The 72,089-nt window shown below is 36.4% G+C and overlaps 2 protein-coding genes across 4 annotated transcripts; both read right to left on the bottom strand.

Annotated features, from left to right (window-relative positions):
* Nucleotides 1-12,984: 12,984 nt before the first annotated feature.
* LOC121800386 lies at nt 12,985-15,615 on the bottom strand. Of its 3 annotated transcripts, none has more exons than XM_042199957.1 (5): nt 15,366-15,615; nt 14,256-14,797; nt 13,955-14,180; nt 13,400-13,844; nt 12,985-13,297 (listed from the first exon to the last, which is right to left on the bottom strand). In XM_042199957.1, the coding sequence occupies exons 2-4, from the start codon at nt 14,706-14,708 to the stop codon at nt 13,552-13,554; spliced, it is 972 nt and encodes a 323-aa protein (XP_042055891.1). In that variant the 5' UTR covers nt 14,709-14,797; nt 15,366-15,615; the 3' UTR covers nt 12,985-13,297; nt 13,400-13,551. The 3 variants fall into 3 exon arrangements, with proteins under 3 accessions (XP_042055891.1, XP_042055893.1, XP_042055892.1); XM_042199959.1 differs by having other exon boundaries at nt 15,506-15,577; XM_042199958.1 differs by lacking the exon at nt 15,366-15,615 and adding an exon at nt 14,885-15,219.
* Nucleotides 15,616-39,769: 24,154 nt separating this feature from the next.
* On the bottom strand, nt 39,770-41,991 carry LOC121801482 (glycerol-3-phosphate 2-O-acyltransferase 6-like). The gene is made up of 2 exons (XM_042200982.1): nt 41,214-41,991; nt 39,770-40,836 (listed from the first exon to the last, which is right to left on the bottom strand). Exons 1-2 carry the CDS (start codon nt 41,829-41,831, stop codon nt 39,973-39,975), a joined length of 1,482 nt encoding a protein of 493 aa, XP_042056916.1. The 5' UTR covers nt 41,832-41,991; the 3' UTR covers nt 39,770-39,972.
* Nucleotides 41,992-72,089: the final 30,098 nt, after the last annotated feature.

Below are 72,089 nucleotides of genomic sequence, written 5' to 3' on the forward strand. Positions count from 1 at the left end.
GTGTTTTATGTATTTCTGTGTTTGTGTTTGTGTTTTCTTTCTTCTTCGTCGTTGTAGTCTAGAGTCCAGTTTTAGGTAGAGTCGGGCAGGGAAGTAACCAGGCTAGAATGCGACTTATTGCTTTTTGTTTGTTCTTCACGCTTGAGGGCAAGCATGTGGTAAGTGTGAGCAGTTTGATAAGTCGTATTCTAGGCCTCGGTTACTGGTCAGTATGACAGGTTTAAATGATTATATTTGCAAAGCAGTTGCTCAAAGTGTGCAGGATAAGTGTTCTGGCCAGTAGGGAAGTTCCGGAGTGTTCGGGTAGAAAAAGCGCCAGCATGGTCTCATACTGATCCGTATACATGCTAAAACGGCTTGAGATGAAGAAGACGGATAGCTGGGACGGATTACCCACAATCAAGGGCAAAGAAGTCAAATTGCAGCGAGGATTTACCCTAAAATCAAGGGTAGCCTCCCTATAAAAGGTAGCCAAGTTGGAGAGAGAAAAAAAAGGAGTGGGGGGATAGACTTCAATTCACCATCATCTTTAGGCAGAGAGTTCTCTCGGTAATTTGAGTCTTTCAGCCGTGTCCACTTCTTGCCTCGCCGAGCCATGATCACCTGACGTTCAGAATGTTCCCGAGTTCCAGTCATCGTCCGTTCCAGTTAGCTAGATCGTAGTTCCAGTCAGAGATTTTATCGCCCGGAGTGGCAAACAATCTTTAAATTGCTTTCGTAGTTTAATTAGTTCTCCGTCTTTACGTTGGATTTCTGTTACATTTTGGGATTTTGTTGTTTTGAAATGCTTGCTTTGGATATCCGAACGTGTTAATGCTATGAAGTTGATTTCCGTTTCGTTCATTGTAGTGTTCTTTTCTTTCCTTGTCTAGTTAGCTTAGATCTAAGATTTCTCGGTGTTTTAAGTGCTAAATCTCTAAATTCTGTTACGTAACAAATTTCTTTAGGATAGGTAAACATGTACTATTTGATCTGGAAGTAGATCGTTGCATGCAAGGCTTCGTTTTATTTTCTGAATCGATCTTTCATGTTGACCAGCATGCAGAAGTCCAGTTTCAGCGTTTGATTTCAGATTTGATTTCTTAGTTTTAGATCTGTGTTCGCGAGTTGTTAATCTGCGTTTGCCGGGTTGGATCTGGAATTGTTATCTGAGTTTAAGTTGTGTTGTTGGAGAAGACGATGTCTACATCCAGATTGGGGACCACCTTACTTTTATTTACTTTTGCTTTCTTTTGTCCTTCACCTCTGGTTGTACCCGCAGATCTGTCAGCCTAGTCACCACTACCTCCACTACACTCTGAATATTCTGTTTAGCCAAAAATAGAAATACCGTCCTTTCCAAACAATTTCTGTTACACCATGTCCCCTCATTTCCACGTACACAGTTGCATTCCATGATCTGCTCCCCCATCCTAGTCAGTAGGACGCCACCCTTTAATTACTCGCCTAGGTAGAAACTCAACCCGAGCGTGGTAGCTAACCAACCCTCCAAAACATCACCGCAGTAGTTTAAACGCACCATCTCTGTGGGATTCGACCCTTACCTCCACTATACTGATCAGTAGAAGTGGGTTGAGGAATCTTTGAAGACGAGGTCTAGGCTTAGTTAGGATCTTTATCCTGCCAGTAGGATATATCCTCACTTGAACGACACCTACGCACCACGTAACCTCTTCAGCGGACGGCGGAACAAGCCTTTTGGGAGACGCAACGGTTAGAAGATTTTCATCAACGTCAACAAATCACCGAACTCCAAAGGATGGCCGTCGAGGCTCATGAGGAGCGCCAACCATAAGTGGCGACATCACCTATCTCATTGGCGCTTTTGACGACCTCAACGCTCGCTTCCCTCCTCATCAAGAATGAAGTCAAGCTCATGACTTTAAATGAGCACTTATATCATTAGTTGTTCTTGTTTGAGACAATTTTTATTTTTGTTTATGAACATCTTTTTAAGTTGTTTTTGGTTTTAGTTTAGTTTTCTACTTTATTGAATTTTTTCGCAGGTTCTGGACTATTCCCAGCGACCGCTGGCGCTTGCGTAGCAGCTCGCTGGGAACGCGTAGGAAGTCTCTAGACTCTACCCAGCGACCGTTGGAGTTTCCGCAGCGGCCCGCTGGCCATTGACAGTGTTTAAGCCGCGAATTTTCGAATTTTTCGAATTTTCGCCCGTCCAACCTCTACGCGAAACATTTCAAGGTATCTTTATTGCTTTATTAAATTTCTCTCGTCCCTACCGACTCTACAAACTTATTTTACACTTTGTTGTAAATAAGTTTAGGGGAATGAAGTGGTGGACCGTGAGCTTAGGTTTTTGTGTTTGTTTTTGTTTTTGAAAATTCCCGAAGGTGAATCCATGTAATGAACTTATCATGAAGAATTTAGAAACATGCATGCTTAGGGGCACATTAGACTGAGTTGCCTATGATATAAAGTTCTTTCATCTTTGATTAAATATGACTTGACGTTTTAATATGATGGTTTGGTAAAAAGGTGCATAATTAGTGAATTGATTGTTCGCCGTAAATCATGCTTATACCCTTGTGAGATTTGAGCCTTAATTTCTTTCATGTGTGATTTATCTGCATTCATGTACATGTTTCTAGAACTTGCTCCTAGTATGCCTAAGTTTACATAGTGTTTAAGTTAATTTAGGAGGATGTTAGGCCATCTTTTCTTAGCTACATTTTTATCCAAAAATTTTTACCCTTTTCAAAAAAAATTATCTTTCCCTTTGGAGCCAATTTTGAGCCTTTAAGTCTTTTCTTTGGAAGCCAAATTAATGGTTACAATTCCTTGTGTTAGTATTGTTATAGTTTATATACTAGAAATTACCTTTCGAGTGATTGAATACTGTAAAACTCTTTATTTATTTTCCAATTTATGAAACAGATTATTTTTTGTCATAATGTTGTTTTGTTTTTACATTTAATGGATGTTTATTGCATGTTGTTATAGTTATTTTTATCTTTTGTAAAGGAATTGGAGAGAAAAGGGGGTAATTATGAAAAGTAGTGTGCTTGTTATAAAAGTGGGAGTTGTGAAATAGAAAATTCTAAAGTGTGCTTGATCTAGAAAGGATGTCTATGTATAAAAAGAAAGAATATCAAAGGATTGGAATGTGAGTTGACGGAGAATAATTGTCAAAAGTGTCTTGGGTTTATATGAAAAGTGGAGTTTATTTTACTGTACTTGGGACTTTTATTTTTAGCCACTTTTTAGCCAAATATTCCTCACCTACCAAAAAGCCTATGTTACAACCAAAAATAAAGACCTTTCGGACTTTTGATGCTTAATCACATCTAATAGAGGGGGGATTAGACTTTGAGCAAGCCTATGGTAAAATTCGCATGATGCATGATTTGAGTGTATATACACATTACCTTATACACTTTGAGAGTGAGAGAGCACTTCCCATCTTTAGAAGTTTGCCACATGTGAGTGCATGAATTCAATGTGTTCCACGAGTTAGTAATGAAAGTGCACTAATAAGTCTTGCTTGATTTGATTGCGTTAATACATGTTTGATCTATCTATTCCATACTTTGAGGCAATTATGACATCTAGTCCTTGTGCATTCCGTGCGTCTATTCTTGTATCTTCTATGTTTTGTTCGAGGACAAATAAAAATGTAAGTTTGGGGGAGTTGATACGCTCGGATTTTCCATGGTTTTAAGGCTATTTTTTGGTCCGTTTTCAATGTCAAAGTTTGGTATTTTGACATGTTTTGTGAGAAATGTGCATATTTGAGCCTAAAAAGGGAGTCAAAATGAAAAGTTGGAAATCTGGAGCTATTCTGCATGTCCAGCAATCCGCTGCAACATTGTCGACGACCGCTGGCGCCCAACGACCGCTATGCTAGTAGCGGCCAGCTCCGGGAAAGTTGTGGATGAAGAAAGGACACGCACAGCGACTACTGGGAAATGCGTGGCGGCCGGTACAAAGAATCCAGAGAGTTACGGGATAATAGCCAGCGACCACTGAAACAAGTGCAACGACCGCTGCCGAAAGGACAGAAGCCTCTGAGGTGGGCGATTTTACTTATTTGAAGAGGGAAATTTTCCCCTATAAATACCCCCAAAGCTTCATCAAAAGGAGATCTTCTCTTTGCCAAATATTTCCAGAGCTTAAAAGTTAGAGGGCTTCATTGTGCAAGGGGTTGAAGAAGGAATCAAGAGATCACCAAGGCTACAAGGATTCAACATATGGGTTTTATTTGCTTTAGTTCTTATGTTTTCATTGTCTTCCATACAATCTATGCTTTTAGCTTATTCTATCATGTGTAACTAAACTCATAGAATTCTAAGGATGTCGTAGTAACGACTTTTGTTATACAATTCCTATTTCTATTTATCATCCGTTTTGTTCTAACTTTCTTTCATCCTTAAGTTAATGGATAATGCTTCACGTTTGAGTGACACATTCTGTGATGAATTAATATAACTTGCTACATAATTGTGTGAGGAGGTTGGCGAGTTAGATCCACTTAATAGACATTACAATTAATTTCCTTTAAACGGCACTGTTAATTGAGAATGAGGACTTTTCAAGGGTCTTAGGAGCTTTTAGGAGTAACGTATTTAGGATTAAATGTTTGTAATCAAAGTTTGCATCGCATGAGCATAAGCTAGGTGACTCGTTATATCAAAGTAAGAACTGTGCTAGGGTGTTGTAGTCGGAATTTGTATAACCATAACTGTGAACGCACATCCCTGTAATTCCTTTATCTCTATACTTTTATCTCCTTGTTTATTTGCAATTAGTTGTTTATTGCTTTCAAATTGTTCTTTGTTTTTAAAAATTTCCAAAACTTTCGGTTTTCCAAATAGTAATTGAGTTTTAGTAGAAGATAGTCAGTCTGCGTTTGTTTTCCCCATGATCGATATCTGGTACTAACCTTTAGTTATACTATTCATACTCTGTGTATACTTGCAGGTATTTATAGTGCTAGTAAAAATTGCATCAACATGCTAAAACAAAGCATATCGAGCTGGACATCCATTTCGTGAGAGATAAGGTAAAAGAAAAGAGATTGGAACTCAGATATGTTCCAACTTCATACCAAATTGCAGATGTTCTTAATAAAGCCTTAGGATATCAATTCTTCTCGCGTCTAAGGAACAAGATGACCATTTTTCCTTCATCCACGATTGAATTGAGGGAAGTGTTAGCACCGCAACCTTGAATAGAAATCAAGGTATGATCAAGGTGAAGGAAAAGAAGCATGATGTTGCTCATGTCAACAAAGATGTGGCAGAGTGTGCAATGTCATCAATGAGTTCTCATCCAATGTATCCAACGTGGAAAGAAGTGTTGACTAAAGGATCCTAGCTTGAAGATAAAGAGCTCCTGCCATTTTGTACTGCATAGCATTAAGTTTTCAGTTACTCTAGTTTGGTACTTAGTTAGCTAGGGTTTAGGATGAGCTTCTAGTCTCTTCCAAACCATAGTATATATAGAGATGTATAAAATTCATTTTGAATCATCTGAAATATCATCAGTTAAGCACCATATTCTGAGCTCTCATATTCTCCTGTTACATTAAATCTTGTAGCTTATATGAGTTTATTGGATACTTCTATCAAATGACAAATCGGAGATGGATTCCTCTTTGACGTCGTCAACGGCGTCGCCAACGCCATCGTCACTCTTCCACCTTTCTTCCACCTTCGACTTGTAGATCCAAGGTGGACCAGTACTCCAATTGTGGCTGAATTTGAGATCTTGAGGCGAGACACCACAAACGGGCTTGACGTAGCCCTTTCCCTCTTCCAGGAGCTAGGGTATCTGGTTTCCCACCATCAGCGGGATCGCCATGTCGATAGATCGGAGAAACGAGGGGGCGATGTGGATTTCTCCACCCACCGTCGCCTAAAGTAACTGGTTTCCGGCCCCTAATGGAGTTTTCAGTCCGAGAGGACAGCACCGTGACGGGGGCGACCAAACGACGTCGTGATAGTATGCTTTCCGTCCTCTATGAAAAATGAAGGAGATTCGTGGGTTAATCCATCCACCTTCGCTGTCGTCGCCGGAAGACATGGAAGACTGGTGAGAGTGAAGGATTGGGGTGCGAAGAGAGACATAGGCGGTTGAGTGGAGTGGAATGAAATGAAATTCTAGGGTTAGGGTGGTCCGTTCATTTCCCCTTTCAATTAAATAAAATTAGTTAATGTTAATGGTAATAAGGGGTAATTAGATTTTTAATTAGGCAGCCTAAATTAAGGCTTAAAATCCCTAATTCTTTCCATAGAAATGAATCACACTAGTTGGGACAAACTAAAAAGAAATGTGAATAATTTGAGGTGGGACGGAGGAGTATTTGTTTTGTTCATTACTTGTTTCAATTCAAGTGTGGGATAATGTTTCATGTTTGAGTGACACATTCTGTGATGATCTATTGAATTGTAACATAATCATGATAGGAGGTTTGCATGTTAGAACAATATGAGTTTTAGAAACTTCTAGAAGTTACAAATCTAAGATTGACGGGTCTAGTATACATGTTCTACTTTGTGCCGCATAGGCAATATTTATGTTACTCGTTCTAGTAAAGTATGAACTGTGCTAGGCAGTGGCGGAAGCAAGAATTATTAATGGCATGGGCTTAACTATATACTACATCCGTCCACAAAAAAAAGATTAATTTTTTTCATTTTTTGTCGTCCACCAAGATTAAATATGAAAACTTTTAAACAAATTAGTATTAATTCAATACATCATTCTAAATGTGGACCCCACAATCTACTAATTCCACTTTTACCACCTTTTTCTCTCATCTCTCTTACTTTATCAATTACTCCCTTCGTCCCCAAAGAATATACACTTTGGGTTCGGCACGAGTTTTAATGCAAAATTGGGAAAGTAAGAGAAAGGTAGAGAGAAAAAATAATTAAAGTATTGTTAGTGAATGATGAGTCCCACCACATTAGAGTGAAAAGAGTTTCTAAAATTGGAAAGTGCATATTCTTGTGGGACGGGTGGAATATGAATTAAAATCCGTGTCATTTAGGGATTGATGTAGCATTTTTTTAGATGATGTAGTATTTTTTGTACAATTTTGTCTATTTTTTGTAAATGGATGTAGTATTTTCTTTGTCGCCTTAGCTAAATGAATTTAATAATTTCTGCTCAGTTTATGCAACATAATTAAAGAAATTAAAGAAGTTCCCATTGCTCGAAAATTATAAATTAAGTAAATTCTATAAACAATTTTATTTTTTTAATAAAAAGTCTAATTCGGAGCTCAAAACGGCTTCTCTTGATTGCATTAAGTACTCTATCACTTTTTAAGAATGATTTTTAATATAAACATATCTTCTTCTTCCTAAATGCGGCAGCCATTTTTCTCTTTCAAATCTACTGCAAAATTTCTATTCTCAAAATTTATTCAGCCCCTCCATATCATTCATTTAGCTCCTGCGATTTAGTCTTCAATAGTATTGATTTGGGAAGGGTTAAAATTTGTTTCCAATGATAATCAAAAAAATTAGGTAGAAAATTATTTTAAAAATAAATTTGGGAGGGGCTTAAGCCGGAACAATTCTACTTTTGTTCTAGAAAATTGATGGAATTCCATTTTAATGAAGGAGATTAGATTTATTCCGATTGGGGGAGTGACGCACAAGGGTTATGCGTCGTTATTATTGAACGACGCACAACCCTTATGCGTCGTTGGGTAACGACGCACAAGGATTATGCGTCGTTAAAAGACGCATAAGGGTTATGCGTCTTACCCTAATGACGCATAACCCTTATGCGTCACACTGGTAAGCATTCCCGCCTGTCACCTGGGTGACCCGGGTTCGATCCCCGGCAATGGCGCATTTTTTTAAGTGATTAGTATTTGATAAAAATGAGTTATTCTAAACATTTGTTTTTGGCAAATAGATATTACTCTTATAAAAGAATTAATTAAAGAAGTTAAGAATAAATGCCCAATCTAATTGGTCCCCCAAAACGAATACATGTACATTGACAAATTAATTTATACTTCTATTATCTATGACCACTGTTTATTTTATTTTGTATATTAAGTTTATTTTTGAATATCTTAAAAATTACTATTGTTTATGCCGTTAATGGTATAATAACGTAAAAATCAAAACTTTATTCACTTATAGATTACGCTTATATAAAATACATGGCATAATATTATATACTATTAATTAAATAATCCAAGTCTTTATGTTATAAGAAAATAAAATAATGCTTATTATAAAATAATTTCCAAAAGTTCTTGCTGCAATATTGATTAATGAATGTTCTACCCACTATTATAAGAAAATAAAATAATGCTTATTATAATAGCGGTGACTATACTCTAATAAATAATAGTAATAATAATAGTAAAAATGCGCCGTTGCCAGGGATCGAACCCGGGTCACCCGGGTGACAGGCGGGAATGCTTACCGGTGTGACGCATAAGGGTTATGCGTCATTAGGGTAAGACGCATAATGCTTATGCGTCTTTGAACGACGCATAATCCTTATGCGTCGTTAACCAACGACGCATAAGGGTTGTGCGTCGTTCAATAATAACGACGCATAACCCTTGTGCGTCACTCCCCCAATCGGAATAAATCTAATCTCCTTCATTAAAATGGAATTCTATTAATTCTCTAGAACAAAAGTAGAATTGTCTCAGCTTAAGCCCCTCATTCTCTCTTACTGTTTCCGCCAATTGTGTTAAGGTATTGTAGTTGGAACTTGTATAAACCATAACTGTGAAAGCAAATCCCTGAAATTCTCTTATCTCATTTGTTATTTCTACATGTTTTAAATGTGATTGTTATTTGCTTACTTTACTTTACTAGTTTTTAATTTTCAAAACCAAAATCAAATGTGTTTCCAAATAGTGAATGAAGCCTAGTACTCCCCCTGTTCCATTAAATATGCAACATTTGAGAATCAGCACGGGGTTTTATGTGGTGTTGTTTTGTAGTTAATGAAAAAAGAGTAAAGTAAGAGAGATGAAAAATAGAGATGAAGTTATTTCCATTTTAGGAAACGTTTCATTTTTAATGGGACAATCCAAAAAGAAAAATGTTTCATTTTTAATGGGACAGAGAGAGTAGAAGATAGTCAGTCTGTGATAGTTTTCCAAGTGTTCGATATTCGGTACTAACCTTTAGCTATACTAGATTTACTCTGTATACTTGCAGGTTTATTTAGTGCTAATAAAAAGTGCATCAGTTGTCCACGATTTATAGAATCATTTTCATTATTCCATTTTAGTATGCGGACCTCACAATCCACTAACTTTTTATGCTTACAATCAAATATTAAACCAATACTTTAAATTGTCCTACATCCCACTGAATTTCTCCATTTACTTTTCTTCACAAAGTCAAACAATTTTTTAAAATTCGTGTTGAATCAAAAGGACTCTTTAAATGGTGAACGAAAGGAGTAGTTATTTTTAGAAAAGACTCATGACCGCGTAAGTTAGAGTAGATAGGTAGGTGTCTTGTTGCTTGTAATATAACTAGTTCCCTAAATACTTAGGGCTCGTTTGATAAGTTATGTGGGATATACCAAGGTTAGTTAGTTATCTAGATTTAAAGCCAAGTTAGGAAAAGATATAATTTTAATAACATACGTTTGATAACCTAGTTAATTATTTTTCTAAAAAGCCCACTTTGTTTGATAGGGAAGTTATGAAATAAGAAATAAATATGCAATGACAAATTTGACCTTAATAAATTCATTTATTTCCTAGATTGTCCTTTGTATTGACCTAATCAAATCTTTTAAATTCCATAATATTTTATGTGTCAATCAAAAAAGAATATCACATTTTGGCTCCTTTTTTCCCTCATTATTATCAAATGACGGCAGAATACATTTTGGTTATGGGTGAATATGGTAACAAATCAAATCATTCAATTGCTATATAATCTACCCGGGTAAAAAAAAATAATATAAAAAATTTGGCTCTCTTTTTTCCCTCCTTATTTCTGAGGCGGCTCCCTCTAAACCTAAATTATTGATTCTATTTATTTCCTATATATACTCTACGTGGGAGAAACAAAAAATAACATCATATTTCGCTCTCTTTTTCCCCTCCTTATTCCTCAAGCAGCTTCGTTCTTGTGCACGGTTCTTCGAAAGGTAAACAAACTTATGTTACTAGTAGTATTAGGTTCTCTATTAAATCTTACTAAAAATCTTCACGTTTTGAGTTTTTTTAACTATATGTGTGTGATTGTCGTGGCCAAACATGATGTAGCTAGTTTTTCTAGGCTACATGGCTGATTTTCGGGGTAGCAAAGCAACTATGCACTCCTCTTCTGGTGGTCGCGGTTTGTGTTATAATAATTTATTTGGCTTTCGTTAATTCTGCAAAATCATATGCGTTGAATTTGGTGTGTTTTTTCATGATATTATGATCAGGAACTAGCGGGGGTCTTCGAGCCCAACAACCCAAAAGCGAAAGGACTCGGCGTATTTGGACTGATCGGGAGGAAGGGGTTTTACTTGCGACCTTGAAGGAGCTTGTTGCTCAGGGTTGGAAATCTGATAATGGATTTCGCGCCGGATACCTTGTTAGACTGGAAGATGCGCTACGCCGTGAGTTTCCAACAACGGATCTGAAGGTTAATCCCAATATCATATCGAAGGTGTCTGCATGGAAAAAGAGTTATTACTCTCTTCAACAGATCCTTAATCTAAGTGGTGTCGGTTTTAATCTGAATGAAGACCACAAAATCGACTGTGATGACCAACAGTGGGCAGAAATTGTGAAGGTATGCTTGTGTATAGAAATTGAATTGATTAATAATCTGTAGTATATCACGTCTCTTGAAGGAAAAGAAGTAAAAATAAATTTGGCCAATTTTTATTCACCATGACTAGGACGTGGCTTGATTAATTTTCTTTTCTTTGAGAAAAAGTGATTTATCATTCTCAAATCTTTTTTACTTTAGTTTATTGCTGATAAAAAATCTTCTTTAGTGATTGTGAAGGTATGATAACTGAAGCTAAATTTTCTTAATTTATTTTTGCAGAAAGATGGAAATGCAAGGTTCATTCGTGGCAAATCATGGCCCTACTTTGACGACTGGAAGGAGATTTTTGGTAAGGATCGATCCAATGGGGAAGGCGCGGAGGACATAATGGATGCAGTAAACAACATATGCTCACAAGAGAACCTCGGCGGGCTTGGCGAAGGCAATAACTATAATGCATGCTTCGGAGATTTCTTCATGCCCAACCAAGTGCCTGACCAGCAGTCCCCTATCGCTGACTTAGACGGTGACGCGCGTGAAACAATAACACAGAAGACATCGACAAAGAAACGCAAGGCTGTGGGAGAAATGGATGATGGTCTGGTTGAGATGCTTGGGAAAATGCATGATGCTACCAATGATCGTCTTCAGAGCTTGGCTTCTCGTATTGGATACGAGTTTGACCTCACTAAAGCTCGAAAAGAAGTGTTTGATCTTGTTGAACTTGTGTCGGGCCTATCAATTAGGCAACAATTGTTGTGTGTGGATTTATACTAGATAAGGTGGAACGTCTCGACTTCTTCATGGGATTGCGCGAGGCAGCAAAGGAGGAGTATGTGCTCATGGTGTTGGAGCAATTATCGCCGAAATGATATCATATTTTCGATTGGTGATATAATAGACTAAGATAATCCTTTTTGGTGATGGTTTTTTTAGACTTAGTACTGTATTTTGAACTTATATCTATTGTTGCGTACGATGAACTTTTTTGGACTTGGTAATATTATTTTGAACTAATATCTAATTTGTTTTTGCTCATTTGTCCTTTTCATTCATACATTTTACTGTCTATTGTTTTCAAGAAAAACAAAGATTTCCTTTTCATTCATACATTCTACTGTCTAGTTGCTTAAGCCTACCTTTAAGTTAATTATGTTTGTATTATTCAAATGAAACGTTATCATTGCAACTGAGTTTCAAGTGCAATACAAAACTCAAGAACAATGTAGTCATGAGTGGTGGGCATGTGTGATTTCAATGATGCGCCAAATAGCTTGATCTTAATGAAAAGTAGTAACAGAGTAGCTTTTTGCCTTGTGTAATCTCAAATATAAGCATCGTGCATTATGCTTTGCGACGTCACATGTAATGGTTTACATTAGATATGAATATTTTCAAACTAATTACACTCAGTAGGTTGATACGAAAGTTACTGAAAAATCGGACTGATAGCTTCTATCTGATCTTTATACTTTATTTTCGTTTCTATTGTTTTCCAACTTTTTTCTGTTACTGAAAAGTAGTAACTGAATGCTTGCATCAGTCATTCTCAGTAACACATAAGGATCAGCTATGGAAACTGAGGACACAGTGCCCCATCAGAAGCTGCATTCATCTCTGTATTGGAAGATTTTAAGCTCAAATCTTAAGTCATAAAAGCACCATCAAGTATCCGAGCACCACGAGCAAACACTTGGATAACTCGACGTCTGTTTGAATATTAGCATGAAACATAGTCACTCATTAGAATTTCCATCAATGTATTATGCTAAGATAAACTTTTTCTACATAAGCAGGAATCCATACATTCAAAAGCTAGGAAAGATTTTCAAACTAATGTTACAGAAATTTTTGATGCACCAAGGTGTCAAAACACCCTCCCTCTCATAAACTTATAAAGAAGAGAACTTCTCACCATCAAATCTCCTAATAAAGCATATTTGTGTACTGTTAAAAAACAGCTGACAGTAATTTGAACCCCCTGCATAATTTAGTCTTTAGCGGAACCATTTTTCACCTCCTTCCAGAAAAGGACTAATTTCTTCCAGAAACTCCCACCTCCTCCCAATAACACATGCGCGCACACACATACCAGAAAGATGTTATATGATGGTTTATCGGTAGACTAAGAATCACACCTTCCAAATAAATTTCCTGCAGCAACTGTAGTTCCTTGGACGTAATAGTCCACATTTTCAGTTACCTCCTCAAGATTATTAGTTGTTTGCATGTTCATAAACGGCAAACACACAAGAAAGAAAGCAACGACCATTCATTAAAAGTAAAAAAGTTCATAAACTACAAAAATGGACATCATGTTTAACTTGTTCAGCAAAACATAAATATAAAAATGGAGAAATAATAATATTATATACTAGTTCCACTACCTATTGCAAATCTAAATAATTCAAGCACAATAGATATGAACATTAGAACTAGCTGGACTTCAAATTCTTTCTGGAGCCATTGCACCATGATTGTGCAGCCTTGCCCAAACACTAAAGACATTTTCCCCTACACAACTGCAATCCAACACCAACATCGTGTCATCATGCCCCGACACCATGTCTCTACACATTAAAAAACAAAACAGAAACATAATTTAGTGGAAAAATATATAAAACACTTGCATAAAATTTAAATGAAATAATACATATTGCAATTGTACGCACATGGTTCCACATGGCTTGCGCCATTTCTTCACGTTTTTGGTTCCACTCCGTTGATGGTTCTACCCCATCCACAAATTCTATTACTTCGACATCATGCTCAACATCCTCATCACCTTCAACACCATCTATTTCTTGCTCTATTGGATCAGATGTCATCTCAGAGCGAATAAAATTATGAAGCAAAAAAAAGCCATAATTAACCGAATTTGGACTTTAACCGGGTAGAATGCTGCACTACGCAGAATTCCCCAACGCATTTTTAGCACAGCAAAGGCTCTCTCAATTACATTACGTGCTCTGGTGTGTCTCATGTTAAATATTTCCTTTGGGTTCTGCGGCATTTCTGCAATAGGGCCCCAATCCTTGAAATGGTAACGTATAGCTTTGTATGGAGTCAAGAACCCATTGTTGTTTGCGTACCCATTGTCGCACAAGTAATAATTCCCTATGTTCATGCCACAAAATGAAACAAAAATTCAAAAGTGACCAAATATTTAAAAAATTATGCAAGCCGAAACAATGTGTGGAGCAATAGGTGGGTGATATCTTAATTACCTTTTGGTACTCGCAAACCATGAACCCGATTGACTGCGTCACGAAGTACTCTAGAATCTGCAGCCGAGCCTTCCCATCCCGGTAAAACATAAACAAACCTCATATATCGATCACACACAGCCAATGTGTTTGTCGATATTTGTCCCTTCCGTGTCCGATACCTTGGCTGGTCTGTATTAGGCACAAGCATGTTGATATACGTCCCATCAAGGGCTCCCAGACAACCCTATAATTTTCGACAACAAAGTGAGCAATTATGAATTGGTTTAACGAGTAGTAGAATCAACACATATAAAGTTACCTTAAACCACTTCCATCGTGGATCAAGGCAATCGTCGGTTATTGGGTCAGGCTTCACCAAAAAAAGGGTGTGCATCTTTAAAATCGCATTTAGAACACGATGTACATAGTGAGATATTGTCTGTCCTGATCTCCAAAAATCAAATTTAGCAATCCTATTCTTTTTATGGTGTGCTACGATACCTAAGAATATAGCTACTTGCTCCTCCACAAGAACATATTTCCCATCCTTAAGACCTCCTATGTGTCTAAGTAACTGGCATAACCTCCCAAACGTGTTACGGTCCATTCGGAGGTTGTCCACACAATCGACATCTGTGACTCCCACTAACCTATCCATGTGCTTAACTTGAGTTGGCATCCGACTTATTATGGTGAGTGCTTTTCTAGTCGCTGCTCGTCGACTTCGCGTTCTGCTACGAGTCCTTGCAGCTATTAGGTAAAGAATACACATTGTTTCGAACCTGTAGTTGTGCAAGATGTCCTCAAGTATTAAGGCAATTTATGCATCAGATAATTTACGAGTCTCCATAACACTGTTACCTGATAAAAAAAACATAATAATCTGACTATATATTAGACAACAATTCACTTGCAAATGATTTAAACACACAAACATATAAGGCAAACCTTTAACAAGTCACTGAATCTGCGTTTAGTGCTCTAGTTTGTTTAAATTGTTGGAATTGTGGCTACAAATTAATATCTACAAACGAAACAATGGAATTGTGGCTAGAAAATTCTCATCATCCATAACAAGTCAAAAGTCTAACACCACTGTCAAGTGCTCCATCCCTCTCCCTCATCCATCAATCTTCACTATAGAGAGAGCGTGGTGCTCCAAAAATCTCCACTACATGATACCATATTGAATAGAATATTGAATTCATTTTATCCGACCACAATTCCATCGCATAATTTATATCTATTCCATTGGGGATAGAAAAATTCAATCACAATAGGCTACAAATATATTTGAAACTCATCAATTCCATTGAATTGGGGGCAGAAAAATTCATTCGCAATAGACAACAAATTTATAACTCACAAAGAATTTCATAGTGAAAAGGCTAACAGAGAATAGAGAAAGAACGGAAAATGAAGAACTGACCAGATGAAATCCTTGCAGATGAAATTTCAAAGAAACCGTTGTTTCTGGCCAACTTGTCAAAAAAAAGAAAAAAAAAGCAAGAACAGAGAGGGAGAAATTCTAGAAAGAGAATGAATCTAGATAGAGAAGAGGCAAATCACCCTCAAATTGCAGTGAATGCGACTGCAAATCCGCCTCTCTATGTCAACCATGGAGGATTGTTGTGAATGAAAGATTGACGGCAAGAGAGTATCAAAGGGTATGAAGGAGATTTTTTATTTTATCTGGATCCATAAATTGAAGTACGAATAGTATCCCACCAAATTAGTAAGATACGTATCTGCATATTTTGAGGCATTATCTGCGGGCCCAAGATGGGCCATAGTGAATTACACGGGCTTCATGATAGTGTAAATAGGATATCAAACATTTAGAAATGAATGGATATATATCTATATCTTGGCTTTACTAGCTTATCAAACGAGCCCTTAATTGTAAGTTACTTTCTTGGTTATGTCACTTTTTGGCATAAGAGCATCCACCGCATGCTCATATCTAAGAGTATGGTTGTGGGCTCAGTTCCACTTTTATAAATTTTTAATTATATGCTTTTAGCTAAGGTACAATATCCTAAACCATGCTTTTCATCAACAACATGCTATTCACTATTCATGGGTCCCACTATTTTATTATTGAATTTAAAAACTACAATTGCTAAAACATTTTATTAATACTAATAAAACTTCATCAAAAATCCAAAAATGGCATTACAAATTCCTAAAAAAATTAAAACTTACATAAGATAAATCCTAAAAATTTAGGAATACATAATTTAAATCCTAAATATTAAAAATCAAATGAAATTACATAATTTCAAATTTAGAAAAATGTTTGAGAGATAGTTTGGTTTAATGTAAAATATTGAATGATTAATGGGGGTATTTATAAATGATTTGGATAATAATTTGGTCGCGCCATGTGGGTTGGGCGAGTGGTCCTTTGCAGAGAGCATGCGCTCTCCTACAAGAGCATGTCCGTGCCGTCGGCAGGAGTATAATGGTGAGCTCGCGCTTGGCAGTGCCGATGAGACAAGCTTCTCTTAGCTAAGAGCACCCGTTGTGGAAACTTTAATGAGGAATAATCATTTAGCTATTGGATAGGGTGAGGATCCGCCAACCCTCCACCAGGAAGGCGTTTGACTAAAAAAACAGAGTGAGTAGTACTTCTTCCTCCCCATCGTCAATAAATTACTTATTGTTTCCATTCAAAATATACAATTATTTGACAAGAAAATATACACTCTCTCCGTCCCTTTGTAGTAGAGGTGTTTCTTTTCGGCACGAGATTTAAGAAAAGTTGTATTTAGTGAGGTAAGTAAATGAATAATAAAGTAGAAAAGGAAAAAGGTAGAGAGTTGAAGAGAGAATAAAATAAGAGAGAGTAAAGTAAGAGAGAAGAAAAGTTGTTGTTTTTTGCCAAAAAATGAAACGACTCAACTACAATGGGACAACCCAAAAAGGAATATGACTCAGTTACAGAGGGACGGATGGAGTACTTCATACGTTTTTAAAAATATATCCTTCGTCCCTTAATATGTGTCTTACTTCTGAGAGAGATTTTAAAAAATATAAAAGAAAGTGGGTTGAAAAAGTTAATGGTAGATGGGTCCTACTTTTGTATATTAATTTTATAATAAAATGTGAATGAAATTGAGGCAGTGGAATGTGTGATATATTATCAAAAGTGTAAAAATGAAGTGGGACAATTAATAAGGAACAAACCAAAATGAAAAATTGGGGACGGAGAAAGTAACTTTCCATTTCAACAAATGGACTCTTCTTTTATCTTATTTACCTATTTGTTTCATTTCTTTTACTTTATTAGTTTTGCATTAAAATCCATATCATTTGAAAAATTTTGTTTTTACGAAATAGAGAGAGTAGTATAATGTTAATTGTACAGGGAGTAAAACAAAAATAATGATATTTTTATTATCGAAACTAGAAAGTATCAATTTGAATGAATATCCGGAAAAAGAAAATAGGTTACGTAAACGAGAATTTCATAAAAAATGTGCAAAATAGATGAAAAATAAGTAAAATAATTTTGTTTTATATAAAAAAATAAGTTTGAGAGTTAATGAGTTAATGAGTTAAACAGTTAAATTAATAAGTGATACATTGGTTTTCTCTTCCAAAATGATGCTAAAGTTAAAAATTAGAACGAAAATATAGAATATAGACAATCATTTAGTACTACAAATTGATCACAATATAGCTCAAATTCATTCGGTACAATCCTTGATCATTAAAACGTACTCCCTTAATCTCATCCAAGATATCCACATTTTCATTTTACTTTATCTCATTTAATATATCAATTTTCTATATTTGAAAATAAATCTCTCTCGCTCTTTTCATTAAAATATTAATTATATTTTTCTCTCTACTTACTCCACCTAACAACTCCTCCTAAAGTCTCGTTCCGCTCAAGAATACGAACATTTTGAGTGAGACGGAGAAAGTAAAATACTTACAATATTCATCTAACTTTTCATATTGCGAATCTCATAAAAGATATCTCAATTTTAATTTTATTTTTTTAGTTTGTTCTAATAAAACGTCACCCTTCCATTTTTGAGAAGTATAAAACATTATTATAATGTAGGCATTTACAACGAAAGACTTGTTAAACTGAGACTCAATTTTATTACTTAAAAAGTCAAATTGGTAAAGGCCTAATTCAAAATCTCTATAGAACCCATTTAATTAATAATTTAATTCGGAAGTTAAAATAATTAATATCGATATAATTTAGTGTTGAATCCAGTCTAACGAATTAATAAAATAGCCCATAATTAAAAAATAAATGGGCCCAAGACATTTTATTAAAACAGACAACTCTTATTCGACTTGGTACTTCAACCCAAAATTAAATCATAGACTTTTGGGCCCAAAACAATTAGTTTGCTCGCCCAAGACCACTCACATTAAACCTTTTTACCCAAGTTTGAAACTAAAAAAAAGGCCCAAAACAAATATCTTCAATTCGGCCGTTCCCTTCTTAATTGAAAACCCCTGAAAATCAGTCTCTCTCTCAAGAACATAATGCAGATTCCATAATTCATGACTTCTATTTCAAGAATGGATCCTACTTTCCTTCCCCTGAATTTGTTCACAAAATTGAAGAGGATTCTAAGATGGAACTGTCAAACATACCATACCCACAACATACCAAATAAGGTGATGCAGTTATAAAAGACAAGATTTAGAGGCTAAGAAAATTATATTTTGGGTTTTATTTATTTCCTAGTTAATATAATCTGTAGAACGAAAAATAATTTATGATGCAGTTATAAAAGACAAGACTTGGAGGCTAAGAAAATTATATTTTTGGTTTAATTTATTTCCTAGTTAGTATAATTAGTAGATGAAAAAATATTAATTGTTTTTCCTTCTACAAATTAGGTTTTCCTTTTTTACCTATTTTCCTTTTAGTTATTTTCCTTCTAGTTTTATTTTCCATAAGTTTAGGATTTCCCTTTGCCTATATGTTGAGCTAAAAAGACAGACTTTGATTAATAATATTATTTTCATTTTTTCACTTAAACTAGGGTTTCTTTGATTAATTCTCTGTTCAGTCTATTTCTCTATACGTTCTGCATTCATTTGCATCAATTGGTATCACGATCCAGGTTGATTATCAATGGCTGAACGTAGACATGGCGGCAGACGTGGTGATGCTCGTGGCGGCGGTCGTGGTGGGGGACGTGGAGACCTCCTAAACGAAGAGGTTGTACGACAGCGTGATCTGCGCGACATCGAGAACGGTGATCTGAGACAACAGGTTTGAGACCTATAGCGACGATTGGCGCCACTGGAGAAGCATCGGGGGAAATCCAACCCGATGAGGTCTAATGCGCCGGAGCGTCGTTCGATGGACGATCCATTATTCAACGACGTCTTCACATCCTCTAAAGTGGATGAACCGTCGAAAAATAGTAATAGCAATACATTTTCGATGCCGGTGTATGATACGTCTGTATACGACGAGGATATATTCTATGAGCTCCCCGAACAACCGAACATAGTAACAACAATATATTGTTGATGTCGATGTATATAAACTCGTATACGACGAGGATATATTTTATGAGCTCCCTGGATTGATGAGCAAATCTTCGTCTCCCTCCGTGAAATTTGACAACCCAGCGGAAGGCAAGAGTATAGCTGTCGATGCCAATGAGGAGTACGACGATGCAGAAGGGGGAAAATGTTGGTTTCTGGATTACAAGAGATAAAATCGGGCGTAATACAACCTAAAAGAAGGAATACAGAATGTAGAAACTGAAACGAAATTACAACGGAAATGAAACAGTAAACCGTGAACAGTGTTAGCCGAGTCGAGGAGTCCTCTTTACGCAAGACGAGATATGCCCCGGCAGTGCTCTCGGATTGGCGTTTCATCCCCAGAGATAAAACGGCTACGTCTCTAGTGAAGCAGCACCGCTATCAGCAGAGCTCCGGCTAACTGGATGGAGGAGAGGGCAGAGCTTTCGACAGAAAAACAATGCAGAGAGAAAGAGCTTATGATGCCGTGTTATGCTTGTGAATTGGTGTACAGATGCATGGAATGACTAGCCTATTTATAGGCTCAGTCCACTGCGAGGGTCAACCAGTCTTGATGGCTGTCATCATTGTGAGACTGTAACCGCCGATCGTTACAAGGCGTTACGAGAGCTAGAGAGGCTGACCCTGGACGGACGTATCGGGACACGCTGCGCGTCTAGGTTCGTTCACGACATGGACTTCATTACGTGTCAGCCATGTAGGCTTTACCGCGTCATACTGACGATGTGTCATCTCGCTTGGCTCGCTGACGTGGAAATGTTGGTGCTCTATAAAGAACTAGACCAACCAGCCTTGAACTCAAGCACCGAGCCCCACGATAAGTCCAAAGACCACCCAAAGACCAAGACCAAGACCAAGACCAAGACCAAGTCCAAGTCCAATGACACGGGCACGGGCTCGAAGCTCGAAGCTCGAAGCTCAAGGCTCGCGGCACGCGGCGGTGCGGGCGGCGGTTCGCGTGTGCGCCCGTGTGGGCTCTACAGCTCATCTTAGTCCACTAGAATTATTACATGTAATAATCCTTCTTATTAAAAACTTATTTAATAAGCTTGTTACTTTCAATGTGAGATAATTAACTCACTTAATTAATCCTATGACTTCTCTCATAACTCAATTAAATAGCTCGCAATTTTGCATGCCTTTAATCCATTATTTCTCACCACCGGGAATAGGATTTGAGAAAATGAATATACCACGGTCATCTACTCCGAACATATATCGACGCTATATCATTTAATTTCATAAAATTAAATGTCTTGTTGGAAATATTATTTGTCAAAATCCTTTGACCGGGCATATGATTCCAACAGAAACCAGACTGCAACAAAAATTCTCATCAATGCAATAGTATGCGATGGGGCGACCATGAAGTCTGGAGTGGTTATTGAAGTTGGTGCCGTATTACCTTTCAATGTCGTAATTAGGCAAACTTATTTTGTGTCTGCTATTAATTTGGGGTAGACGCAAGTTGTGAACAATAAGCCATTGGGTAACATTTTTGTGATGATGGAAGATTCTAGTAATGATAATAGCAAATCATACAATAATAGGGTTGTGATTGATGCGGAGGATGGCATGATGATTGTTGCCGTTCAAGAAATTTTGAATGAGTTAAGATGCTATTTCAACAAAGCAGACTCGAGGACGAGTCTTTTTAAAAAGGGGAGTATAATGTAGTTATAAAAGACAAGACTTGGAGGCTAAGAAAATTATATTTTGGGTTTTATTTATTTCCTAGTTAGTATAATTAGTAGATAAAAAATATTAATTGTTTTTCCTTCTACAAATTAGGTTTTCCTTTTTTGCTTATTTTCCTTTTAGTTATTTTCCTTCTAGTTTTATTTTCCATAAGTTTAGGATTTCCCTTTGTCTATATAAAGGCTTCATTGTTGAGCTTATAAGACAAACTTTGATTAATAATATTATTTTCGTTTTTTCACAGAAACTAGGCTTTCTTTGATTAATTCTCCGTTTAGTCTATTTCTCTATATGTTCTGCATTCATTTGCATCAATTATGATGCAGTTATAAAAGACAAGTCAAAGTCTGTCTTTTTAGCTCAACGATGAAGCATTTATATAGACAAAGGGAAATCCTAAACTTATGTAAAATAAAACTAGAAGAAAATAACTAAAAGAAAAATAAGCAAAAAAGGAAAACTTAATTTGTAGAAGGAAAAACAATTAATATTTTTTCATCTACTAATTATACTAACTAGGAAATAAATAAAACCCAAAATATAATTTTCTTAGCCTCCAAGTCTTGTCTTTTATAACTGCATCATAAGGAGATGCTATTAAAGGAGAAGATTGTAATTGATAGGGAAAATATTTGCCTAGGAAAAAAATTATTCTCTACATTAATTATATTCTAAGGACTCCCTTATTAAGGGCAAGAAACCATTCAATCAATACATAGAACAATATATTGTCTTCAACTTCCACTTTCAACATGGTATCACGAGCAGGTTCGGACTCATAAAAATTTCATCATCACCCATTGAAGAGCGGAAAGATGATTGTTGCTGCTATGTAAAAGTAAATTCTTAGGTTCAGAGGATTCGCTAGAGCACAGGGTCTAGGAGATCAGAACTCTCAGAATTCAGTCGTTGTCACAACAATCCCGCTTCAAAACCTCAGCCCCCTATACTATTGGCTAGTATAGGGAAGTCGGGATCGAATCCAGAAGGACGGAAGGGTTTGGAATGCATTAAGAGAATCTTGGAGGGTTTGGCTGCTGCCACGCAACAAGAGGGTTGAGTTTTACTACTAGACCTGGGAAATTAAAACTAATCTATTCTATATACTGGATCCAGAGAACTGAAAGTGCTTCAAACATAGTCACATGCATGATTCGAAACTGGAAATTAACTTTGGAACAATTATCAAACTACTGGGTCAGGTAAAGTAAAGTTTCCTAAAACGGTGAGACAACTGAACATAAGAAAAAGTAATAGAACAGATTTCCTTAAATAGCTACTGACAAGAAAGCTGCAACTAACAAACTAAAGCGGATCTGATTCTAACTACCGATTATCTTCATCTTCTTCAGTAAACAAATATGAACTGGAACAGAACAGAGCATAGAAACAGAGCAAACTTCAGATCGGACGTTAAACATGATGATTAAGCAGAAAATTAACAGATCTAATCTACTAGGTCAAGTAAATCAATAGTAACAGAAAATTCCATGCAGATCCAAAAGTACGTACTCATATTTAAACATTAAAAAGGAAATCTACACTAGATCCGTCAGATTCACACCAACAAAACTCAGATCCATAACCTCCAACTCTGATTCAAACCAACAACCAACAAATCCACTCAGATCTCTCGGATCTCAACTTCAAATATCCAACAGTTGCGAAAAGCATTCAGATCAGTAAATAAACAGTAAAGCGTCAGAATCAGAGCAGAAACAGAAAATAGAAACTAGATTAAGCATCAAACTGCAAATGTAGCCTCAAAACAGTTGCCGAACTTCCGGCAAGGAAGTCGGCGAAAGTAAATACGTGCAGAAAATTAAAATTGTTTCTTCGCCCTTATCAGGACTGTGTTACACTTCCAAAGACATCAAAACTACACCACTACCCAGAATTCCCCATATGAAACCAAACGCGTGAGCTAAGTGAGTGAAGATGAAGAGTGAGTCGAAACTAACTAAGGATTTTCCTATCTCCCCCAAAACCTTCTTTCTTTGATATTTTTCCTCGTATTTATAGGCACGGCTCCAATCCCTAGGGAAATCGGTCTTTGTGGTTTGACGTTTATGCCCTCGAGGATTCTGCTCCTTTTCTTCACTTTTTTGCTCATATTTCCTATGCCCTAGTAAATAGAACACGTTCCTGGGTCCGGTGATGCGAAGCTTATTTTCTATATTTTTTCTCTTTAGACTACACATTTTTATGTAAATTATGAGTCATCAAATCTTGTTTTCATCGAAGTTTAGGATGTAAAAAGCTGGCTGGTGCTCACTTAAACATTCCATCAAACACTTGGTGTGCAACAGCGTAGAGGACAGAAAACCACCAAAAATCCACCGGAAATGACGCCCAATCCTCCGAAATGAAGCGCTATTTGCTATTGCACTCGGCTAAGCTGTCTACTCGCTCGGGTAGACATTCCAACACCTGCCCGGGCCGCTTCTTCAAGGCGTGGAGTCTCTAGTGGAAACCACCCGTCCGGGTGAATGTTACACCAACAAACACCCGGTCGAGTGAAATTCGTAAGGCATGCGTAGTCCAGAAGCATTTCGCCAGGTCGGGCGATTTTCATTTCCATTTCGCCAGGCCGGGCAGTTCATTTATAACTGCAAAGTGGCAGTTTCTCGGTGGTTGCATGGATAAAAAAGAGAATCAGACGCGAGAGAGGGCAGACGGTTTTGGGTCATCAGGGAGAAAGGGAGGAAAGAAGAAAAGAGAGGAAGAGGAGGATCCCACATCCAATCTTCGTCACCTCGGAGAAGGACTATCGCCGACCATCGGAGAACGCCGTTAACTCTGCGGTTTTTCTTCTTTAGCATGTGTGGCTAGTTTTTCTTCATTGATCCTAACACTAGTAGGATGACTTGATTGAAAAGATTCTATATTTAATCATTCGCTTTGGTTTTTGTCTATAGTTCGGATTTTATATATGCTATGTTTTGATGCATCGAATGTAGTATATTTTCGCCTCTTTCTAATGTCTCTTCAACTTGGAAATTAGATGATAATATAGATGAAAAACTTATGTAATTTTACCTTGTTCAGAGATAAATGCATAAGTGAATATTGATGTAAAAAAGTCTTTGGAGTTGAATTATTACTTACTACGCATCCGTGGGAGTTTGGTTTGATGAGAAGAAGTTATGTGTTAAGTGTTCAGCTAACCATAATATTTGTTGGCTTTGAGAAGTTAGTCTAGTATTTATTGCGCTTCCGCGGGAATGATAGTCTAATGAGTAGGTACTTTTGGCTATGTGTTCAGCTAGTACTAGTACTATAATTCTTTAAGTATGTTCAGTACTTTTAGAGTGTAAAATTTATTATCGTTCTCAATAGCTTATGAACGTGAATATAGAATCAATACAATAGTGATTCATCCGATGTTGTTGGGAGCAATGTTCTTTATCTCTTGAGTTTCTCTATTTTCGTACTTTAGTTCTTAAATTTAGTTTATTAATCTTGTCAATTCTTGTTAAATAATCAAACGCCTCCATGTGGTTCGACACTCTTTTACTACAACTACATCTTTACTCTTGCAGAAATGTTATAATTTTAGAGCTAATTTATTAAGCTTGCGTGTTATTAGTTCATTGATATAAAAGCTCAAAAAATACACATCATCCGGCAGAATATTCACGCACCCGGACTTATAATTACATGTTATCACCTTGGAAAACACAGAATTTAGACCCAAAATAGATGCATGAAACGAGCCTTATCAAACTTCTCACCATCGCCGAATCGATCGTGCTGCTCGTCGTCTCTGATCCGGTGAGGAACACCTCCTGCGGTAAATTGAATCTCAAATTCGATGAATTAGGAGTTTAATTAATTGTTTAATTCGATTAATTACCATGATGATAATAATGTGGAGTTCATGATCTTCATGATTAGAAGCAACTAAATCCATCTAACTATATCTCAATTTCATCAGCAACAGCTGATCTCAATTTCAGATATGTCTCACTGATTTTGATTTTTGAAGGTATCCTATGTTTTCAATTGAATACTTCTACAGTAAAGAGATGTTTTGTTTCTTCATAAATTTCCTAGATATGAGGCTTCTTTATTCGTTTGGATATACCAGTTGTTGTCGCTTTGATCTTTCTGCAAATTCCTTCTTCTTTGTTTATTAAATTTGTTTGGCTGAATTGAATTTTTTATGCATTTGTTCGGATTTTGAGAAATCTCGTTGCGTTTGTCTATGAGTGAAGGTTCAATTCGTAGGAGAAGTCATTAGTTTATTGTTTCTCTCTCTAGAAATTCCGTTTCCTGCACCGTATTAATTGTCAGCATCTGATTCAACTCAATTTCATGCGATTTGTGACTGAGAAATCGTTGATTGCAGGCCAATGGAAGTCGTCGTCGGTGAAGAGAAGTTGTTGACATTTTTGCTATAAGTTGTTGACATTTGATATGTAGGCTATTGACATGGGACATGTGTTGTATGATTATGATCCCAGAACTTGTGTCAAATAAAAAAATTAAGATAAAATAGTTGTTATTTTTTAATTACAAGAATTGTTTTTGAGTTGTTGACACTATATACAAGTTGTTGACAAACTGTTGACATTTGATATACAAGCTATTGACATTTTGCTATAAGTTGTTGACATTTAATATGTAGGCTATTGACATGTGTTGTATGATCATGATGTCAAAACTTGTGTCAAACAAAAAAATTAAGATAAAATAGTTGTTGACACCTTATACAAGTTGTTGACATTTTGATACAAGTTGTTTAACTGAGTGACATTTGATATATATTACATACTGCTATGCTGACATTTTAATATATAAGCTATTGACAAGTTGTTGACATTTTTATATAAGTTGTTGACATTTGATATGAAAGCTATTGACATTTTAACGTTTGTTGTTGACATCGTAGTTGACATAATGTCTCCGTAGTTGACATCGCGCGAAAATGACAATTATGCCCCCTAGTTGACATAATGTCTCAGTAGTTGACATCGCGCGAAAATTGCGAATTGGTAGTTCTCAATTAGGCCCAAAAATCTCAACCTAACAAAACCCTATGTAAGTGTATATATATTATCTTAACTATTAAATACAATTTTATTATTCTAAATAAGAGATTAAAGGGAAAATGGATAGTGACGTGATGAGTTTGATAACGTTAATTATAGCCTTTTATGTTTGAAAATAGTAATGTCAATAATTCATGCAAAATATAGATATGAAGTGTTGGGATAAACTTTTGAGATTTAATAATTATAAATATTGCTTTAACTTATAATGGGAACAAAAATTAGTTGTCAAAAATATATTGGGATCATTAAGTTTCATGTATAAGTCATATCGCAATACTTTAATAATTTTCATAATGAAATCTTATTTTAGATTTGAATTAATTCAACCATAACATTTATTTTATAAAGTAGAGATAAAATCACCAATCTCCATCCATCTAAATCAGTTAATTAACAAATTCAATCAATTATTGAATTAATTATTATAATTAGCAATTATAGAAGGCAACAAATTATCTACAAATTAGACATCTTGATTATTTCAATTAAATCGTTCCAATTTACCACAAATTAAGTAATTCTTCTAGGTTTAGGATTTTAAACCAAAAATATAAACTTCTATATCAAGAAACGAAACAAAAACACGAAAAACAACGAGATAGAGACCAAAACCACGGCCCAAACCCTAATTAGGGTTTCGAGTATCCGTCGACCGTCGCCGCCTCTAGTGGTCGGGATCTCGCAACTGTCGCCTGCACCGCCGCGTAGAGCCGCCTTCGACGATGTTCAGCAACCGTCGGTGGCCCACGTCGCTGGATCTACTGAAGCAGATCCGACGCGCCGCCGACAGTGCCACCACCTTCTGGAACCATCGCTTATACCGCCGTTTGGAGCCACCGGCCACGACTATCAGCCGCTGCAGCAGTCGCCAGAGGCCCACGTCACGAGAGAGAAGACACGTGAGTGGCGGCTAGGGTTTGGAGAGGTTTGAATTGTATATTATGTGCTAGGATTTCCCACATCTCTTCACTATTTATATGATGGACTTCTTGGGCTAGAATGAGGATCCATGGAGTGATTAGATGTTGGGCTAGCCCTTTAGACAATAAACTTATTAAATCAATTAGCACAATGGAATATTATTTTATTCCACTAATGAATAATATTGAACTTCCATCTAAATTACCGAATTACGAATAACCCAGGTTCCATTTTATTTTATAATATTTCCCGCATTTAAGATTATCTTAATCCATTAATTTAATTCTTTGTCTGCTATGTGACTTGAATTAAATAAATTCTCCAAAGAGTTTTTCTAGTTTGAAACTTTATTTATTATATATGGAATAAAATTCCAACTGTGCATATTTCTGAATAATAAATTCATTTTTCAAACACCTCTTGGGGATGAATTCATACCACAATGGGTACGCAGATTCTATGAAATAATATCCTAATCTTTTCATGTTATTCAATTACGACCACCCAAGATACCATGATTGAGTTGCCAAAAACTCTCACATATTGATAAGTCAAAGTTGCATCTGATTAAATAAACAACATCAATATTATTTGCATAGACTAAGAAATACTAAAATTTCTGAAGTATTTTCATTCAGTAGATATCAATAAAAAAAATATATTTCGGGTTGATCCTTCAGTGCTCTACTACACGAATGTTACTATTCTCTTCTTAGGTAAGAGAGAATTATCACATGCACTGCAACCATACCAATAGTAGTCGATGTCTATCTAGGTTGTGAACTCATTTTCTTCTTACTAGATCCGGTCAAGTCCCCTACTGTGAACCTATGAGAATTCATCAGATTCCCTACTTTAACCTTCTTAGTAAGAAGCTTTAAATTTGTTTATTTATATTTAGATAAATAAACCATTATATTATATTATTTATTCTCATAATTAGGTAAACAAGTGGATGTAGCGTTTCTCATATACATGCACAAGCTGACTGTACAAAGGCATGTACGCTTGAATCATCTTTTAGTATACAAATCCAGCAGAACTCTCCCTCCCCGCATGAGTATCCCGCCCATGCCGCCCTCTCACTGATTCCCTCTCTGTCGGCTGAGCAATCTGTTCCCACATCGAAGAAAGACCCAATTCCTCAAGTGAGAAAGTGTCGATGTCGGTGTACTGAGTTTCTGGTGGAGTAGGGTCCTCCGCTCCACTGGTCAAGTGGTCCAAGCTGGACCGATAGATATTGTCCCTAAACGGCGATCGGGGATCCCTGGTCTACTGCCTCCGGCGCCGACGGGCATGCCACCTATCCCGAGGGCCATGCCACCCATCACTCCTATGCTGGGCATCCCACCCATCCCACCGAGCATCCCGCTGAAACCCCAAAGGGTAACCCCCGTAGTACACCAAAAATCCACCCGTACACATTCCCATGCCACCCGGCATGCCACCCATCCCGCCCATTCCGCCAAGGGTCCCCCATGCACTGGCTAAACCCTAAACCCGCCGCCGTTTCCCCCACCTCCGATGAGGAACGACGTTTCCGTTAGTGATGGATGGGAGAGTCACTGCCGCGATCCATTATTTTCTACAAAAATGAGAGAGGAGGTAAGATACTCGTTAAAACAAGTGGTGTGAATGAAATGAATTGCAACGAGCCATATATAAAGTGTTGGAATTAAAATTAAAAAAAATTAATTAAGGGCGTTAGCCGATCGCTCGCCGCACAATAGGCGGCTAGCGATCAGCTAACTCCCGAAGTCTGTGCCCGACCTCTCATCCATCGCGCTTTAGTCCGTCCCGCTCACCGTACGCAGTAGTGGACTAACGCCACGTCCGAGCCGCTAGCCGGTGGCTAGGGCAGGCGTTAGTCCACTATAGTGGGTATCTACCCTTGCAATCCAAGGACTCTAAACATCTCTCAGAGGATTAAATGTCCACAAATACGAAATCGAAGTCTTATACGGGATAAAAATGCTTAAAAATATGTGGTGTTAGCAAATATAAAACAAATCTGAAATTAACCGTACCTCGCACCCAGAAATGAATTCGATATGAAATCGATCCAAAATTCATAATTGTTCTCAATCACTATAACATGCTACGGACGAATTACTACAGCTGTAGACCAATTGAAAAAATATGAGCTAGTTATCTGTGTGTGTGAGAGGAGGGTGAACTTTCTCTTTTAACCATAACTGACGTAGAATTTCCAACAAGGGAAGTAATGGTCGGGCTAAAGGAATAATAGGTGGTGGTAGCTCCTGCAAATCCTATTGTGAATTGGAATAATGAAGAAAAAAAGGTTAAACTTGAAGGGGTTGGTAACGGAAGCATGCGTTCTAACGGATCACATAAAACTGATCTATTTAGACAAATTCTATTCGCGTAATTATCACATGTATCATGCTCATAACTTGAATTTTAAACATGCTTTAGTACAAATAATCCCTAAAACATGCATACTACGGAGTTAGCCAATTTACCTTGTTGATTCACTTAAGAATCGAAGATGGCTTGCTTCTTCTCCACGTGAAGATCTTGAGAACTCGACCTCTGATCTTCTGACTGGTGTCCCAGATTGTAGACTGGTATTTGTGTGGGAAAATCTCACCAGTGTACTAGGACTTGAATAACGAAGACAGAAATCTGCTCACGGAAGGAGAGCAATTTTCGATTCTCTCTCTAAGCAGAGGGGGACGAAAATTATGATGTGGAAAAGTTGTCTTTTCTGCCTCCTTTATTCTCCTATTTATATTAAGTCACATATTGGGCCCAGTCAGAGATCTAAGGAAGAATTTGGACATGGCCTCACCTAATTAGCTTTTTACTAATTAAATTGAATCCACAATTTAATATAAGCTTATATTGGAATATTACAAGCAGTCACTACAGAAGTAATATTGCACTGCCTTTCCAAATCCGAAATTACAATTATTCCGGGTTTCCTTTTGTTTGTGTAATTCATTTCCCGCGCTTAAGATAGAAACATCCATTAATTAATCAATGTCTGCTATGGACTTAATTAATTAACATATTTTAATCTCCAAGAGTGGACTTAGCAATAAACTCTTATTTATTATTCATAGAGTAATCAAACTCCAACTAGCTAGGTTCCGAATGATAAAACCTTGTTTCGAGCTCCTCTTGTGGATGTTATCAAACGAGACTCTCCTCGCGCACGATTCAACATAATAGCAATCCTAGCACTGCCAGATAATGATCACCACTACCCAATATACCTGGATCGTTGGGTGACAAAAAAACCCGCACCTTTGGTGTCACGACCGCCCTTCTCGGGTATAATAAATGTGACGATCGTGACATAACAGGACTTAAATGCAACAAGGAAAAAGACTAGGGTTTTATAAAAGGGGTTTGACCAAGGTAATTAATGAACAAAAATCAAAGAGAGAAGGTCAGGGTGACGCTTTGACAGACAGACCAAAGAGAAAATAATTATCATCATTGATATTCAAGATAATAAGGGTTCAACGTACTCCAAAATATAACATGTCTTTAGAATCTAAATGGAACTCAAAATAGTGTCAAGATCAAACAATAAGTAAAACAGGTTTCAGCGGAAGCATCCAAGAGAAGAGTGAAGTTATGTATGAAGACACAACGACACTCACAGATCAAAGATAAACAATTCATTCTTCAATTAACTTGCTCAACACCAACATACTCTCGTCGCCGCTCAACCTGCACATAGGGAAAACATATGCAGGGCTGAGCACTATAAAATACTTAGTGGACTCATGCCGAAAATAGTTTATCAAAATATTATTTATCGTGCCTTTTTAAAGTATCCATCGGGGTTTTATTTTTAGAAAGGCCCGAGGTATCAAAATATTTCATCGTTCAAAAGTCGACTGATCAGTCATTTTCCCATAGACGTTTACCATATCTGCCAATACATGACTTGTAATGTGGCCACAAACCAAGTCACTAGACCGGCCAGCCCGTACGCTAGCACATGATCTACCATAGGTGTACACTAGTCCAAGTAGGGTTTGCGGCCCTACGAGGACCCGAATTCGATTTAACTAATAATGGCATAAAGTCATATCAGATAGGCACGTTAAAATCAAACAAGCCATGATAAACACAGTTTCATTCCCATCGATAAAACATTTAGGACATCGTCCTTATTTAAAAAAAAGCCCACCTCGCTTATTTGGATAACACAATACACAATTCAAAGCAACCCTCGTTCCTTGTGCTCACGTACGCACGACAACCCTTGTCAACACCACAATACAATCAGCCTTTCATCACAAAAATTATCATGCATGCCCTAACGTTCCTTCCATCGTCTCTTTAATTTACACATCCCAAACGTTCATCAACACAAGGAAACACACCATAGCTTACATCAATGAACAACACATAACTTCATCATAGAATGGGTTCCTTAACACATATGCATCATGTATATCATTCAAAACTTAACAACATAGATTATTTTTGTATGATAGAAATCTGGCAGAATAGCGCAGTTATTTTGTAAAAATCATTAAAATTTCATCCGACCTCCGTTGGGGCTGAAATTTTACCACAATATAGTAGACACATCAAAGATCATCCCGGTAAAATTTCACATCAAAATCACATCTTTAGGTCGGTCAAATCAAAAACGAAACTCACTAGACGAGAATACAAATTCTGGCAGAACTGCGCAGTCGACTTCAAAAATTCATTAAAAGTTCATCTTTCGTCCAAAAAGGCTGAAATTTACACACAACACAGAAGACACCTTGAAGTTTACTCAGTTAAAAGTTCGCACCAAAATAAGATCGTTTGTTCAGTCAATTACACGTCGGAATCTACTGTCTGAACACCACAGTTGTCATGCTTCCAAATTTCGAATTAGGGTTTATCAAATATTCATCCAAACACATATATTCATGCTTCCAACACATAATCATGCTTCAAGAAGATCTCACCATCATGTTCTCATATATTCACATAGCATTCACCACAAATCATCCATAGGTTCATTCATAAACAACCATAAACGCATATACATATCTTTTTCTCATGCAACCATCAATCCCACCCGATTAAATCTTAGATCTACGATCTCTACACTCATTATATGCATGAAGGAATCAAAATCAAGGTTTCAATAGAGAGTATGAGGAAAAGAAATTCAATTATACCTTTCTTGATCGAAACGATCGGTAGAAACAAAGTAAAATCTTGATTCTTCAACAATTCTTGAGGCTTCAACTTAAATTCTTCTAAAAAAGATGAAGAATTCTTGGAGAAAGATAGAAAAAAATTGAGAGAGAGTGGGAGAGTGGAGAGTGGCGTGTAGTTAGTGGCTAGGGTTAGGGTTTTCCTCCCTTATTTATAGAGATAATTTCTAAGATTTGATTTTCCATAATTAATTAAATGAATAATGTGGAGTTAGAGAAAGAGAGGGAGAATGGCGTGAATTATGGGAGAAGAATAAGGAGGAATTCAAAATCAAGGCTATTTAATTAGCTTATGATTTAATTTGGTATTTCACGGAGTAGAATAAAATAATACGGAGCAGAATAAAATAATAATTTCCACCATTAAAATAGGGAAGTAGGCGATTTTTATTCCTCTCCCACAAGGAATTAAATTCAAATCCTAATTTAAATAGGATATGGCAAGATCTCCTTAGATATGGTAAGATTGCTAGGATATTTGTATTTTTTTCATGGAAGTGAATAAATAAGGGATTAAATAATATAATAAACTATTCCTTCTTCCCTTAAATAAGGGAAATTTCGAAATCTCCCTAGGAATAAGGTAGGGGTCGAATTTCTCATGGAGAGATAAAGAATAATCGGGTTTTGGATTTAATTAGGATAATTATCCCAACAAATAATTAAATCCAGGAAAAATAGAATTCCTCTCCAATAAATAATAGTGGTCGAAAATTTCAAATAAAAAGGCAAGGTAATTATTGATGATCCTATTTAATCTCACTCACCCTTAGAAAATAATTCACCACAATATATATTTCACCCCGCATCAATTATTCAGACAGTCACGTCATAATTCAACAAGTTTGACTATTCCACATTCTCGTCCCGTCTTCAACGATATTGACCATTCAACGGCCACGTCATGTATTCCACATCCTTGACTATTCAAACCAAAACTCAACTCCAAAGCACAATTAGGTCACATAGAAATCAAGCAATTAATTCACTCGTCAATTAATCCACATACTTCACGGCATTAAAACATTTAATGCAAAATTTAGGGTTCGAAATTAGGGTTCAAAAAGTGGGCCGTTACATTTGGTAAGTCAAAGTAGTAGATACTCAATATCGTATGCTCAATGCTAACGTAAATTGATTAAGAAATTAATTATCAAGACCTCGTCTTTCAGTAGATAGCATAAAGACTCGTCTTGCTGTTAGATCCATTCAGTGCTATACCACACCAACGTCATCTTATTTCAATAAGGCTTAGAAATAATCGGACTAACATTGCAACCTTACACGATAGGTAGTCTAGGCCTATCAAGGTTGTGAAATTCATATTTTTCTTTGTTCAGGACTGACCGCGTACCTTAAATTGAGCGCAGCCCACAACCGGTCTACTAAAACAAAGACTTAGATATTGTTATGTTCGCTTATACATTTAAATATGCAATAAACATTCATTAAATGTTAAACATAACAATATTATGACAAAAATAATCTGTTGCATTCATTGGAAAATAATAATTAGAATTTTACAGTATTCAATCACTCGAAAGGTGATTTCTAGTATACAAACCCTAACAAAACTTTGACATATTAAAGGATTTATTAACAAGAAAGCTAAATAGTCTTTTAAAAAATTTTGAAAAAATGAAAATTAGTTTATTGAAGAAATATGTCCATCTAAAAATATAAAAAAATTTAAAACAATTTAGTGACATTGTTATCTGTCAGTTGACGAAAATATTATCGAAAGAAGATCCGTCACTACTCTATCATTATATAGCGAGGGATAGCTATCCGTCACTAATTCCTCAGTAAATTCCGCTTTTTGGTGAAAACTGCCGAGACGATATATTTAAGTAGATAGCATTAAAGACTTGTCTCTTAATGGGATTCATTAAGTGTTGTACCATACCAGCGTCGTTAGTTTTTTTAAGCATGAAAAAAATTTTGGACTAACGCCACAATCTTTCATAATAGGTAGTCACATTCTATCTTGGGTTGTGAAACTTTTTTTTTTTTGCAACGCTGAGTCACTTACTATGATTACATGTTTTACTACTCAACCTACATGCAAGAGCCTTGGACCCGTTTCATTTATTGGCTTCCCACTACTACTGGCACCAAACAGATTTCCACCGAATTTGATTCCTAGTTATACATTTTCATTTTCTTTATGATGCTGCTTAAAATGTTTACGTTTTGGATTGTGCATAATCTGTTTTAGGATTGTTTTCAGAATGTTTGTTGTTATTTTGACTGAAGGTTTATTATTGTATTTAGAACACTGATGTTATTTTTGAGTTCAAATTAAAGTCAAGAATCTTCTAATGCTCATATTTCATCTTGAATGCTACGTGTGCTATACGGGGAATACATAGTTATGTAGAAATTGTTTTTTCTATGTTATTGCTTGGTGATATTACCGATACAGAGAGGTCCTTTTTATACATATATTCCTTTTTGAGTTTAGATAATTTAATCACTTATATTTAATACGTTATTGCTTGATGAAATTACACACATAGGGATGTCAATCGGCAAACCTAGCGGGTTTCAGGTCAGTTCTACTCGGATTGCGGCTAACATGTGCGGGCTAATCGAGTTGTAATTTTATCGAACTAAAATCTAACAACCTTAAGCCTAATTGGGTTTTGGAATGCCCAGTGGGCTGCAAACTATTAATTAAAATTTAGGAGTTTTTCTTATTTACTCCCTCTCCCTCTGTCTCTGAAATTTTGTCACATTTTTCCATTTCCGTCCGTCCCACAAAATTTGTCACATTTCACTTTTTATCATTTTTGGTAGTGGATCTCACATTCCACTAACTTATTTTCATTTGCATTTTATTATAAAACTAATACTTTAAAAATATGACTCACATTCTATCAACTTTTTCAACTCACTTTCCATTACATTTCTTAAAACTCGTGTCCGGTCAAACTACAATCTACATCCTTAACGAAATCAACATTATAAATAAAAATATATTTAGCACAAATTAAAAAATGGAAAAAGAAAATATAAGGTGAATAAAGAAAAAATATCAAATTCTTAAGTAAAGAAGGAAATATAATTAATTTTAAGCATTTATTTATATAAAAAATTGTATTTGTCTTTTTCCTTTTTAGTTTGGAACAATTATAAACTTTTGATCATCTTTTACCTAAGGACGTATATTTTTCAGCGAAACTAATCAGGCCAGCCCATTAAATTAAAGTTAAACTGGCATCCCTAACTACACGTATAAAAAGTCCATATAGAAAGATCCCTTTTAATATGTCACATTCTATTTAAATGATTTGATCACTTGATTCACTCCCTAACTTATGTTCATATGCGTGATTTTTAGCTTCAATTGCTAAAAAAATGTCCAACTAAAATTCATTTGATCGGCATACAACCAATAATTGTCGTATAATTTGATTCTATTTATAACTATATTTCAACTTTTTTATTTATTTTGGAAAACATGCTTAATCGAGTTGTAATTTTAGCGACTAATCAGGTCAATTTATTAGGTTCGGATTGAACTGACATCTTTAACTAACATTTACAAAGATCCCTTTTAATATATCCGCTTCTAAGTTTAAATGCTTTGATCACTTGATTCACTCCTTAATTTATATTGATATGGGTGATTTTTGGCTTCAATTCCTAAAAAGAAACTCTAACTACAACTCATTTATTCGGCACACAACCAATAATTCTCGTATTATTTGATTCTATATATAACTGTTTTCAACTTTTTTCTTTATTTTGGACAACATGCTGTGTCAGCCTCTTTTTAGTATAAGAATTGTGCTTTTTGAAATGAGTGTTAATATAAAATCGTGAGGCAGCGCGATATTAATTAGCATCATTAGTGTTTAACACGACTTGTCATCCGTAGATTCCAATTTAATTCCAACCACTCATAAAAAAGATGGTCCAATGAAATAGGCCATAACATGTATAGCTTACAACTTAGTTTTCTTCGCCTATTCACATCTAAATTTAATTGGTCACCACATTTATTTATTTTTCTGTACATCCCATTTACAGTATATAAAATAATACGCAACTAAAACAACTGTTCTAGTCCCGTTTTAGGAAATTAAACAAAGGCTATGATTCGTCTAGACCTTGCCTCTCAATGGAAGCTGAATAGTTAATTTATTAAAAAACGTTGCCAAATCACATTTTTTACTTTGAAATCAAAGCTACAGTTAAGTTAGGCTTAGCATTTAAAGCACCTGCAATGGGGCGCCCGATGGCGTCCATCGTCCTCGGGCGCGGACGATGCCCACATTGTGGGTGCCCGCTATCGTCCGCGCACTATGTCCGCGCCCGATGCATCATCCGCGCCCTACGTTGCGGACGATGGCCTATCGTCCGCGACGCAGGGCGCCCCATTGCGGGATCGACGGACGATGGTCGCGGACGATGACATGCATTTTTTATGGCTATTTAAACCTCGTTTCTCATTCACTTGTTCGTACGAACATCTCACCTCTCTCATTTCGCTCATCTCTCATATTTCTACCTCTCTCAAATACCAAAATGAACCACGACGAGGACGCCACTAGTTCTAGCTCCTCGGAGTCGGGTAGTTCGACCTCGGCCACCTCGGAAGCCTTAGATGCAGCCGTTGAAGAGGCCATGGCGGAATGCTTAGCCCAAATGCAGCGCGAGGAGGCTGCGGCGGCGGCGGAGCAGATCCACAGGCCTATTCGACGTCGGAGGTCTGTCCGACGCGACCACGCGGCAGCTCACTAACGTCTGGTTGCAGACTATTTTGCCAATCAACCACGGTGGGGACAGACTGTTTTCCGCCGTCGGTTTAGAATGTCGCGTTACCTTTTCCTCAGCATTGTCCGGACGTTGTCATCACGTGATGAATACTTCACGTATCAGGAAGACGGCGTCGGCAGACTCGGCCTTACACCGTTGCAAAAGTGCAGGGCTGCACTCCGTCAGTTGGCCTACTGTACCACTGCGGACATTTTCGACGAGTACCTCCACGTCGGGGAGACAACAACCCGGGAGTGCCTGAAGAGATTTTGTAGGGGAGTTGTGGAGGCCACGGCGACACATATTTGCACAAGCCGACTGCCGCTGATTGTCAGGGCCCGATGAAGATGCACGAAACGGCGCACGGCTTTCCTGATATGCTAGGGAGCATCGACTGTATGCACTGGCAGTGGAAGAATTGTCCGACGGCATGGAGAGGCCAATTCACTAGTGGATACAAGGGCAGCCACCCGACGATGATCTTCGAAGCCGTCGCTGACCATCGGCTCTGGATCTGACATGCTTACTTCGGCATAGCCGGGTCAAACAACGACATTAACGTCCTCAACTCATCCACCCTCTTCACCGAGCAATGCAATGGCAACGGCCCGGCCATCGAGTTCACTGCCAACAAGCGCCAATACCACATGGGGTACTACTTGGCCGATGGCATATACCCACGGTGGCCTGTTTTTGATAAGACGGTCAACTGCCCAATTGGTGAGAAGAGGGCTTTATTTGTGCAAAAGCAGGAGTCGGCGCGGAAGGATGTCGAGGGGGCATTTGGTGTGCTCCAAGCACGATGGGCAATTGTGAAAGGGTCGGCTCGTCTCTGGTTCAAGGAAGTCATCGCCGATGTCATGTATGCGTGCATAATCATGCACAACATGATAGTCGAGCATGAGGGTGGGAGCATCACCGACTGGAACGATGATGACAGTGCATCTAGCTCGTCCAGCACGGCGACCGAGCCCCCCCCCGCTAGAGGATTACCGCCGGGCTTCAATGAGTATCTAGCTAGACAGGCCTCAATGCGCAACCAACATGACCATGTTCAGCTCATGAACGACATGGTTGAAGAAGTGTGGGCCCGTAACCGCCGTCGCTGAGTTTGCGTATTTTTTTAATTCGTATTGTAATGTATTAATTTCTATAAATGAAATGAAGTTTTTTCTCAATTTTTGTAGTTAATTAAATATTCAAATAAAATGAAAATGCATAGTGCGCGCCTTAGGACGCCACATTGCAGGTGGGGGTAGGAGGATAAAACTAATGGCATAATGATCTCAATCTTCTTGAATATAGTTAGCTTTCAGTTTAATTTATATATATACTTAAACATATGAAAATGGCTCTCTTTTTGTCTTTATTGCTATTTTGATATATTATTAACTTTTTCTAGCTTGATTTTGCTTTATATGCTAAACGAGAATCTATTTATTCTTTTTTATCTCTATTAGAATAAAAGTGTTTGGAATTTATGTAAATATAATTTTAGTCGATTACAACAGTTAACTAATCAATAATCGGATATAAAAAAAAGTTAAAATTGAACCAAAATCGACAATTTCGGTTATTGATTAATCAATAATCGACCTTAATTGGTTCGTTCATCGCTTAGTTAGTAATCGAATAACCGTTTACTCAGCCCTAGGCCAATAGGTCCAACCAGTTTAATCGTAAACTGATAGTTTGGCCTATTCATTTACCATTCTAGTTTTTAAAACAACGATTTATGTTTTTTTTTTTTCGATGCATGTATTGTTATCCGTAATTCCATACAAATAAACAAGAATATACTACATATGGATTAACATACGAGAAATTTACTTTTCTAATACAAATATGTGCGAAAGTGACCGAAAATAATAAAAAAAACATTTAGGTAGAACTTGAATTTAAAATTTCAAATCCACTCAACGAGTTATAGATGCGGCTGAAAGATCAGTTGGTTCTCCATATAGGGAATATGATCAATTGTTAACTAATTAATAATTCAAAATTAAATTAATTTTTAACAGTTAGATTAGTAAATCTAGTGGTTGATATAATTGCAAGTGGATTATAGTTTAAATTTAAATAATTATTAAATAAAATTAAAAGGTATTAATGTCAATTCTATCTTATTAAAATTATCTTAAAACTTAAAATTTAAGTAACTCTCTCGATTTAAATTATTTTTTTACAAAAAAATTATCAAATTAAAGGTAATTTTATAAGGATTCTAACGAGATCTCAATTGCATATGTTCCGACGACGTTCGGATGATAAAAATTGATTATTTTTATTTCAGTTTTCGTATATGTTGATAAGCAAATTTTTTTATCAATAAATACATAAAAAATCTCAATATAATGGATGTAAAATCTCAGTAAAACTTTGTTGATATTTTCGTGTACTTGTGTTCAAATACTCATGTTATTATGTTGATATAAAAAGACACGAAATTTATGATATGATAACATAATGATGATCTTACCGTTTTGTTGATATTTTGTCTACTATTTATTGAAATTCGTAAGATTTAATCTCATCAATTCATTTTAAAATTTAAGGTTAGAGATTTGATCTTGATTTTGGATTATGATGCTATAAGTAATATAAGAGGACTCCTCAATATATTAGTATATATTTTCATTTTTCACCAAGCCAAGTAAAGTAATATAGTAGGAGTATTAATGAACCAACTTAATTAGAAACGAAGAACAATATACATATTAATGATGATTGTTATTTTGAGCCATGCATTGTACCCCTCCTTCCCTATGTTTGAAAAACCAAATAAAAAATTGAAAGAGGAGAATAGAAAACATAATCCATAAAATAAAAGCAAATTAAAGAAAACGTAATCCCATGATCAGTTCTTCTTAGACTGCACGCGCCCATCCGTTCCGGCCATCATCACATACTTATCCTTCCTCGTCAAATTCGTGCATTCAAACCCCAGCGTTCCCCCTACCGCCCTCTGTATATAATTCGCCACCTCGATCGCAGTTTTCCCGCCCCTCACCGTCAGCTCGGGCGGGAGCTCGTTCAGGAAAGTGATCTCGTACGTCGGCCTCGGGTTCATGAACACAAAATACGGGTCCAGCACCTTGTACCCACGCGCCGTCGTCCCGTAGAAAACGCTCTGCTTCGTATTAATCGCCACCGGCACGATCCGGTCGCTCAGCTCCGCGAACAGCGCGCTGAACCGCAGTAGGAACGGCTCCCTGCACGTGGTCCCCTCGGGGCAAATTACCAAATCGCCCTCCTCCAACAGCCTCTTGATGTTGGCGGCGTCGCGGTCGCGCTCCCTCGACAGCGCCACCGCCTTGATCGGGGATATGAGCTCCGAGAATCTGCTGATGCTGTAGGTGACGCAGCTGATCTTGCGCCCGAGTGCCACCGCGGTCACGACGGGGTCCAGGATGGTGCGGTGGTTGCACACGAAGAGGACGCCGCCGTGGCCGGGGCGGGGTGGCGGGGGAGGGGTTCCTTTGACGATAAGCTTGATGCCGAGCATCATGTAGGTGTAGCGGACGATCCTCTCGGGGAGGGGGATGTTGAGGTACACTCTCACGAGGCCTAAAATGATGCCGATTGGCATCCATAGGAATGTGACAAGTGCCACTAGGGGCGTCGGGCGCTGCACCAGACGCCCCTCGTGGAATATGATTGGGGCCAGTAGCTTGTTTCTCCCCAATGCTTCGATTTTCGTTCTTGGTACCATGTATCCCTCCTGTAATTGAATCAAGATTTTGCATGAAACGTTTTTTCTTTTTGGTTGTTCCATATAATATTGACACATGGATATTGACACATGATAATACATATAATAGATGATGTTAATTTAATACAACAATTGTGGTATAAAAGGTAAAAACGACGACCATGAAAAAGCATAAGTCGTAGCAATGAATTATGCATGGGATCATATGATTCAATTACCCTCGCAAAGTGTATGACAAAATTGTTGAAAATCTCAACAAACTTACCTAATCAATTTTATTTGAAACCATTCTAGTCAAAATCAATGCTATTTAACTCCACCAATAACAATCACAAAAATCTCACCTCTTATTCAATTTTTGTCATGTAAATTATAAAAATTCTGACCTTGCAAACGGACATGAAGTCATGATCAGTCTCCCTATCACCGAGGCCCAGATCCGGCACATCATTGCCAAACTCTTTCACGACCGCGGCCCTTTTATGGCCACCAACAAGCACACCGGGCCTCCTCACGAACCCGGTAGCCCGGCCCGATTTCGTGACATCCAATTCGGTGCCGAGCACCTTATCCGCGCCAAGGTAATTCTTCACGAAATGCTCGACCATAATCCTCGGATTCGCCGTGATGATATATCTCTTCCCGAAGGAATTGAACACGTCCCAGGTTTCGGGCCGGACGTCCTCGGCATAGAACTTTGGAAGGACGGAGCGGGCCACAAGCTCGATGTCACGGACCTTAAGCCCAGCGAAAGCGATGAACACAAGCATCTCAATCGCCACGGACTCCGACACGAACACGTACACGAAATAAACCAAAGGGACCGATGCGAGAAGAATTAGAGCCCGAATTAAACTACCGGCTTCCAGTGCGACGAGCATGAAGTAGGGAAATGCGCTGCTCGACCGGAGTAGAGTGCCGTCCAAGTCAGCCGCCACGGTTTGGTTCGACCGGCCTTCGGTGCTGCATTGTGTGATCGGCTCGAACCGCCGATTGGCGACCATTTTTATTTAATTCTTTAGAGAGAGAGAAGTTGTGAGGTATATTTTACTTGTGTGAGCTACTTATGTTACATTGAAGGTTAGGGAGGGGTTTAAAAAGAAGTGAGGCCGGAAAATAGGTTGGTGGTGGTTTTGGGCAATGAAATCGGTTTGTGGTATATTAAAAGAAAAAACAAATATTATTGTTGTGTGTTATGTTTTTCTCAAAGATGATTGGCTGATTTGAAACTTAAATCGGTGGCAGTTGTGACGAGAGTGACCAAGTAGTTGAATGCATATGTTAACATTCAATTAGCCTACTTTTTAGTTTCTTTTGTGCCGCTCTACCCAAGTAATTATGAATCATTGTATATGGGCTTAGTCAATTGTGTATGTGTATAATATACTAATACTCTCTTTCCTTCTATGAAAAATATGAATTATTTTTTCTATCCCTCAAATTTTATCACATTTTATTATTTCTGTCTGTCCCGCAAAATTTGTCACATTTTATTTTTTACCATTTTTTTTATAATATACCCTATATTCATTTAATTTCATCATCACTCTCATTTTATTATAAAACTAATACAACCTCTGTTCATGATTAAATGTCTCATATTTGACCGGCACAGGTTTTAAGAAATTGTTTGACTTTATGCAGTAAAGTGGGTAGAAAAGTTAGTAGAATATGAGACCTACTTTTATATATTGGTTTTATAATAAAATGTGAGTGGAATGAGTTAGTGGAATGTAGGGTCCACTTACCAAATATAGTAAAAGTGAAATAGAAACGGACGGACGAAAAAGGAAAAATGAGATATTTAATGGCGGACGGAGGGAGTATATAAAAGTAGAACCATTCTCCACTAACTTTTTCAGTTCACTTTCCATTACATTTCTTAAAACTCGTGTCTGGTCAAAGTGTGACAAAATTTATTGGACGGAGGGAGTATGTTTTTATTAGTCCGTTCCTGGAAATTATGGGCTTCCAATTTTGAAATAGTTAAAGAATACATTATCCCAACATATTATTTTATTTACTTTCTCCGTTCCATTCAAGATGTCCATATTTTCGATTGGCACGGAACTTTAGGTGGAGTAGTTATGTGTGATAAAGTCGAGTAGAAAAGGTGATTGAATATTTTAATGAGTAACGAGGAGAGAGAAATTCATTTCCAAATGTAGAAATTGGACATCTTGTGTGGACAAACTAAAAAGAAAAGATGGACATCTTAAATGGGATGAAAGGAGCGCACAACTTATACTATTACACTACGCTACTAATTATATGTGGCTCACTCTCTCACTAACACTACTTATACTGCCCTTTATCTCTCTCTACTTTATTAATTTCAAAACCTATGTTGAACCAAATGTTCATATTTTTCGGGAACGGGTAGAGTATTAAATAAAATATACTCTCACAGTCCCACTCTAGATGTCCCCATTTTTAAATGGCACAAGTTTTTAGGAAAAGTTGTTAGGTAGATTAAGTAGAGAGGAAAAAGTAGTTGAATATTTTAATGAATAAAGAAGAATGAGATATTACTTTACAAATATAGAAAATAGACATCTTGAGTGGGACAAACTAAAGGAGTACATGTAATGGAATACAAAATAATATAATTTCGATCCCTCTAAAACTAAAAACCAATCTAAATTGATAATTGTCATAAATAAAAGAATTATAGCAATATACTAACAAAAATGGGTATTCATCTAAGATTCATATTTATATATATACAAAGATGCATTATATCAATTTCAGAAATCAATCGTAGCTGTCCATTAAATCAACATTATAGTGCTTACTAATTAGAGTGTCCACTGGCCACGAAATAGTCACCCAACCGCCATAAAAACACTTTCATAGCCATAAAAACTTGTACAGCCCAATGGACAAACAACCACGTCATAGTTATAAATCACATTATTTAATCAATTGTTGGTATATTTTAATTGGACTAGAACAAAATTAATTGGACAAAAATAAATAGAATGAAATGAAGTGAAAAAATGAATTGAAAATAGATATTTTATAGAAATAAATTCAAAAAAAATAAAAATAAAAAAAAAATTATACCGCCGAGTCCGCCGCCGCGGCTAGCGCTCAGCAGTGGTTCGCCTGCCGGTCGCCGCCACACCGCCCCCACCACCCCTTCCACGCCGCAAACGCGGTGACGCCCCCATCTGCTGACCTCGCCCCTTCCCCGCCGTGGCTGCACACTTCCAGCCACCGCGGCGTACCCACTGTGGACACTCTGGTAAGGATCTCGCCCCTAAAAATATTTTTGTACAGTATAATTTGTAGTAGGAATATATAATGTCATCTTTTTGCTTGAATTGATGATGTAAAGATTAATATAATTACAAATGCATATGTTTATAAGATTTTCATTCATATAGGATATACGAGAGAATAAAAAGCTCAGAGGTTATATTTTATGATTATTCATTATACCTCATGGGAAGGTGCTCATGGAAGTTGGTTAAGTTATTCTATTCAATGCCAAGTATCTAAAACATTTGACTAAAACATAATCCAATATTATGTAGCTCAGAGAGTAGTACTAACATCTTTAATAATATTACATTTATGTATGTTCCGGCCGAGTTTGTAACTACTTTCGTTAATAATTATGACGAAAATAGTGTATTTGTACTAAAAAAAATGTAGACGAACATTAATCTCTTCAAGGAAATGGAAATATCGAAATAGTTACTGATCAACGTGTAGTAAAGGTTCCGACAATATATTGATATAATGCGAAGTACATGTAATTAAATTGGCATTTAATAAGCAAAAGAAAGCTTGAAATGTTAATAATTTGATCGTTTATATATTGACTGGCTATATGCTCTATGCATATGATCAGTTGCCTTCACAACTTTATGGGCTCTGTATAAAGTATGAACATGGTGATTTCTTTATGTTATTAATATGTTGTAAAGATTATTTGAAGTTTTGAAGAAAATCGTTATTATCAATACTCCTATAGAAGGAAACTCGTAACTACTATAGTGTTGTATCATCACTGTGAAATAGATGTTTAGAATTCATTCACCGCGCTCTTTATTTCTCTCGATTAAAAACAATTGTATGTAATTTTATAACACATGCACCATAGCCCATTCATTAACGTATAAAATTTTGTGTATATTCATTACTTAAATCAGTAATATATACACATGATATGAATAGGGCATAGTATATATAGGTCTGACTAAAGTTGTACTCCGTATTTAATACTACTTCCATCCTACAAAAATATGAATGTTAAGGACAACACGAAAATTAATACACAATTAATAAAGTAAAAAAGAGATAAAAATAAAAAGTAATTATAGTATTATTTGTAAAGAATGAGACTCACCTTATTAGAGAAAAAAAAAGTTACCAAAAACAGAAGAGGATATTTTTGTGGTACATTCAAAATGGAAAACGTCATTATTTTTATGGGACGAACGGAATATAAAAGGACTGATATGACATAGCAATACTTCATATGTTTTATATTATAGGGGCAATAACAATTAACTTTTTATGATAAATGAGGTATACATACACAATTAAGTATATTATAATTATTAAATTAATGAATACGAGATAAAAGAGTAAACATAAAATTTTGTTTCGTAGATTCAAATTTCAAACACAAATGCTATGTTAGCATAATGATGTATCAACAATATATTTTCTGGTTGCAACAATCCTCATTTTCATAAAATATTGTACTATTAAGTGCTTATGTGGATGTAACAATGTGAATTGAGATAGACTAGGCGTCCTTAATTAGATGTTAAATGTTGACCCCACAACCGTTTTAATAGATTTAGCCATTGAGTTTATTATGAAATTTAATGCTTCTAACAACATTCCAGGCATAGAAAGTTTTCTTATTAGCGATTTGCTAACGTCAGCTTTATTTTCCTAACGCAGTTTTATATCAAAGCAAACACAAGCGGTCTTTATTTCTTAGAGCATCTGTAACGGTGAGTACAAGCTCTCCATCCTTTCTTGCCGCTGGCAAGGACACGCTTGTCCGCAGCTGGCACGGACGTGCTCTTAGCTAAAAGCACGTCCGTGCCAGCGAGCAGGGCGACGTGACGTGTTTCTATTGGCCGTTGGTATTTTCTTTTTTTTTTTCTTTTTTTAAATTAAAAATAATACCAAAAATAAAAAAAATATTTTCAGATTCCCAAAAATATAGCCGTTTTTTTAAAATTTTTTCAATTTTTTTTTAAAAAAAATTTAATCCCATAACCATCTATAAATACACACATTCATCATCCATTTGGACGAAATTCGGTCACTTATGAATTTAATTATGTAATTTTTAATTTTTAGGATTTTAATTACGTACTTTTTAAATATTAGGATTTTAATTATGTAATTTTTATTTTTTAGAATTTTAATTATATAATTTTTATTTTATTTATAATTTGTAATATTATTCCGGATATTTTTAATGCATTTTAATTTTGCGAAAATGTTTGTATTCAAATTGAATAATAGAATGGTGGGGCCCTTGTGCTCGTCCTTGCGGAAGAGCACGGCTGTGGGTGTTGTGCTCTTGCCTAAGAGTAGGCAGAAAAAGTGGGGCTGGGTCCATAACCATGCTCGTTGGCAAGAGCACGGTTGTGGATGCTCTTATACTTCTTTTCCTTTTTGTTCTGCTTTCTTTTCTAAATTAAGCGGGAAGTTTTAGAAAACTGATTGCTTGATGAAGTCAATGAGTCGACATGTACACTTGGCGGTTGCATGATTCGACCCTAAGATTTACTGGAGAGAAAACTAAATGATAGTAATTACGTAACAAAAGGAAGAATACAAGATTTATAGATTTATAGGCGAGGAAAATAAAGAATACAAGATTATAGATTTATTGGTGAGGAAAATAACCGTAAACTGAATATCTTAACCGAATTAAATCGAAAATTTTAATTCATTTTGGTATTTCTCCGTTTAAATATTTGGATAATCTCGGTTTTCATTTCAGTTCGGTTAAGGAAAAAATCAAAAAATCAAATTTCTTTGTTTATTATATATAATATGTTATACCTAAAAATAATTTCAACTATTTGTGTTGATTTATAATAATAAATAATAATATTTAGATTTCATAAAGATTATGATTGTATATTAACTGGTTGACACGACATATTTTTTGCATTAATTATAAAAAATTAATTTTTTGATTTTCGATCGTTTTGGTTTTTCAGTGCTATAGGAATTGAAATATAATTTAGTTTCATCCTATTTTCATGATCTGTTCGGTTTTATTTCAAACTCTCATATGAAGTAAATTCTCAAGTTCTATGGATTTATCCGAAACCATTTATACCAAGTAACCCTCAAAATGGACATGATAAGTTTAATTGAACTTAGATCCAAGCCTCCTAGCTCAACTGGTTGGGAAGGGAGGCAATGGATACCGCCCATCCAGGAGGTCAGGAGTTCGAATCCTGGATGGCGCATCCTGGGATTAATTTCCCTGTGGGCTCAAGGCTTGTTGCCTTAGGACTTTGCAAGCATGCAGGCCTGGACCTGTCTGAGGGTGGTCAACTTACATGCCCGGGACCCGTCTGGAGGTGGATAACTTACCGGTCTAGTACCGGCTGCGAAGAAGGCTAGTTCGTTTGGGGGCCACGAGGTGGTAGATAGCTTACATGCCTAGTACCAGCTGGGAAGAAGACTAGTTCGTTGGGGCCACGAAGGGCTGGGGTGGGCTAGTTCGTGCGGACACGAGGGGCTGGAAGAGGCTGGTTCGCTTGCCAATGTTTCTCGAACTCCGATGTGTGTGTGGGTGTGTGTCCGATGTGTATGTGTGTGTGTGTGGAAAAAAAAAAGTTTAATTGAACTTAGTCCTTGCTTTTTGAAACCAATTTTCACAAGAATTGGTGTTGAAATCAAAAAAATTGGGCTAATGACTCTTGCCATTGAATAACTCTGGAGCCCTTCCAAATTAAGAACACTTTCAGCAGTACTTCTCAAGTTGAATCCAGTTCCTATTCAACTTAAGACTGTTAGATTAATTATTAAGTTCTTAATATACGACTCACAGGAAAGGCAAAGTCTTGATCGTCTTCGATACAGATAGAAATATGTCACGACTGCACTTTCTAAGGATAGAAAGCTCGGTTGATCACCACTAGTGGGGGATTAAACAAGCGAGGAAGATATGTGAAACAATCATTTGGACCCGAAAGTTGGTTCGAAAACTTGGAATTTAAGTAAATCAAATCAGAGTATCCGATCTTTGTAAGTTCAACAATTGACAGAAATAATATTCAACGATATTAAAAGATAAATGAAACAACGTTCAGCGGAAGCGTTGGAGATGAATAATGTTGTGTATGAAGACACAACATATTCAGAACATTTAGATACGCATCTTCTTCGCCGTCATGCTCAACACTCACCGCGCTCGTCGCTGCTCAACCCTATGCATTCATAAAACACCTGAAAGGTTGAGTACTTATTCCGAAAACATTTTCATTAAATAAAGTCATGTCAAGCCTTCTGTGAGTAAACCGGGGTTTTAACTCGAAAAAATTGGAATAACTCGAATAATATCAGAGTATCATTTCAACAATCAACAACTCGAAACGAATATTATCTCAACAGTACATGAAATCAAAAGAATCAACATTCAGCGGAAGCATTAGAGAGAAAAACAATGAAGATATAATATATTCAGAACATTTTATTTGTTATCTTCTTCACTTTCATGCTCAACATCCACCGCGCTCGTCACAGCTCAACCTGCACATAGGGAAAACACATGCAGGGCTGAGTACTTGATGTACTCAGTGAACACATGCCAGAATAATTTAATAAAAACAATTATGTGATGCCACCATTGAGTGACCTCGGGGTTTTAACTTTGAAATGGTCCGAGACACTAAAAATAATTCTTAAGCGCAAACTTTCGACTCTAAGTCCTTTTCCACATCATTTCAAAAATACAACCATTTCTCCTCAGTTATTTAAGAAACTACCATATATCTGTTCTTTCTGGTGCCGTGTAAGGTGACCACTTTCCACGAGCATGAAAATTGGCCAACCCATTCGATGACTCACAGTCCTCATCATGTACACCAGTCCGAGTACGGACGCACCCTTGGTAGGCCGAATTCGATTACCATGATCCGGCATAGTAGGGTCATTCCGCTCCCTAGCCCATCATCATCATCAACATCAACATCAACAACATCCTATGAAACGAGAATGTGGCCTCAAACTCGATCACTGGACCGGCCGACCCAAAAGACGGCTCACGATCCCCATTGGTGTACACTAGCCTAAGTGGGACTCACTCCCTAGTCAGACCCGAATTCGATTGTAATAGGTCTACTAGGGACACTTCCCTTTGCTAAACACACAGATAGACATTTCTCAAAAGTAAAACATGGCATAACGTATTTGAAACGTATTTTTCTCAACTTTATTTGAAACATAACCTTTGCAACTTTATTTTTCTCATAAAACGTATTTGAAACATAAATAATTTTTCTGTCAAGGTCGAGCATCATATGACATCATCATGAAATAAATTTTTTTTTTAATCACACTTAAAATAATGCTCAAGCTTATATATTAAATCGAAAGCTCTTGAAAATAGTTTCGTTCAAAAAGCCCACCTCAATCTTAATTTGTCTTGGTGATTGTCTTGGTGTTCCATTCTCAATCGTGTTCCGCTTAGCCCATATTTTTTTAATTTATAATCTGGCCGATAAATCATTACTAATTAGTTGTCCCAAAGGCAAGGCCCAACAATTTAAAAAATCCACACCACTTATTCTCCCCTCCCCATCAAATTTGTAGAGAACAACTCTCAACATTTGGTTTCTTCTCTCCCCATCTTGCTCCACGATTCATTCCCAGAGACCTATCCATTTCCAAGCACTGCCTGCGCCTTCGCTCTGCACTCCACCGCCGTGGGAGTCCGTCGTCGTCAAACGATTTCGCTCTGTCTTCCTCTCTCTCTCACTCTGCAATTCAACCGACATCTCCCTTCATCTTCACTTGTGTCCGGCAAAACACATCTGATCGATCTCCTCGCCGGGATCGCCACCGCTGTCTCTCACTCCCTCTTTCGATTTCTCACCAGACACTCTCTCGCCCATTCGAACAAACTGTGTCTGTGAGGAGTTGGAGTTTTTCCAATTTCAGAGAATGGCCGTGATTGATTGTGAGATTTAATCATTTAATAGGTGGTGGAGAAGGTGGGAGTAAATTCGTATGGAGTGTGCTGCTTTTGATGAACTGAAATTGGGCCCAAATATTCTAATTACTTTGGACTTAAATAATTTTTAATAGACAAGCCCAAATACAAAATAAAATCCTCTTGCTCGATCATGAATTTTTTTAGTCGTCAAAACGGGACAGGGATTTAATTAATAAAATTTGGCTTGCAAATTCAACGTCCTTTCCAGCTCAACTAAAAAGATTGAAAAAGTCGGGGTATTACAGTTCGTCACTAAATGGTGATTTAATTAAATCTTGCATGTAGGTGAAATAGAAAATCTCATTGGGCTGCGAAAGTGGGCTCAAATTATTCTTAATTAATTTGTTATGCCCAAAGATTTGTAATTTATTTTATCCTTCGGCCCAATTGTCATTGTAAACTAAAAAAATTTAAATTAATTTGCACATTCTTTTATTTGTAACAATAACTAATTAATGTATATCTCATTCTAGTTTGGTGCTATTCCAAGTACTCAAACATAAATAAAATTCTTCTTAACAGACATAAGTATAAAACTTCCTTTTTAGTTATCCAATACCAGCGGGGGTAGGGTTGGGTTCAGGTGATCTCAATACTCGATATCCGTATTCTAACCCCTAATCCTACTTCCTTGGTCCCAACTAAGATGTCATACTTTTCATTTTAGTTTGTTCCAAATAAGATTTCATAATCTATTTTTGAAAGCTTTATCTCTTTAATTAATACACTCAACCTATTTTTCTCCCTCCAATTAAAATATTCAAATCTCTTTCTCTCTCCATTTAATACTCACACCTACTTTTTCTCTCTCCAATTAAATACATTAACCAATAACTCCTAAATCTCGTGCCGACTAAGAAACATGTCATCTTTGCTGGGATGGAGGGAGTATAATTTTTTAATTGATCCATATCTAATTTATACTATATCTTTCCCATTAAAAATGAAATGTTTTCCTTTTTGGGATGTCCCATTAAAAATACAAGGTTTCTTAAAATAGAATCAACAACATCTCTATTTTTTTTATCTCCCTTACTTTACTCTTTCTTCATTAACTAACAAAATAATACTGTATAAAATCTCATGCCAGAAAGAATGGAAGGAGTATGCTTATGCAAATCTCCCGTTATGCATTGTTCACCAAAACTCCAACCACACAAAGTTAATGGATAATTAACCTTAATTTGAGATATAGCTTTGCATTCAGACATCGGCGGATCTAGGGGGCAGGGGGCAGTCGGTCCCTCTTGGCCGTTCAGAGAGCCTAAATTTTCTCTTGAATCGAGCTGAAAGTAGTATATCCGTCCCCTCCGTGGAGTGTAGAAATATATTTATTTTCTTTAATTGCCATATAAAATATAGTAGTAAGTGGTTTACTTATTAGATTTTTAACTAAATGCTAGGGTTCAACCCCAAACAAGAATATATTTTCTCCATTTTTCATTGTTTTATTTTATTAAATAATATTTCTTCTTATTATCAAAATAAAACTTTTAAATACTTTATGAAATCAAAACTTTATATTTTACTATATTTATTTTTTAGTTAAAATCATTTCTAATATTTGTGTTTAGTGTTTTTTTCTCCAAAGTACTTATAATTTGTGATCCATATTATATCTTATTCTTTATGTAACAAAATAAACATTTTAAATATTTATGAAATCTATATATTTATTACTTTAGTTATGTCACTTTCGGAGACACTCCTCTATCCCACAAATTCTGTCACTTTGACCGGGTACATGTTTTAAGAAATGATTGGGTCCTACTTTTATATATTACATTTATAATGAAATGTGAGTAGGAATGAGTTAGTCGAATATGATGTGTCCACTATAAAAAATGATAAAAAGTGAAATGTGAAAAATTTTATGGGACTGACGAAAATAGAAAATTGTAACAAAATTTGTGAGACGGATGAAGTAATATTTATAATGATTTTGTATATATATGTGTAGTATTTACAATGATTTTATATTTTTAGATAAATAATACATATAATGCATGTTTATATTTTATGGACAACTTAAATATTAATCTAATATTATTTATTTTATAATTAAAAATATTATTAAATTATATTTAATATATAATTTTCCGATCAGAACTTTTTGGTATATAATATATTATAATTAATATTCTCCAGATTATCCTTCTGGAGTAGGGGTGGGTCGATACGAGATATCGTATCGAAAACGTTGTATCGTATATCGTATCGAAAATATCGATATGAAAGAATTTCATATCGTTATCGTATCGAAAGTTTCGATATATCAAACTTTCGATATGGATAATATCAATATCGTTATCGTATCGATATTTCGATATATCGTACCAAAATTCGATATATCGATATATCGAATTTCAGTACGATATATCGAAATATCGATATCGTGTCGAATACCCTATATTATCGATATTTTCGATATAAAACTATATATCAAAAATATCGATATATATCGTATATTCGATATATATCGTACATTCGATATAAAACTATATATCGAAAATATCGATATATATCGTATATTCGATATAAAACGATATATCGCGATATAAGGAAATTCATATCGTTATCGTATCGAAAACTTACGATACGGTATCGTTTCGTATCGAAAATTACGATATATCGAAAATCCGATAATTTTTCGATATTTTTCAATACGATACGAGCTATATATCATTTTTCCAATATTTTTCCCCAGCCCTATTCTGGAGAGTGAAAGAGCTTTTTCCGATCAGATTGCTTTTTTGACAAGTGCATGTAATATAATTTTCATGAACTAGAGTAATATATATGAGTTGTAGATATCGAAGAAAGCAACCGCAATATTGGTTCTTCTAAATTCCCTTTTTATTGTAGTTTTCCCGAAAAGTCTGACAAGAAAAAATAATTTTTATTTGGCCTGTTTTTGTTGAATGGATAGTCTTGCTAAATCATTGTCATTCCACATACCCAAACTAAGTTTAAGTAAGAAAAATATATTGCAAAAAGAATTCTTGAAAAATCGAAAAAGATAAAATTCATGTGTTCAGATGTTCCCTTATTTTGTCCTTTTATATGTGGTATTTTCTTTATTCCTAAGATCTTATCAATCCTACATCACCAAAAAATAGCAAAATGATAAAATAATACTTCTTCCATATAAAAAAAATTGTCTCATTTATGGAAGATACAAATTTTAATGAAAAATTAGTAAAATAAAAGAGAATGAGAAAAAATAATTAAAGTATGGAGAAAAGTATATATGGGAGAAAGGAGAAAAAAATGGATTAAGTATGAAATAGAAACTTTCCATTTTAAATTTTTTTAAAATGAGACTATTTTTTATGGACATCCCAAAATTGCAAGATGAGATACTCACCCGTGCCTAAAAAATAAACAACATTTGGAGCGACATGAGTTTTAATGCAGAATTGGTAAAGTTAGAGAGATAAAAAAAAAACGTGATTGGAGTATTATCAGTGGAGAATATGAACCACGTTATTAGAGAAACAAAATTTCTTTAAATAGAATTAATCTATTTTTAAGGAACATCCTAAGACGTAAATAGCGTCCATTTTTAAGGGAGGGAGGGCGTATTTAATATAGTAAATTTCAATCACCCACATGCAGATCGTAGAAACTACATATTTAATGTAAAAAGGAAATAAATAAGTTAAATTAGTACTCCCTCCGTCCCGGACTACTTGCACTTATTTCCTTCTTGGTGTCCCAAGTTATTTGCACTCTTTCCATTTTTAGTAAAAATTATCACCTACAGCCGCAATTGTTGACTTTGCTATACACTCATTCCTTAATCCCCGTGCCAAAAAGGAAATGTGCGAGTAGTCCGGGACGGAGGGAGTATAACTTTAGTAGCCAATATTTATTTAATTAAGTTGGATGCATATACTACTCCATAAAGTAATATTCCATCTCAATTGAAATAGGCACATGAGATGCACGAAGAGAGCTTTCTGATGATAATTTTAGATAAGTTCAACTATCAACCACACATGTCACGTCTCAATTTAATTTTTTGGAAAAAGTATTCATCTACATAACTGATAAAATTAAAAAAAAAATAATTATATGAGAGAAAAAAGAAGGTTTCGAAAAAGGGCCTTAAAACATTGTGGGCCTTTACAGCTAAGCAATACGCAAACAAACGCGGTTTTGGGCTGATTAAATTCTAGGGTTGGGGTGCATTCAATCTACAATCAAAATAGGCCCCATTTCTCTTATCCACTTCATTTTTTCATCGCTCCAAGAACAAAAAGGTCTAGATTAATATTTTAATGTTAATTTCCATTTTCCGTTAGAGTAATTAATACAAGGAAAATAATACTATGTCTAACCAATTGGACACAACATTGGCCTCTAAAATTAAGCGGAACAACTATTAATTGATTAATATTCAAGAAATTGCAACAGTTGATTCTACTAGTACAATTTCTAACTAATACTCCCCCACTCCCACAAAAGTATGCACTTTTGATTAGGCATGAATTATAATATTCAATTAATAAAGTAAGAGATGTATATAGAAAATAAAAGTAATTAAAGTATTGTTAGTACAAAAAGACAAGAGTTTCCAAAATTGAAAATGTATACTTTTGTAGGATTGACTGAAAAGGAAAGAGTGCACACTCTTTTGGGATTGAGATTGTGACGGTGAGAGTAACATTTAAAGGTGAATTGATTTGAAACATACGAGCTAACATGAAATTTAATTTTTTAAAGCAAGTATTATTTTGAAAGTTTTATTGTATATGGCGTTATGGAGTACTATTTTAATGAACGAGCCATGTGCATTATTATTGTGCATGGGATCTTCAATCATTAATCATATTCATGTGAGAGTAATTAAACGACTGTAATTGAAAAACAACATGTTACTGGTGCCAATTATTTATTGTGACTAGGTTCATGATTGATCTGCAATGTAAATAGGTTCCGTATTATTTTAATAATTGATCTTAATCATTTGCTTTAATTGACAGGATACCGGTCTATATGAAAATATATTTAAATGTTCATATTTTATTTCACGAATAGGAGCAGTAGATTGATAAGCAACAATGTTTGTTGGTAAAATAACGATACCAAAGTTAAAATAAAATGTACTTGAATTGTGATTTTAGCGGAAATAAATATATTGAAATGTAAAAGGAAAAGAGTAGGATAAGACTTAAGAGTATCTATTGTGAATGGTATCCCCAACTATAAATGCACATCATAGAGGCGGGCATCTGACAGCTTATCTGAATCCAATGTATTATCACTCCATTTTACAATTAATAAAGTAGAAAAATTCCTTTACAAAAAGGTTGAAACTTATTGCATTTTTTGAGATTTTTAATAAAATCTGAACATAATTTTGGAAAAGTAGATGTAGTTTAAATTCTCGGCCATTTTCAAAATTATGATTCTAAAACACTAGCTTCAGTTCATATTTCTTAATTTGTGAAAACCTTAATATTGGGACAGAAATTTCAAATAAAAACAAGTGGGACACTGTTTATATTATTTAGTTTTGTAATTTTTGTTTTTCAGTCTTCTTAATTGAGTTTCGTTGGATTTTAGAAGGTATGGACTATAGAATGGGAATAGAACATCATTATTCTGTCCATTTTCCTACATATGACGATCTTGACTAAACATAATATTTTTGTAAACAATATAGTTCTCGATTTTATATTATGCTGAATCTGGTATGTATGTACGTATGTACGTCTATATTTGACTCCTTTATACTATACTGAAGATAAACTAATTTACAAGTATTATTTTTAAATTTAGGCTGATGAAAAAGAATCAAAATTAATCTAATGCGTGTATACAATATTTATATCATCATGCGTCTAGTTGAATTATTGGCCACCAGAGAATTTGAAAGCACATTTCCGATAGTAAATTCAGCATATATTTATTACTCGTTTTCATTCCTATATAATAAATATGAAAAATAAATGCTAGGACTAGCGTCAAAATTTCAAGGTAAAATATATTCCATTTCTATCCTATGCTGGCCGAAAAAAAAAATAGAAATCATTCAACCATACCTATAATTGTAACGTTACTCATGTATGTATGTGAATATCTGGATCTAAATTGTGAATGATCCATGTGTTTCAAGTCCCGACCAACATGCAGGAATTTCATGAATATAGTCGTGCAATATCGGTGAGTGTGGCCCCTCTTTTTATTGTATCAATTTCAGTGAAAATCAACTACTTCTCTATTATTTGGATAGAATTTGTAGGCGTTTTCAAATTATCGTTTATTCTTCGATAGATAGGGATGGTCTCCTACTCAATTTATTGATGACAATCTATTATGCCTCTCAATTTCATATATAATTAAATTTGGATCGCTTGCAAATATTGTACCCCATCCGTTCACTAATAATTGTCTCATTTCTCATTTTCTTCTATCCACCAATAAATGTTTCATTTGTTTTTTTACTACTTTAGTAATGGATTACACATTTCACTAACTTTATTTCACTCAAATTTCATTATATAAACTAAATATATAAAAATAGGACACACCTTCCACTAACTTTTTCTACTAACTTTTAACTACATTTCTTAAAACTCGTGTCAGATCAAATTGGTCTTATATTGATGGACGGAGGGAGTAACAAATTTCAAAATTGGTCCACATTTGATATAAATTCTAAAATCTTAAAGTTTCAATTTATTATATAGTATTTGAATTTGATTATCTCATGAGTAGCATATATTAATTATTCTGTGGCATGCGATAATCGAAGTATAGATGCAATCCTAATCGTAGTGCTTTCTTTTGGACTGACTTTATAATACTTCTTCCATTTTAAAATAAGCGTTCCGATTTAGTATTCTTTTTCTTTTTTGCAGCAGTAGGCTATCGATCAAAAATTAAGAATATAACTATGTTACTTTTCATTTTACATTAGTTTAGTAATATAACAAATTCATCTTTTAAAAATACAAATTTAGTGCGCGTAGAAAAATTTCATTAGGTCAAGGATACGCATTTGTCAACTACGACTTAATCCTTTGCTTTTTCGAAACATTTTCATTTGTGTTCCTTAATATTAGTTGAAACACTAAGAAAGACAGTGTTTAGTACTCCTTAATTGAATAAAAATTTACTCTTATCCTTCTTTAGTAGTACTGATATAAGATAATTAATATTGCTGTGTAGGAAAATCTTCTTATTTCATAATATACGTGATTTGATGATTAGGACAATTATTCGAAAATGATAGTATATAAATTTTTCTTAGAATTTATATGGTACATATGGCTTCAAATTTTTCCGAATTTCGACATCAAAGTAATGAAAGATTTGAATTTTATTCATACACTAGCTGTCTACTGCGGACCACAACTCATTTAACAATTTTGACAACTTGGTATGGAGCATTAATATAAATAGTATATAGTACACAAATATATCAGTTACATGATGTAGGGGAATAAAATAACAATCTACAGACACAAATCCGTTCTAATGAATTCTTATGTAAACTAACAAACAATTAATTCACACAAAATCTTACATTTTGTTATTCAATCCGGGCTCATTCATTTAAAAAATTATAAGATTATATCTCAAGATTAAATATATATTACATTTAATTCATGAGAGTTAGCGGATCCGCAGCCCAGCTCGATCTCGTCTTGCTAAGACGAGTTGGGGCTGTAGCTCTCCCGTCTCCAAAATATCTCGCCGGATGGAGAAATTATCGAGAAGGCGCTGTCGTTAGGGCGAGACGCCCAATCGCCGCCCCGGGAGTTGGTGTTGTTATTTTAGTCGTTTATTTTTTAAAAATCAGAAAAATGGGATTTAACTATAAAAAATATTCCATTTTTCAAAAATGTGACTTTTAGTTAGTTACCGCTTTATTTCAAAATTTTATTTTTTTTTCCATTTTTTCAATTCCTCATGTCTTCCTAAATTTAACTATAAATACTCCACCCTAAAGTAATGTTTTCAAATTGAAATGTTTTTAAATGAAATATGTTTTTATATTGAAGAAAAGAAATAATTAAGAGATGATATGGGGTATGTGCTATCTCTTGACGTAGGAGATGGAGTAAAAAGTTGTGTGAGGCTCAACCAAAAACTTGATGCACTTTTTATCAGCACTAAAAATACTTGCAAGCATACATGATAGATCTAGTAGCTAAAGGTCAGTACTGGGATATCGAACATAGGGAATAAGATTGCAACTGACTATCATATACTAAGCGCCATATATTTTAGATACACAAGATTTTTGGTTTTGATTAATTAAACAAGACAAAAAAATAAATAAACAAATAACAGAAAGCAAAAAAAAAAACAAATAATACAAAGTAGGCGAAAGAATGTAGAATTTTAGGATCCAAAAACACAATCACGAGCTATTATCCAATTGACTTCCTTGAATTACGGTCTCTAGAGTTATTAAGTTGGTCACTTAACTAGATTAAACCCACTCCCGAGATGAGAAATATGTAGATTAGGTGTTAAGATCAAAGTCCCCTTTAAATCTCTAACATTTAACTCCCAAAAGATCGCTAAGACCAATGACCTCATATGAAACCTCAACTCTCCTAAGTTCTATTGAATTAAATTGTGAATCATCCATTTTCCAAGTCAATTATTTCGTCTCCCAAGTACTCTAATCAACTCTAACAAGTGCCCCCTCCGTTCCATAGTAGTGGAGTCACGTTGCCATTTGAGTACGTTCCATAGTAGTAGAGTCATTTCCCCTTTTAGTAAAAGTCAACACATTTCTTCTCACTTACTTTTCCTTCCCTCTTACTTTTTTCTCTCTATTTTTTCGTCTCTCCTACTTAATTATCTTTTTATTTAATACATTACACACATTTTTCTTAATCTCCGTGCTGGAAAGAAATATCTCTACTACTATGGAACAAAGGGAGTATTCAAAAGGTAGCTAATCAATTGAATATAGAAGGCACAAGAATAAATCAAATAATTTCAACAACTAACAAGGAAAATCAATTGAACAACTTCACCAAAAATTCCAAAAAAATATGTTTAACTACTCATAGACAAGTAGTAAAAACAATAAATAAAAGTACGAGACATATAAAAAAATTGATAAAACCCAAGGTTGAATCTTCAACCTTCAGTCTTCTCTTGCTTGTATCTGCAGAGCTTCGCTCCAATGGAAGATGGATGAATTATGTGTGGAATATGGGATGGAAGAAGTTGTAGAGAGGGAGAAGGAATAGAGGCTCTGAGATGAAGATTATGAATTAGGTTAAGAGGTATTTATAGGCTGGAAAAAAGTTTAGTTTTGATAATTTTCGTGTCCTACAAGAAATGGGAGAGATTTGGACAATAATTTGTTTTCTTCCTTAAATCTCCGCCAGCTTTGATTGCACTTCGCAATTTTCCGCCAGCTTTGATTCCACAGAACTCCGATTGAGACGTTCAAGCTATCCACGCGAAGCTCTTTCGAAGAGCAAGATAATGATATGCATTAATCACTGATTGGACTCCAAAACTGTTGGGAAACAAGGCTTGAACCGAGGCTGCTGCACCGTGGCCTTTTTGCACCTTTTGCAGTCTTTTTTCTATCATTTCTCAACAAACACGTCAAAATACCAAAACTTATAACATATGCAATTTATGAACATAATTTGTATAATTGATATTTAAAACGAGTCAAATTTAGTACTTAAAAACATGCAAAATCCGTATTTGTCAATTGGGTTGTGGATACTTTGAATCTCACAACTTTATTCTAGATTAGCTAGATTGCTAATTATGTTTTTGTTATCAATTCCACATTGCTTTCTTCTCAAATATGGTCTCCATAAGTTGATTGAAATATGAAGTAATTTATGATTGTATTATTATCCGCCCTAGTGAAAACAATAATATTTAGAAATTATAAGTTCATGTGATTAGATTTCTTTTAATAAATAGATTCTCATTGTAATAATGTTGTGAGATAGTTTTAAAAAGTCTCCTTGCTAAAGTATAACCTTTTTAAGTGAAAGAAAATTCTTGATACTAAATTTATGGTATAAGTTTTGGAAATATTGGGCAGCCATTATTCGTGACCAGTAAAACATTGTTTAATTACATGTCTAAAATGAATGAAGACTTCCTTGGAAGTACATCCCATTTTGGGATCAACAGTTTGTGATAGTTTTATTTGATTTGTGGTTATTATAATTCCTTATCCAGTATGTGTCATGTTTTGTTATTTATTCTTAGCTTGACTTCGATCAATTGTTATCTACTACTCTACTAGGGATGTTCATACTGTTGAAAATATTGAAGCCTTTTAAACGGGCAAATTCTTGCTATTACAAAAGAACCAAAAACTGGAAGGTAAGTAAAACAAAGTAAATACAATAAAAGGAACAAGATACAAACTATAGTCTTCTTTAAGTCGAGTCGAGGTATCCCTCTCTCCGCAAGACGAAATACGCCCCGGCTAGTGCTCACGGATTGACGTAATGTCCCCAAAGATGAAACGACTTTCCTCCTATCGAGTTGAAGCACCTCAAACTCGTAGGCTCACACACACGAAGCGGCCCCACTTCTCACTTACATAGGTGATTCTTTCATGAGTATCCTGCGATACTGCATCTCCTTGAGATTTCAAGAATCATTAAAAGTCAAAAGACTTAACCTCTTACCACGTGCAGGTTACAACACTCAATGCTTTCTAAAGAATGGGCGAAGATTAAAATCTTCTGAGTGTTACAGCTAGATTTGTATAGCTTCGTTTTCCCATTGAACCAATCCCATGGGATCTCCAATCGTATGGTTGGGTTACCATTATACTCATCTTTTAAGATGTGGTTTTCAGTCCCATTCCTTTTAGCAATTTATGCATTTGATCAAGGTTTAAACCTTTTGTTAACGGATCCGCTAAGTTATCCACTGACTTTACATAGTCAACTGAGATAATGCCACTTGTGATCAACCGCCTTACGGTATTATGTCGCCGATGAATATGTCGAGACTTACCATTATAAAAGCCACTTTGTGCTCTACCTATAGCTGCTTTGCTATCACAGTGTATCAATACTGCGGGCACTGGCTTCTTCCAACATGGAATACATTCTAGGAAATTTCTGAGCCACTCGGCTTATTCCCCTGCTTTATCCAAAGCGATAAACTCAGATTCCATGGTGGAACGAGCAATACACGTCTGTTTCGTTGATTTCCACGAGACAACACCACCCCCCACAGTGAACACATACCCACTTGTCGAAAATGAGTCTTTTGAATCAGAGATCCAATTTGCATCACAGTACCCTTCAAGTACTTGGGGATATCTTGTGCAATGCAACCCAAAGTTAAGAGTATACTTCAAGTATCTCAAAACTCTATACAAAGCTTTCCAATGTTCCTTACTTGGGTTGCTCGTAAATCGGCTCAACTTGTTTACAGGACAAGCAAGATCAGGTCGAGTACATTTTGTGATAAACATCAAACTTCCTATGACCTTTGCATACTCTTCTTGAGCAACAGAATCACCCATATTCTTGCTCAGATGGACATTGAGCTCCAAAGGAGTCTTTGCTGGCTTACAATCAAACGAGTTGAATTTCTTAAGCATTTTCTAAACATAATGAGATTGCGTTACGGCAATTCCCTCATTAGTCCTCAATATTTTGATTCCGAGAATCACATCAGCTAGACCCATATCTTTCATATCGAAATTTCTTTTCGACATGTTTTTTGTCTCGTTAATAATGGAACTATCGCTGCCCATTATCAACATACAGACACACAATAACAAACCCTTTATCTGTGTTCTTAATGTAAACACACTTATCACACTCATTGATAGTGAATCCATTTGCCAACATCACGTTGTCAAATTTCAAATGCCATTGTAATGGTGCTTGCTTCAACCCATATAATGACTTAACCAGTTTGCATACTTTACGCTCTTGCCCAGGCACAACAAACCTTTCGGGTTGTTCCATATATATTTCTTCTTCCAAATCACCATTCAGAAATGCAGTTTTCACATCCATTTGATGAATCTCAAGATTGTGCAAAGCAGCAATCGCTAGAAGCACCCGAATGGAAGTGATTCTCGTAACAGGTGAATAGGTATAAAAAAAGTCATACCCTTCTTTCTGCTTAAAGCCTTGGACAACTAGGCGAGCTTTGTACTTATCTATAGTACCATCGGGCTTATATTTCCTTTTCAGAATCCACTTGCACCCTAAAGGCTTACAGCCTTCAGGCAAGTCTACTAACACCCAAGTGTTATTTCTCATGATGGATTCAATTTCACTGTTGATAGCTTCTTGCCACCACGCCGCGTCTAGGCCAGACAGAGCTTCCGCCAATGACTTTGGTTCGTCATCCAACATAAAAGTTATGAAGTCAGGACCAAATGTTTTAGCAACTTTAACTCTTTTACCACGTCTTGGTTCAACATCCTCAGGACTTGACCTCGTCCTTTTTGGAGGATTAGAACTAGTGGATTCATCCATCATTCTTTCACTAGAACGATCCTCTTGCAAGGGTATACATTCTCAAAGAATATAGCATTCCTTGACTCAATCGTTGTTCCTTCAGCCACGCCAGGCACAGCTGACCTATGGACTAGGAAACGATAGGCACTACTATTAAGTGCATGGCCAATAAAGATGCAATCGACTGTTTTATGGCCTATTGCAACTTATTTCGGAGGTGTGAGAGAAAAAATGAATCTGAAAATATTATGGAATGGTAAAGAAGAATTGATATAGATTTCTTGAGTGAAAACATCAAACATGTTCTGAAAAATCCTCGCACACCTAATCTAGTTTTTCAATCAACCGCACAATAGATATATTCACATTATAAGTGAAATGCTACTTGTAGGCCTTAGTCACCAATGCGCTTCAAGGTCATTAGACTAAGGAAAATGAATCTGTTCAGTCCATCGAGACAATGAAAAAAGCCGCCATTAGAGTGACAATAATGCAGTAAATTTTTGCAAGAGGGCTCGTCTGTGAGGATTCATGTCCTCGAGATGATGAGCATGTCTGCTAAGTTAAAGTTGGGATAGAACATTGATCTTATATTCCCAACTGATTTTGATTCTCAACACGATTTCATGGAGTTTTTTCATTTTAATTTATTTTCTTTCGCGTCGTTTTTTAATCTCTTTTCTTTAGTTTGTAGAATCTTGAGTCGTCTTGTGGATGTTCTGCTGGGGTTGTGTATACTAAAATAAATTTCGAGTGTGAATAATGCTTGCATGGATACCGAAACAAGTGTATACAGAAATTAGATCTACTTCACACACAGATGAGAATAAATAACAATATCATAATGGATTATTTTATAAAATAATATGTGAATACATATGTAAAATAAGGCTTTTACATTGTAGGTCGTGTAGTTGAACTTGGCCAGTCCCTTGTAGAAGAAAAATATTTTCACAACTTAGATAGATCTTGACTATCTATAATAAAAGGTTGATGTGTAAGTCCGAAAGTTTTTCTTACATAAGAAAACTAACGACACTGGTGTGGTATAGCATTGAACGAAATCTAATTCGAGATATATCTTTATAGCTATCTATTGAAAGAATATAATCTTGAAAGTTTTGTATTCCCTCCGTTCCCTAAAAATAGGAATATTTGAAATGACATGAGTTTTTATGTAAAATTGGTAAAGTAAGAGAGATAGATAGAAAAGTGTGTTAACGGAAAATGGGTCCCATCTTATTAGAGAGAATGAAATATCTTAAAGATACAAGTTTCTATTTTTAGGGGACGAACCTAAAAGAAAAGAATTTCTATGTTTAGGACGGAGGGAGTATTTATTAATCCTTGTATATAACACATGGCATATTGAAGGGGTTAGCAGTGGAAGCGCACATAAATCAATTACATAATAACTCTTATCTATTTAGCAGATTATTTAGACAAAATCTATTCGTGCAATTATCACATGTATCATGCTCATAACTTGAATTAAATCATTCTTTAAGTGTAATTGAAACCTAAAACATGTTTCTCTATGGATTAGCCATTTTACCTTGATGATTCTCCAAAGAATCGAAGATAGCTCGCGCCTTCTCCACGTGAAGATCTTGAGTACTAGACCACAGATCTTCTGATTGGTTTCCGGACTGTATGCTGATATCAGTGTGGGATGATCTCACCAGAATAATATGACTTAAATAAAGAAGACAGAAATCCTATCTCACAGAGAAGAACTGAGGAGAAAAATCATCCTCTTCTATACGGGAGAGGGGGACGAAAATTTTAGATAAAAATTAAGTGTATTTACTGTCTCCCTTATTTACTATTTATATTAAGTCACATATTGGGCCCAGTCAGGGATCTATGGAAGGTTTTGGATATGACCTCCCTCAATTAGCTTTTTACTAATTAAATTGAACCCACAATTTAATACAAGCTTATATTGGAATCTGATGAGGCTCGTTTCATGCATGTGTTCTATTGTAAAACTTCATTAAATTTTGTTAACTAACGTCTAATTTTGAGCCAAGTGTGTGTATTAGTCCGCCGTTTTCAGAAACTGAGCTGATCAATGGGCGGACGAATGGATCAGGAGAAGGAGCCAAATTGCTGTACAAACGGATCAAGTTGAAGCAAATGACACGCAGCAGAGCACCCAATGAAAAGTCTAATGCGTCGAACAAGAAAAATCCTCAAGGGCAAAGTGTAAAGATGACCTTTCAAAGAACAAATGCCCTAAGGATCAAGACCTCACGCCTTCCTATAAATGGAGATAGAGAAGGAGGAAGGGGGCAGCTTCTATCAGTGTCACTCATTAGTTTTCAGCTCTCTTCCAGAGCTAGAATTGGGAGCTCCAAACACTCCATCTTCCTGTTTTCGCACACACACTTGGTCCTATTCCAGTTTAGTTTAGTTTAGTTGGCGTTTTGGTGTTAGTTTCCGCACTTTTTAGCTTTCGGTTATGTTATTCCGCTTCGAGAAGAAGCGATGAAACATATTCCTGCTTTCCTTGTTAGTTTTTCAGTTCACTTTTGGATATTATCGACTTTTGATGCTTTGATTTAGTAGATTTAAAGTTATGTTTTTATTTCCGGCTGATATGTTCTGTCTCATGCATGATACTTCCAATCTGTCTTGATTTCTGTTTTATGTCGCACATCTTAACTAAACATGTTTTATGGTGTTTTGATTTAGTCAGATCTGATGTTTGCGCTTGAAAGTTCTTAGGGTGTTTAGATCTAGCAGCCTCTGTTTCGCTCCTGCATGAGTATGGGTTAGTTTTGTGTTTACGTAGCTGCAGCTTAGATTTTAGGAGTAGATTTAATTTTGGGAGTTGTTTGATGGCCCTCTTCTATAGTTTTTCTCGAATCTGTTCTTTGCTCTATTTTCCATGATGATTTTGTGAAGAAGATGAAGTCGTTAAAAAGTTTTTACTTTATCGTACACTTTGCAGGGGACAGACAGTCTCCCGTTTATCCTGTTTGTCCATTTATGGAAATTTCAGTTGAGTTGATCAAGTTGACTAGTTAAACTTTTATGAGTTGATCAGTTTGGTAGCTTTAATTTCTCCAGTCCAGTAGTTAACTTAATCCAGCCCTAGAAGCGTGGTAGCAGCCATTCCCTTTTCTTGCCCAACATGCTAATCTCAAACGCCTCTTCTCTGTGGGATCGATCCTTACTTCCATATACTAGTTAATAGTATTAGTGGGTTAAGGTTTTGAAGGCTTCTCGAACTCTCACTCAAGTTGAACTTGAATCAAGCTCACCAATCCGAATTTCAAATGGATCCACTCACTCGCATCTTGCAGGAGATGGCATACGTTAAACCAGCCGGATCGGTTTGACCGTTTGACTTGAGCAACTCCAAGATGACAAAACACAAAAAGGACAAAAAAGAGTAGAAGAGTGGTTTAGAGAGCGGACTTTCAAATGGCGCCGTTGCCGGGGATGATGGCGTTTAACCTATATTTGCTGTAAGACACTTTGGGTGTAAATATTTTTAATATTTTCATTTTCGTGTTTTGATTTTAGTTAAGAGATAACTTAGAGCAACATAGAGAAGAATCAACGTCCTGATCTATGTCGATCAAGTGTTTTCCCTGCTGGTGTGAACCAAGAGGACGGCTGAAGCAAGGGAGCACATAGATGGGCGGAGCGTCTCAGGTTTTTCTTAAGAATCTTAGTTTTAATTTTGTAAATAAGCTTTTTGTTGTTTTCTGTTTACCCCAGTTTGAAGGCACCTAGTCCAAAAGGCGAACAAAGGAAGAAGAAGGAGTGGAGTCAACCACTGTCCAAGACGAATCACTTCCCACATCACTAATCGACTTGAGTGCCAACTGTGAGGAAAGTGAAGACATCATCTTCGTGGGTCCACTTGAATCAATAGCAACCCCAGACAAGGAGGAGACCACCATGGCCTACACTCAAGTAGAAGATCTAGAGATAGACTCACTTTATGCCCACTCAGTGGACGAACGAACATCTGCCATATCAACCACTCAGGGGCAGGAAGCGGTGTATGTGAACCCAGAAGTACTTGCCTTCTTACCTACCTTTTTGGGAGCTAGTGCTGAGAGTCCGATTGAATTCCTTCACGAGTTTGACAAAATTTACACAGTGTAGAAAAGGGCCAAGTGAGGAGGATTTCAAGCTAAGGGTTATTCCACCCCCTCTGAAGAGCGAAGCATATGCCTGGTTTAGAGGATTGGAACTCAACAACATACAGACATGGTCATTTTTCAAAGTGGAGTTCCTGAATCAATTCTTTCCAGCAGCAAAAGCAAATACACTCCGAAGGAAAATCAGAGAGGCTACCCAAGAGTATGAAGAAAGCTTGAGTAAGTACTGGCATAGATACGGAGGTCTTTTAGATGCATGCCCGAATCATAATCCGATGGAAGTGGATGTCTACTTAAGGTTCTATGATGGAATGGATGCAATGGAGCTAAGTTGATTAGTTGTGTACAAGCAGCGGAACTTGTGCAGCCGATAAGTTGATCAAGTGGAGTGCACCACATGAAGTGATGGGTCACAGGAGAGAGAAGAAAATATGCCATATCAAGGGCACAAATGTCAAGATATGATGGTCTTAACCTAGGAATTTGGGCCCAACATCATCCTATAAATAGCAAGGAGAATGCATGCAAAGAGACTTTTTTCGAGTCCAGTATCACCCCAGTCACTACACAGTCCTCTTTTACATTTTCAAGCATGGAGCACGGGAGTTAGGAGTCATCGGAGCCTTCCTCTTTTCTTCCTCGTCAGGGAAGAAAAGACACAGATCTGCCTAAGAAGTCTTCATAGTTTGTTTTTTCTTTAAAACCCCGAGGGGTCGAAACAATTGTTGCTTAATCTTCATTCATGTTTTCTTCGAAATTTTAGTTGTTATTTTGTTTAGTCTCTACTCTGTTCCTTGTTGCTGATCGATCTTCTGAATTTGAGTTTTGGAATTATGTTTTGTTTGTTGAGGATCCTTGTGAGGGAAGATTGTCCTTGTGACCAGGAAGTTGTTGGATGCGATGGTCCGCTTCGAGGATCCCAAACAGAGCATGGCGTGTGAGGGAAGATTGTCAAATGGGAAGGTGGCGAAGTCAGGAAAGAGTCTGTGTCTCTCAGACCTGAGGGATCTAGGTGTGGAGAAGAAGTTCATCTCCTATTTCAAGAGCGTCAGATTCGAGTGGCTTCCGGACCACTGCATGGAAGAAGTACCGGTGTATCTGGCGAAGGAATTCTTCACATCTATCAAATTCAAGTCCACCACAGATCCCGACGCGGACTCAATTACTTTCCGACTATTCAACGAAGAGAATGTGATGAGCATCAGAGGGTGGTCACTGAGAATGGGGCTATTCATGCTCAAAGAGGATGAGGAAGGGGCCTGGAACGAGAGAGAGATTGGTCCACCCAAGAAAACAAAGGGCTTCGTAGCTGAGGAGGCCTGCAGGATGACTGCCCACAAGAAAGGGGGAAAGTTCAAGACAAGCTACTCTAAAGGAGTACATATCACTGACCACGTCCTCCGCCTGGAACAAGTATACATCGGGTACAATCTGCTGGGCCAAGTAGGAGCAACTCTCACCACTCCAGAGCTGTACTTTATGTGGTGCATGCTTAAGGGCGTGAAGGTGCATCTGGGTTATTGGATGACCCAAGCATGCCACTTGGTCAGGACTTACTCAGAACGCCATCTGTACACCTGCTACGTCCTCGGTGCTTTCATAAAGAGGAACGTGGCCATGAAGATAGCCGATTCAGTCACTCACCTGCCCCTGTGCGATGCTCCGAGGAGTTTTGATCTTCCATTTCTTTTCAACAAGGGACTCACCATTATTAAGGATGGCGTTGTCCGATTCTATGAGGTCGGGAAACAGGAGGGGGTGACAGTGAAGACCGAGAGAGAAGAAGAAGAGGTGACTACGAAGGTGGCCGATGATGGCTGGAGAACGAGGATGGAGGAAATGTTGTTGAAGCTGGGCGAGAATGCAATGGCCCAGAGGGGACTGATGGAGGTGCACACCGAGAAGATGACCCAGACCGTTGATGTGATGATGCGAATGGTCGCTGTGGTCGAGCAACAATCCTCCCGGCCCAGCTGCGCATGATACCTAAAGCGCCTGCAGAGCCCAGTCAGCCAACCCCAGAGGCCTCCCCAGTAAAGCCGGTATCCAGCTCCCCAACAACCACTTCAGCCAAGAAGAGGAAGGTCACCACCACAACAACTCTACCGTGAAGAAGGACATCCCGAGGCCAGCAGGACAGAAGGCCAGGAAGGATGATGAAACAACCCCATCACCACCAAAGGAAACGAAGACGGTAGCCAGGAAGTCTGGTCCCCCTGGGGACCAGAGCCAGAATTGATCACCCCCAGTAACCAAGTAATTTTACTTTTGAGTTTATTTGAATATCTATGCCTGCATGTTTTCTTCGTTTTAAGCATGGTGGTTGTGTCTGTGTATATGTGTTTAGTATCTGTATTTGTTGTGAATATCTTCTCCCACTTATCCCATTGTTTGGCCTAAGTGTGAGAAGATTATTGTGTATATACGTTCTGTTGGTTGATGTTTGTGTCTTCTCCCACTTAGCCCAATTCTTGGTCTAAGTGTGAGAAGTTTGTGTTTTTCTTGTGGTTGTTTCTGTCTGTTTTTGTGTGTAGACACTAACTGCCCTGTTTCCACTTCATTGGGAATGCTTGGGGACAAGCAAGATGAAGTGGGAGGGGGAGGGTTAGTACGGTCAGTGTTCGAGCATGTATATATTTGGTTTTGGAGTTTTTAAGTCAGTAGTTTTTTTAAGGTTCTATGTTTTATGCATAACTGGAAAGATAAAAGCAAAAGCCCCTTAGTGAGAGTGATTGAAGAGAGAATACATGTCCATTTGTGAAACCCTCTTCTTTGATAAATTGAATTCAGTTTGGATGAAGTGATGACGATAGAAAAGCCTTAATTTAAGCTAGCTATGAACCCTCTAAAAGTGAGTTAGAAGCCTAAAGTAGAACACTTTCTACTAAACACTGAAAAAAACAGAGTGGCTGCCTTTGATGCTAAGAGAAAAATGACACATGTAGTGAAGACTAAAGACAATATGGATACCATTTGAGCTCAATTCTTTCGAACCTGGTGAACCTGCCTCATTGGAAAGGCAACCCCTAGTTAACACCTTGAGCCTAAACTGAATTTTTCCCATTATATTTGGAACCATTAGCCTTCATGCCATGTGAACAAGGGGATAGGAATGGAGCAGCTCACCATTTGGGGTAGGAAACAAAATAGAATGATAGAACAAGGGAGAAAAAAAAAGAAAAATTTCAGAAAAGAACACGGGCAGGAAAAGTTGTCACCTGATCTAGGAAAAAGAAAAAAATTTCAAAAAAGAAAATGAGCAGGAAAGGTTGTAACCTGACCCAAGAAAAAATATATGTCGAAAAAAATTAGAAAAAAAAGATAATAGAGAAAGAAAATGGGGGCAGAAAAAAAAGAAGTTTATCTGTGCCGGTAGAAAAGTGTAAGGAATAAGGCTATTTAGCCAGGGAACATCTCCAAATTTTTTGGAAGTTAGAATTGTAAATAGGGAGGTTGTTTCCAATTTTTTGTCCCTAAGTTCAGGTGTCCGCAGCGTATGTTCATTTATATTTCTTGAACTTAGGACCCCTAGGATTCTCACCTATACATACTGTAATCCCCTAGCCCCATTACAACCTAACGAAAGACCTTAAGGAACTATTCTATGTCAGTCGATCTGAAGGCATCAGTGGTACTGCAAAATGATGAGTGAAAGATCCTAACATCCCTAGTGAGGAATGAGTGATCGAGTGAATCCAACAGATGGTAAGAACTAATGCTATCTTGACGAACTGGCAATGTAACACCCGTACTTTTTAAAGTACTAAATTAATATATGTCATGAAATAATTAATAAAATTTTATCCTCATGCTATGCTACTCGTTAAATTGCTTTGGAATGGAGTATAGTATTTATGTGTTTTGATTGAGACGTCCCATTTAATTAAGTGTGGAGTTTTTCTAGGAGACGTGTTTGAAAGTCTCGTTGAAGTAATGATGTTGATATTGCTATACTTGGCATGATTGAGTGAGATGGTTGAGATGGATTTTTATAGTACTTGGCACGTTTAAATCAAGGATCGGTTGAGGAATTTATATTTGGAACAACACCAAATATTAACTGTTGCGTTGGGTAATTTTAATCCTTGCTGGAAACAAAATGACGAAATTAATTAAAGTTTTCGTGAATTGTAATTAATAGAAAGGAATACGAGAATGTAAAATATATACACTTGGGCTTCTCAAATAAAATTGAAGCCCAAATATTTTATAAAATGGCTTTGGGCCATAACAATAAAAAAATCTAACATATAAATAATACAAATTTGGGCCCTGCAAATAAATGAGCCCAAACAATTTAATTAAAGGTGTGGGAAATGTCTTTGAACCCAATTCATTTCCAAAAATGTGGGTGCAAGCCCAAAGTCTTTTTCTTCTTTTTCCTTCTCCCCTCTTGGCCGATTCCCTCCACCACGGAGACTCCCCATCTTTCAACTCTTCCACAATAAATTCTGCAAATCAAATGTCACACATTAATCCACAAGTTCCTTCATGTATCCCCTCCCCTAACTCCTCACAATAACTTTACATCTTCAAACAAACTTGTGAGAGAGAGAGCCGAGAGAAAGAGCCGAGAGGTTTCAAGAGGGTGCCTTATTCTCATTTCAACACCCAAGTTTACATCACGAGGTATAATTTCTTCCCCTTTCCCGAATCATGAACTTTTAGCATTTGTTCATAGCATATCATCACACTTTAATCCCACAAGTAATCCGATCAGCCAATTTAATCTAACACCTTAAATCCAAATGCCAAAAAGAATATAATTTTGTTTGAGAACTTATCTTGCGGGTTGAATCAGAGTGATTTCGGGGGGGGAGTCAGCCGGCAGTGGCAGTTGGGAATAGCAGAGTCTCCGCCGGACCCTGCGACGGACAACCCGGCGGCTGGATGATTGGTGGCAGCAGCAGCGTCCTCCCGGTGGCTGGACCTCCCACTGCGACGGCTGGCTGGCAGAATTGGAGGAAACTGGCGAACAACAGCGGCGACGGAGTGTGACGGCCGCAGAAACAGCGATGGCAGCGATTTTCGAGAGACAATAGCATGGGCCGGCTGCAGGAATCCCCTCATCGTGCCGGCGGCTCCGAAGGAAGGAGAGAGAGAGAGAAAAGAGAGGGAGAAGAAAGGGAAGAAAGAGGCGTGAGAAATATGGGAACTTTTGGGCCTTTTGTTTTTTTTGGTTCGGCCTTTGTTTTGAGTAAGGATTTTGGTCTAATTAATTGAGATGAGATGATGGGTTAAAGATGTGCTCCATTTAGTTATGTGGGGCTTCTTGATTAAATTGGAGATATAAGGTGGGGAATTATTTAATTAAATCCTGAAATATTCCGAAAGGTGATTAATATTATCCCAAGTGCGAAATAAATATAATTGCGAAGAGAAATAGTTGCGATAATTTAATTATGCGCTTGTATAATTTGGAAATTTATTCCGACATCGTGGAAAATACGATGAGCCAACGGAGGAAGTATTGGTGTA

Source organism: Salvia splendens, chromosome 4, assembly GCF_004379255.2.
Source record: "Salvia splendens isolate huo1 chromosome 4, SspV2, whole genome shotgun sequence".
NCBI lineage: Eukaryota > Viridiplantae > Streptophyta > Magnoliopsida > Lamiales > Lamiaceae > Salvia > Salvia splendens.

Coding starts and splice junctions, on each gene's coding strand:
- LOC121800386 (XM_042199957.1), bottom strand. CDS start 14,708: ATGTGTATTCTTTACCTAATAGCTGCAAGGACTCGTAGCAGAACGCGA. Junction 14,181..14,255: donor CACGATGGAAGTGGTTTAAG/GTAACTTTATAT, acceptor CGAAAATTATAG/GGTTGTCTGGGAGCCCTTGA. Junction 13,845..13,954: donor TGGTTTGCGAGTACCAAAAG/GTAATTAAGATA, acceptor GCATGAACATAG/GGAATTATTACTTGTGCGAC.
- LOC121801482 (XM_042200982.1), bottom strand. CDS start 41,831: ATGGTCGCCAATCGGCGGTTCGAGCCGATCACACAATGCAGCACCGAA. Junction 40,837..41,213: donor ACTTCATGTCCGTTTGCAAG/GTCAGAATTTTT, acceptor ATTCAATTACAG/GAGGGATACATGGTACCAAG.